Source organism: Homo sapiens, chromosome 3 (genome assembly GCF_000001405.40).
Source record: "Homo sapiens chromosome 3, GRCh38.p14 Primary Assembly".
Taxonomy (NCBI): domain Eukaryota; kingdom Metazoa; phylum Chordata; class Mammalia; order Primates; family Hominidae; genus Homo; species Homo sapiens.
Genome location: NC_000003.12, coordinates 178403676 through 178475764, shown reverse-complemented (window position 1 = coordinate 178475764; position 72089 = coordinate 178403676). Strand labels below are relative to the sequence as shown.

Genomic DNA, 72089 nt, shown 5'->3' with positions numbered 1-72089 from the left:
AACCCTTGGCATAGCTCCTATCCCACTGCTGTGGCTCCAGGAGCCCACCTGAGGACCCAACCCTATAGGGGCCTTGAAACAGTTCTGATCTTGGTTAACAGAATATTAGGAGCCTTTATTTGATAACTCTTGTGAATCAGTATCAAGTTATCTTGGCTGCCACGCCTATTCTGAGCTTTTGTGGCCCAAATATGGTAAGTGGGTTTCCATCAAATTCATGTAATTAAGTTCATTTGTTGCATCTATTCATCCTCTATACAATTTACAATCCATGTTAGGGTCTGGGTATTTAAAGATGGGTCTGCCTTTAGAGTTCCCAGTCTAGTGGGAGAGATGTATAGACACATCATTGTATAAGAACAGAGCTTGGTAAAGTGTTTTAAGAGTGCCTTACGATCAGCATGAAACTCATTTAGCCCTTGTTGGGTGTTGTTCTGCTCCTCTAGGCCCAAGTTCTTCTTATCTTGGGATCCTGTCAGCTCATAGCAGGCCCTCTGGCACTGACTGCTGGCCGGGTATTTACCTACCAGCTGCACTGACCAGGCAGGATTCCCTCCATTAGCTTGACTTTGTAATGCTGTCATCTCACCACATATTGGGGTCCTCCTGTTCCTGGGAATCTGCATCCTGTTCCTCTTTGTGGTTCTATCTGACGCCCAGGTATTGACCTACATTAGTTTTTATGGGTGTTTTTGATGTATGTTTTCATCTGGTTTTAGCTGTATAGATGTGGAGCGGCCCACATAATGTGTATTACTCCACGCTGCCTCCCAACAATGTTAATGATAAATTGTAAACAAAGTGTGTGTCTTCAACCCTTTGATCGAATCTACTCGCATATCATGCCAAAGAAACACGTAAAAATCAACTATGAGCTGCAGTTACTGATCCCACTGTTTATCCAGGCTGTCCTCCCTCTTTTCTGTTCAAGTGTCCTTTCCTGCTCTTGTATTTGTTACTCCCTCTGCACTCTCCTGGTTTTGTTCCCCAGCTTACAACAAGACATATCAGAATTCCACTTCCTCGTGGTGTACAGATCAAATCTGAGATAAGAACTCCTTAGATAGAAGGCAGTGCTGTGTACCGGAAAGAACACAGTCTTGGAATCTGATAAACGACTTTAAACCAGGCTATGTCTCTAGCTGTGTGAGCTTTGTTAATTTAAAATAACTCAGCTAATCTGATCTAGAGATGTCTTCTGTTAAGTGTAGATAATAACATCTCATAGAGTTATGAGGTCAGTATGAGATAACATATGCAGAGCTCTTAGGACTTAGCAAAACCTCAATAAATGCTTGTCCCTTCTCTTTTCTGCATATTGACACAAAAACCCCTTCTATAACTTAAATTCGTGATTGCTCATCTGACCCTAAACCTGGGAACAAAAACAGTGTATTCGTTAGTAGTTCTGACTTGACCAATAACTGCTGTTATGAGCCCTGGAAAGTCTTTTGTTATGTAGTCTTAAAAATATTATTGAAAATATATTTACCATTGGTCTAGGACAGGCTGTGGAATACTAAGAGTGGATAGTCACTTGGAAGAGGTTAAGGTCAAGAGGAAATCAATGAAGAACATTTTCCCCTTCTTTATCAGTCCTCAGCTCACAATGTGCAATGTTTTCTCTGAATCAGCAGAGAATGAATGCATCCATATACTTGCATCAATAACATAATGATTGGAAGTCACAGTTGCGGAACTAGACAGCTTGGGTTCAAATATCAGATCCACCTCCAACTAGGTGTATAATTTTGGACCATAGTTTCTTTATTAGTAAAATATTTGAATGGCTCTAAAAATAGTAATACTAATTTAAGGGATTTTTCTGATAATTTCATGAGTTAATTCATATAAAGCACTTAGAAAAGACTATGGCTCCTAGTAAACATTGCATCAGGCTTTGCTATGATTATTCTACCCTTATCAACATTATTATCATTGAGGAAAATTCTGTGCTATTTTACAAGTAAATATATCTTACGTCAGTTGAATCAATATAATCATAAAAAGAGATTTTTTCATTTGTTTATCATTTGCATTATTTCTTGATTTGATTACCACTTGTGTTTTTTCTTAAAGTTATTATTTATATTCCCTATCCATTTTTAATTCTTTACCGTTAATAATTTCAAAGAACTCTTTTTGTGTTGGTGATTATATTCCACCATCCACCTTTGCTTTGTTTTTTTCTTAAGCATATATATTTTCAATCCAGATTAAATTTGCTTCAAGGTAAAAGTAGACAAAGTTTGCTTAAAAGCCTGTAAGCAAAATTTTGAAATTAAATATTTTTAGCCGTTTAACCACTTGTCTTATATTTTATAATATATAAGGTAATACAATGAGCTGATACAATTGGTAATAAGTATTTAAATTGAAGCTGGTGTTTCAGCCTCACGATCAATATCTAATTGTGTATTATATGAGGGACATAATTTCAGGGGCCTTAATCCTATCTTTAAGCTATATGGCCAATGTGCCAATCCAATTGTTTTTACTTAAATATATTTTCAGTCTTGAATTAATAGGCTTCAAAATTATACTAAGATTTTTGATTGAGAACATTGCAGGGTGATGGAGTGAATAATACATATTCACTATTTTTTCCCTATGCCTTTTTTTTGCTGACCTTACATAACACAACATATTTATATTGATTTTGTATTTTCAATTATTTTCTCACTAAAGACTTTTTCTTACTGTTTTCCACACTAGCATAACCATTTAACTTTTAATAAGATGAAATATAATAATAATGACACTTATTGAATGTTTACTGCACACCAGGGACTGTTTTGTGCTTGTTATACAAATTTATTTAGTTCTCCCCAATAACATGCATTTGGTAGTATAACCCTCAGATGAGAAAACTGAGGCAGAGGAAGGCTAAGTTGCCCAAGAATACCCAGCTAATAAGTGAATTACAGAAGGATTTGAATTTAAGTAGAATAATTTTAGGGCATTGTCTGGCAAACTTTTTTTATGGTCAAGGGTCAGATATTAAGTATTTTTGGCTTTGAGGGCCATCTGATCTCTATTGCAACTACTCAGCTCTGTGGTTATAGCACAAAAACAGCCATAGATAATATGTAAACGAATGGGTGTGGCTGTGTTCCAATAATACTTTATGGTCACTGAAATTTGAATTTTATAGAATTGTCACCTGTCACAAAATATTTTATTTTGATTTTTAAAAAATGGTTTACAAACTATGATAAACATTTTGGCTCATTGGCTGTAGATTGCCAACTTCTGTTCTAGAGGGTAAGATCTTAGCCACTGTGTTCCTACTTGACTTGCACATATCAAAAAGTGAAAAATCCAAAGTGTGTCTAATACTAATGGTGTTACCTAGTAAGGATAACTCCTTCTTCAAAGATACTACTTACTAGAACTATATTATTTTGGTTTGGAAGTTAAAAGTTTATCAGCTGAATTCTTAAAGTTCTCCTGAGTGTTTGCATTTTTTTCACCCTTAATTGTGAGTATAACCCTCTTCAGGCTGAGCCCATATAGTAAAAATAAGGCCAATTTGTAATTACTGGATTGGCTTCACTAAAGTGCAAACAATGGAGTGAATCAGAGTGAGAAAACATAATATCACGTTCTGAGTTATGCTGTTTTACTGTCTACATTTATAAATTAACCCGGTTCATCTTCAGAACAGCATTTTGCTCTGTTTTGTGTGGATAGATTCTAATTCACAGCACCAGCATCCAGCATGGTTTCTTTATTATGGAAAATAAATTCCCAATAAGCCACCCAGCAGCATGATTAAATTTTGAAATAACATTGGCTTTGTGGCCACATCATTTTAATTGTCCTCCCTGCCAGCCTAGTTTATCTTCATGACAACCACCTCATTCATTATCACCTATTACCAATCCAGAAGGCTCTCAGTACACCATCTCCAAAGCAGTTCCAAACAATAAAGCCAGTTATACATCTAGACATGTCATATTGACACATAATTTGACCAGGGCTCCCAAGCTGTTGCATAGGCACCAACAACTTTGATTCGTCAGTGACTGACTCCAAGATTCTGCTTGAGAAGGGGAAGGCTAGGGCCTGGAGAGCTTGTGGAGCAAGAAAGGAAGTAGTCAACATTGCTGTGGAGACAAGTTTCTCAACCTCATAAAACTCTACACTATCTCCACACCAGATGATGTTAGAATGGCATTGACTAACCTTACCAAGAAGGATAGAGGGATCATGCCGAGAAAATGAAGAAATATAAGAGATTTCAAGTAAAAACGTTTTAGATTATTGCATGGTGATAGGTTAGCCAGACAACTTAACAGATCTTTGCCATAATAAGCATTGTGGTTGTAAATTCTAGATTCACTTGTATTACAGCCTTTAATCACTGTCATAATCATGCATGTTTTTTCACATATGATCATTTTTGGACTTTAATGTGTAACTCACTCATGCAGAATAGATATTACTCTCCTCCTTCATAGCTGGGGGAAGCAAGGCATAGACGGGATTCACTGATCACCTCAAGTGATTAAGAGAGCAGGTTAGCGCTGTGACTGGAGTGTTGCTCCAAACTCCTGGCCATTACTCTTTCTGCCATGGTATACTACATGTAATTCCTAGGAATGGTGAAATACTGCTGAAGCAACCAGCCATTTATACAGGGGAAGGAAACAAAATACAAATTTTTTAATGCATTAATAAAACCAAATTTTTAAAAGTCTGCAGAGGGCCTTGATTTAGGGGACATGGATTCAAATCACCAAGTTCATAGATTACTAGGAACATAAACCTGAGCTTGTCAGTTATAATCTTGAAGTCTTACTCTCCTCTTCTGTAAAATGTGAATAATAATATGCTACACAAGTTCTCGTGAGAATAGAATGAGACAAAGCCATCAGGAAGCATCTAGCAACTGGCTTAGCACTTGATTAACACCAGCTCTTTTCCTCCTTGAAATTGTGCATTATCTGAAGCCAGATGCACATGGGTAAAAACATTAGAGATATTTTCAATTATCTGTGCAATCTCTAAAGAACTTTAACTTGAAAAAACTTTTGCAGATGCCACTGTAATTTAAACTTTCTCTTTTATTTACTTATTTAGTGAGACCTGTTGTCCAGGCTGAAGTGCAGTGCTCTGATCATAGCTCACTACAACTCTTTTTTATTTTTAATATTTCCTCTTACCCCTAGTGAATTGAAATTAGCAAATGAACAATAACAACAACAGCAAACCCCCCCCCAACCCCAGGATTAATTAGAAGTGGGAGATCATTAAAAGCTGATTTGTCCATGCCTATGTCCTGAATGGTATTGCCTAGGTTTTCTCTCGGGTTTTTATGGTTTTAGGTTTTACATGTAAGTCTTTAATCCATCTTGAGTTAATTTTTGTATAAGGTGTAAGGAAGGGAGCCAGTTTCCATTTTCTGCATATGGCTAGACAGTTTTCCCAGCATGGGCAAAGTCTTCATGACTAAAACCCTAAAAGCAATTGCAACAAAAGCCAAAATTGACAAATGGTATCTAATTAAACTAAGGAGCTTCTGCACAGCAAAACAAACTATCATCAGAGTGAACAGGCAACCTAGAGGATGAGAGAAAATTTTTGCAATCTATCCATCTGACCAAGGTCTAATATACAGAATCTACAAGAAATTAAACAAATTTACAAGAGAAGAAAAAAAAATCAAAAATTGGGCAAGGGATATGAACAGACATTTCTCAAAGGAAGACATTTATGTGGCCAAACAAACACCTGCAAAAAAGCTTATCATCACTGATCATTAAATAAATGTAAATAAATACCACAGTGAGATACCATCTCATGTCAGTTAGAATGGCAAGCATTAAAAAGTCAGGAAACAACAGATGCTGGTGAGGATGTCGAGAAATAGGAGCACTTTTACACTTTTGGGAGTGTAAATTAGTTCAACCACTGTGGAAGAGTGTGGCAATTCCTCAAGGATCTAGAACCAGAAATACCATTTGACCCAGAAATCCTATTATTGAGTATATACCCAAAAGATGATAAGTCATTCTACTATAAAATGGATGCACATGTATGTTTATTGCAGCACTATTTAAAATAGCAAAGATGGAACAAACCCAAATGCCCATCAGTAATAGGCTGGATAAAGAAAATGTGGCACATGTACACCATGGGATACTATGCACTCATAAAAAAGAATGAGTTCATGTCCTTTGCAGGGACATGGATGAAGCTGGAAACCATCATTCTCAGCAAAGTAACACAGGAACAGGAGACCAAACACCGCATGTTCTCACTGATAAGTGGGAGTTGAACAATGAGAACACATGGACACAGGGAGGGGGACATTACACACCGGGGCCTGTCAGGGAGTTGGGGGAAAGGGGAGGGAGAGCATTAGGACAAATACCTAATGCATATGGGGTTTAAAATCTGCATGAAGGGTTGATAGGTGCAGCAAACCACCATGGCATATGTACACTTATGTAACAAACCTGCATGTTCTGCACATGTATCCCAGGACTTAAGGTAAAAAATTAATAATAATAATATAATAAAAGAAATCTAGGTGGGGGGATCGTGAGGTCAAGAGATCGAGACCATCCTGGTCAACATGGTGAAACCCTGTTTCTACTAAAAATACAAAAATTAGGTGATGGTGGCACGTGCCTGTAGTTCCAGCTGCTCAGGAGGCTGAGGCAGAAGAATTGCTTGAACCCGGGAGGCGGAGGTTGCAGTGAGCCAAGGTCATGCCACTGCACTCTAGCCTGGTGACAGAGCGAGACTCTGTCTCAAGAAAAAAAAAAGGTTGATTTGCAAATTTTTAAGTTACAGTTTTTAACTATGGTACTATATGCATAACATAAAATTTACCATCTTGTTTCTAAGTTTACAGTTCCATGACATTAAGTACATTCATATTGATGTGCCACAATCACCACTATTTGTCTCCATTTCATCATTCAAACTGAAATTATGTGCCCATTAAACAATTATTCCTCATTCCCCCTCCCCCAACCCCTGACAATCACCATTCTAGTTTTTGTCTCTAAGAATTTGACTGTTCTAGGTACTTCATATGAATTGCTTTGCATATTTAACTCTCCATTCTCAAAGGGATCTGGAAACTTCTATTTTTGTTGCAGTATTTTATAAATTCAGTCTAATGTTATTCGATTAACTTTAATCTCAGTGGAGACTGCAACACTTAAAGTTACATGTTTATTTAATCAAAAACTAATCTTTCAATATAAAGTGACATTTGAACTGAAAAGATTTACAAAGTTGTTAAAAATTATCCATGAGCAAACACCTCATCAATAATAATTATTCCCAGGATGGAATATGTACATACATGAGCACATTAGGTGGGGGTGTAAAAGAAAGAAGTTAATGCTGCATTAATCATCCAAATGAAGTAATACTATTACTTTTATGTCATCCAATATCTTGTATTTGAATATATTAAAACCAGACCATAAAGTATAAATTATTAAACAGAATTACATTGCCATTTTACACTTAAATCTCTTTCTTTACATTTTACTGTAAACAAACACATTTTAAATGTTTGTTTATTTAGCATGCATCAATATTTCTAGAGGCCTTTTAAAACTGCTTTCAAAATTAAACCAGTAATAATTACTAAATGATGCTTTAAATGGCCAATAAATTCCACCTTGGAAACTCATCTCCCTGCACTTCAAGTAATACTGGGTTGACATACATTATCTAAATTTTCAGCAACCCTGTGAAGAGCAATTACTTCCACTTTACAGAGGAGGACAGGAAGATCTAGACATGTTGAGTGACTTGCCCATGTCATGCATGTCCAGTTTGGGACTCAAACTCAAGTCTTCTAGCTCAAAGTCTTGGACCTGCTACTCTCAAGGCCCCTGCACTGCACAATTCCAGGGACATCACATTCTCTACACACCTGCCCCCTTTCTCTTTTCCATGTCATCATTTCTTTATGGGACCACTTCCTTCCAGTTATAGTATAGTGGCTTACCAATGTGTCTACTGTATTCTACCAGACTTTCATCTCTCTGGAGTCTGAAGTATTCTCAGTTATCTCAGTGTTTTCTGCGGGACCTCACACGTCACTCACAAAATGCTTTTGGAATTGAGGCAGGGATGTTGCAGTTGCAGAGTGTGTCATGTGAGGCTATCTTCCTGGTGCCAAAATGTTAGAGCAAAAAATGTGAAAATTTTAGTCAATTATCTGGATGCTTTTCTCATAAACTTCTATTTGGCAGCAGACACATGGATGCACCTTTCATCTTTGAACAGTAAGATTAATGATGTGCGGTAGCATCTTTACTGTTATCAAAGTTGTCTTCATTGCTATGTAGACTAGGATGTCTTCATGATGTCCAATTAATTATTTAAGAATGCCTATTGAACAATTTCAGGGAGATGACTTGAAGTTGACTTGGGATAAATTTCATTTTCTCCTTAGCAATGGAGTTGATCCCCCTTCATGGACCCATCCTGATATAATTGTTGATTTCTGTAATTTAGCAATAAAAGATAGTCTATGAAACAGGTTATCAATAGTGTGCCCAAATGGCAAAGTCATTATGAATTTAATTTATAAATTAAATCCTGGACATTTCAAGGTACTTAGGTCTAAAAATTGTTTTATATTTAGGACTCTCTTGAATATATATATTGATATATATATCTCATATATATATATGAAACTCTGAGAGTCTACATATTCTTAGAAGCCAAGAGCAAACTAAACCTACTCAAGAGTTCCTCCTCATATATATATATATATATATATATTCAAGAGAGTCCTAAATATAAATATATAAATATATATTTATTTATATATCTCAGATATATGTATCTCATACATATGAGACATATATATCATATGTAATATGATAAAACTGAATACTATATATACATATCATATATAACTGAATACTATATATATACTATATATATATACTAACTGAATATTATATATATAGTATTCAGTTATATCATACAACTGAAGTTTCAGATTCATCTTTCCTGCAGAAGGCAAAGCAATGTGAGGGCATCAGCATAATGTGTTGCATAGATGGCCCATCTGCCAGGTATTTCTCTTTTTGGCACCTCAAGAACAGAAAATTCACTGGAGATTAATTGAAAATCTGTATGTCTTGTGTCTGCTATATATTATTTGAGCCTATATGTTCATTTAATTAAAATTTCGTAAAGCCTAAGATTATTCTGTCTCCCTAGACTATGAAAAACATACTATCTGCTGAATTCAATGTCACTATAATTGTATCTCCTCTGCCAATAATAATGCTTTATATTCTTTGGGTTTTAGACAAGCATTACTGTGAACTTTCTCCCCAGATATTTTTACAGTACCATATAACACAATTAACAAGCTAAATTTTACAGCAGTCTTAAAAGAATGTAGGAACTGCTAGACACAAGGCAAAGTGATGTTTCTGGATGAGATCAGATGGAAGACCAGGAGTCAATGCAATGTCTGTGACTCCAATATCTGCAGATCTCAGTACCAGCTCCAACTGGTATTGACCTGGTAAAGGTACAACCTCCTAAAATTCTAAATGGCCTTTGGAGAAGAGAAAGTTGTTAGCAACTCTCTAATCTGCAGAAATGGAATTCTAATTGCTTGAAACTAAATGGGACTGAGGAACTGAGCATTTCTCTGGAGTTCTTTGGTTGAAACTGGATAGCTGAGAAGCTACATTTGTTTGGGTTCTTTGTATATAACCCTACAAGATGGATGCCTCAGATGAGCATTGCCCATTAAACAGTCCTGGTTATGGTGTGCTGAACATGAGGGCTGCAGGTGAGGAGGAGCTCTTGAGTAGGTTCAGTTCACTCTTGGCTTCTAAGAATAGGTAGACTCTCAGAGTTTCATCATACATTTTATTCCCGGTTTCATTCACTTTTCTTCTCTTCTCCTCTTCCTACCTTTGTCAAACTTTCATTCTATATGGTCCCTTGAGGTACAGAGTAACATATAGGAGGGAAATATGCTCAGCATGACAAAGGTCAGGTTGAGTATAGATGGGTAAAAGGGAACTATTTTGTTTTTGTTTTGTACTCCACCCTGAGTCATGCAAATGTCTAACAGAGCCTTCTGAACATAGGCTTCTGAACACACTTCCTTCAGGCAGAAAACTCTCCCAGATAATAGAGGCAGAGCATGGGAATCTGAAAGGAATAAGCCATATGAAGAAATGTACACTTGACAATCTTGGGTCTATCTCAAGAAGGAGAACATATATCAATGCTTACTAAGTGTTAGGTGCTACACTAAGCCCCTCACGGGCATTACATCATGCATCTCTCACAGCAATGTTCTCAAAGGAAGTGTTATTTTTATCCTCATTATACAGATGAGGAAACATAATTAGAAAGGTTAAGCTATGCAGCCATGTTGCTCTGAACTTGCTGCCTAAGTTCTTAACCTCTCTGCTATACTGGCTGGTTGTAGGTCCCTTTGACTTTGTTTTTAGTGACCTGGCACTCATCCCCAGGTTCTCCCATTTAGTGGTCTCCCAACACTACTGAAATTCTGGCACAGTGTTTTATTTACCATGCTATCTCTACTGCTCAGATCTAGCTTCATGGCAACCAGCTCCTTCAGGGCTGCAGTGGATATCTGGGGGCTTGCAGACCAAGCAGCTCTTCCTCTTCACTTTCCAATGCAAGTGAAGGGAATCACTTCTTCTCCAACGAGTATAGGCTAGTGGGATGATTAATAAAGCAGCTCTTTTTTTCCTTTAGCTGAAACGTGGGAAAAAGACCCAACTAGGCACACAAGCCCTCTCTCCTTGGAATTAGCACACAAAGCAGAAAACATAACACCCAAAAATGATGGAGTCCCAATGACAGCGATTTATCCCTACCATGTAGATTTCAAGAGATATTTGAGTTTTGCCTGTTTCAAAGACTGGTTCTTCAGTTTTCCACTCTGTACTGTGGGTTACCCCATATCATACCTTTATACTTTTTTTAAGGTAGTTGACTCAATATTCACTGTTTAAAGGAAAAGAACCTCAAGTGAAACAGGTTCAGCAGTAAAAGCCCTGGAAACTTCAGTCATACTATATGAGTACTTTTTAAATTTCAACAAGGTAAGCCAAGCCATTCATGTGTGTCTTCTTCTCCTGCAGTGTTCATATTGAGGCTGAGCAAGGTAAGCTAGGAAAAAAGCTTTTTCACTAATCAATTCTCTCTGGGGAATGGGCAAACTGAAGGTAAAACACACAGGAAAGGCATTCAAGATGCCAAGATAGAAGATATGAGAAAAATCACAACTGAGAGAAAATGAAGTTCTAGACAAAGAATCAAAGGTGAGAAATCCATATTTAGGTGCATATGTCTTCCATTAAACAGCTTCTCTGGTACAGTCATCACTGATATGTATGCCCTGTTCAGTGACATTACTAATGCTGTGCTGTGTGACACTTATAATCTTCTGCAAGTTGACTGGCCTAAGCCATCAGAAATGACACATCAAAAATGGACCCATCAGCTTGAGTAATTGAAACAGAGGCAGTTCTTTGAAATTTCATTTTCAAATGAGCTTTGAGAATGTTAATAAACTTGATTACCAACATTTAAATAAAATTTCTTTTTAAAATATTGCTCTTTTCTGTCTCTATTGAAAGCCTGGTACTCAGCAAACCAAACATTCAGAGTCAGTGATAAAGTCCCAGACAGACTGGTTGCTTCTTTGTTCAGTCTCATGGAATTCACATGCCTTAGATCACACTCTTCCAAGAAATTATCTTAATTTCATATTTTGAAATTTTGATATTTAACACATTCATCTAGCTCTTTTCTTCTCCCAGCCACTCCCCTTTTGGAGAAGAGAATTACCAGGATAGGCATGAAGCTGTTCTCCCTGAACAATTTTTCCTTCTTTTAAGTCCATTGTGCAACACCTGTAACAGTTACACTCCTTTCAGTGTCCTCCCTGACTTTTTGCTAAAATGCAGTTAACTGTTGTCTGTGCTCTGTTTGAGCTGCAAAGTCAACGTGGGTATAATGGTTATGCCTGCATTTTGTCTCCTCAAGCCTAGCTCAACTGAGATCGTTGCAGGTATAGCTTTGTACAACTCTGGGACCATTCTAGGGTAAGGCAGACTGTACATGGAAGTAGAAGGAAGCTGGGTTTAATTTTGGCTGCATGGCCACTGATGGGAGCTCTGGACATGTGCAAGCATATCGTGCCATGGTGTTTTCTTGACCCAGCCATGTGAGCGCATCCTGACTAGCTGCTCCTCTGCCTCAGTACTGTATATATTTTTAAGTTGGATATCTAAGTTCCTGCTGTAACCACAAAGCTGTCCTCACAGCCTCAGCCCACTTGGCTGAGACTTGGCCTTCTGTCTTGTCTCTCTTTTCAGAGATGACTTTTTTAAATCCCTAGTCACCAGATTTGGAGCAGGACTGGTTCTGCTCTGAATAGCTCAGTCTACTCACAGTCTTTGCACCCTCTGCTGCCTGATTTCAAGGCTCATGCATTGTCTGCACCTCTGCGGTTGTGCCCTGCCAACTGAATTGGACCTTTTAATGCTGATAGCAGACCCCTCAGATTGACCAAAACTGGATGCCGACCCTCAGAGGGTAGCTCCACGTTCCAATGCAATATATTAGCTCCAGACTCATCAATATGCAGTCTCTCTCCACATTTTCCCACAACACAAACATTTTAAACAATTTTAGCATACCTGTATTAGTCCGTTTGCATGTTGCTGATAAAGACATTCCCAAGACTGGGAAGAAAAGAGGTTTAATTGAACTTACAGTTCCACATGGTTGGGGAGGCCTCAGAATCATGGTTGGAGGCAAAAGACACTGCTTACATGGCAGTGGCAAGAGAAAATGTGAGAGAAACAAAAACAGAAGCTCCTTATGAACCCATCAGATCTTGTGAGACTTATTCACTATCGCAAGAATAGCACGGGAAAGACTGGCCCCCATGATTCAGTTACCTCCCCCTGGGTCCCTCCCACAACATGTGGGAATTCTGGGGATACAATTCAAGTTGAGATTTGGGTGGGGACACAGCCAAACCATATCATTCCACCCCCGGCCCCTCCAAATCTCATGTCGTCACATTTCAAAACCAAGCATGCCTTCCCAACAGTCCCCCAAGTCTTAACTCATTTCAACATTAATCCCAAAAGTTCATAGTCCAAAGTCTCATCTGAGAAAAGGCAAGTCCCTTTCACCTATGAGCCTGTAAAATCAAAAACAAGCTCGTTATTTCCTAGACATAATGGGGGTGCAGGTATTGGGTAAATACAGCTGTTTCAAATGGGAGAAATTGGCCGAAACAAAGGAGTTACAGGGCCCATGCAAGTCCAAAATCCATTGGGCAGTCAAATTTAAAAGCTTCAAAATGATATCTTTTGACTCCAGGTCTCACATCCAGGTCACACTGACGCATGAGGTGGGGTCCCATGGTTTTGGGCAGCTCCACCCCTGTGGCTTTGCAAGGTACAGCCTCCCTCCTGGCTGCTTTCACAGGCTGGCACTGAGTGTCTGTGGCTTTTCCAGGTACATGGTGTAAGCTGTCAGTGGATCTACCATTCTGGGGTCTGAAGGATGGTGGCCCTCTTCTCACAGCTCCACAAGGCAGTGCCCCAGTAGGTGTTCTGTGTGGGGGCTCTGACCCCACATTTCCCTTCTGCATTGCCCTAGCAGATGTTCTCCATGAGGGCCCCACTCTTGCAGCAAAGTTTTGCCTGGGCATCCAGGCATTTCCATACATCTTCTGAAATCTAGGTGGAGGTTCCCAAACCTCAATTCTTGACTTCTGTGCACTCTCAGGCTCAACACCACGTGGAAGCTGCCAAGGTTTGGGGCTTCCACCCTCTAAAGCCACAGCCTGAGCTGTACATTGGCCCCTTTCAGCCATGGTTAGAGCTGTTGGGACACAGGGCACCAAGTCCCTAGGCTGCACACAGCACGGGGACCCAGGACCCAGCCCATGAAACCACTTTTTCCTCCTGTTTCCTCTGGGCCTGTGATGGGAGGGGCTGCTGTGAAGGTCTCTGACATGACCTGGAGACAATCCCCATGGTCTTGGAGATTAACATTAGGCTCCTTGCTACTTATGCAAATTTCTGCAGCTGGCTTGAATTTCTCCCCAGAAAATGGGTTTTCCTTTTCTATCGCATAGTCAGGCTGCAAATTTTCCAAACATTTATCCTTTGCTTCCCTTATAAAACTGAATGTCTTTAACAGCACCCAAGTCACCTCTTGAACGCTTTGCTGCTTAGAAATTTTTTTCCACCAGATACCCTAAATCATCTCTTTCAAGTTCAAAGTTCCACAAATCTCTAGGGCAGGGGCAAAATGCTGCCAGTCTCTTTGCTAAACATAACAAGAGTCACCTTTGTTCCAGTTCCCAACAAGTTCCTCATCTGTGACCACCTCAGCATGGACCTTATTGTTCCTATCACTATCAGCATTTTTGTCAAAGCCATTCAACAAGTCTCTAGGAAGTTCCAAACTTTCCCACATTTTCCTGTCTTCTTCTGAGACCTCCAAACTGTTCCAACCACTGCCTGTTACCCAAAGTCACTTCCATATTTTCGGGTATTTTTTCAGCAATGCCCCACTCTACTGGTACCAATTTACTGTATTAGTCCTTTTTCATGCTACTGATAGAGACATACCAGAGACTGGTAAGAAAAAGAGGTTTGGTTGGATTTACAGTTCCACATGGTTGGGGAGGCCTCAGAATCAAGGTTAGGAGGTGAAAGGCACTTCTTATATGTCAGTGGCAAGAGAAAATGAGAGAGAAACAAAAGCAGGAACCCCTTATAAACCCATCAGATCTCGTGAGACTTATTCACTAACACAAGAATAGCACGGGAAAGACCAGCCCCTATGATTCAATTACATCCTGCTGGGTCCGTCCCACAACACGTGGAAATTTTGGGAGATACATTTCAAGTTGAGATTTGGGTGGGGACACAGTCAAACCATATCAATACCTTATAGCCAAGTCCCACCCTGAGTTATGTTGGGTTCTTGTGCATCAGATCATGCATCAGAGAGAATCATGCATTTCATGAGTGTTCCAGAAAAGTTGTTCAGAGTGTCTGTACAGAAAATTCCAGATTACAATGATCAAAAGCACCCTAAAAACAGAAAAGCACAAATCCTGTAAAATAAGTGTTTTAAATTACATTTTACAGGTGAGAAAAATGAGGCTCTCTGGAGTTACACAGCTGTTACTCAAATATATTTATGTGTTGTGGATTTGAACACAGGGTCTCTGATTCCAAATCTCCAAATTCTTCTGCACTATGTTGCCTCTTCATGAAGTGGCATTGGTATAGGAGTTAAGAAGCAATCACTTAGGCAGATAGTAAGAGTATGGGAGTCCTCAGTAAGGCTTTTCTTTTTAATGAAAAGCAGCCCCAGATAATTTTCTCACAAAGAACAGCCTGTAAAGTCGACCTGCAGACATATACAAGCAAGCCAGGAGCTTGCACGAATGAATGCCACCAGCAACTAGGGACTAGACATCCTCAAGATGGCGGCTCCATCTTCCCTTCTCTGTCAGCCACTTGCACAGTAAGGAGCAGATAAGATGGTGCAGGCCAAACAGAGAGTTCATTTGCATAATAAGATTAGGGTGGGTTGACCAACCTTCCCCACACACTATGTAAATGTCACACCTGATCAAACCAATCTGTGGACTCTATGTAAATCAGACACCATCATCTCAAGCTGGACTATAAAATCCGGCACATCTACTACCAGCCAGTCTTTGCACTCGGGAGACCCCTCTATAGAGAGAGAGCTGTTTTTCTTTCTCTTTTCTTCTGCCTATTAAACCTCTGCTCCTAAATTCCTTGTGTGCGTCCGTGTCCTAAATTTTCCTGGTGCCAGACTACCAACCCCTGGTATACACCCCAGACAGCATAGCCACTTCAGCATCTTAGGCTGCAGCATTCTGTGAGTTACTTCCATCTTTCAGACATGCCCCATGATCCAGAATTATCCTGCTACAAGTCTCAACATCTTCATTCAAAGAACCATCACTTTATAAATTAAGGAACAAACATTAGTGCTCCTGCAGTTAAACCCTCTCATTTTACTGATGAAAACACCACCACCACCAACAACAAGCTGAACCTCTAAGAGGTGCAGTGATTTCTCCATGAAAATGAGCTAATTCATAGCAGGATCAGGACTGAAGCCTATTTCCTGATTTCTAGTTCAGGGCTTTTTCTATTGATCCCAACATTTTTCTGTCCAATTATAAGGATCACTTAGGAAAATTTGTCACATAAGTTAATGTGATATATAAACCAAAAGAGAACTGCTGATGATTTCTGCTTGACAGACACTCACAGGAATCTCTGCAGTTGAGACAAGTCTTAGGAAAGACTGACAGGAGCCACTGGACTCAGAACTTTATCTTTTTCCCATCCTTCATTCCACTAAAGCAATAGTAAAAAAACATTTGAAAGCATAAACCCATGAGGACAAATAAAACAAAAGAGGAAACAATAGTGGACATGAGATTTTAATAAGTTTAGAAGATGGAAAGCAGACAGCTGGAAGAATTGCAAAAATGGAGTACTTTCGGAATTGGATATCCATGACAAGCACAGTCATTCATCAAAAAGCATCATAATGATTCAGGAATAGAGGCACTAGGGACCATAGAGCACTAGAGTAAGGGATGAGACATTTGATTAAAAGGCTCTAGGGGTAGTTAGACCCCCCACTCCCCACCTCTACTCTATGAAACCAGGTGAATGCCATCTTCCCAGCAGGGGACGATGGGCTTACTTATACTCTGGGGAAATTTGACCAGAGATCTTTTTAACTTAGAGAACAGGCGGGCATAATGAAACAGAGGAATTAGTTAAAAGTCTGAATGTTGAAAAGTGAAATCCCAAGCTCACTTCCCTTGACAGCCTTCCAGAATATCTGTGAAAAGCTTCCACCTCACCAATTCTCTCAGGCAGAAGCAGATTGTTTTCTGCAAAAACTGGGGACTTTCAGGGAAAAGACTTATAGATAATAATATGTTGGGGTCCCTCAAGGAAGAATCAGTTTTCCATCAGACCTCTCAATGAAGTCCGCTGTTTGGCAAGTCCCATCTCTGCACCCAGAGTTTTAAATCTGTATTTAAATGCTTCACTTTTAAATAAGAACAGTCAAGTGAGAACAGGTCTTACTGGAAATATGCAACATGGAAGACAGAAGAAAACAAATAGGAAAAAAAAACCTGACTTGCAAAAGATATACGGAAGACTAAGTACAGATATCTCTATGAAAAGCTTCTACAAACAAATATGAAAAGATAAAGCATTGTGTTTTGGAGCTCAGCCTCGTGGAGGAGCCAAGAACATGATATGGATTGGCAATTTGTAGAACACACATGTGAAAATGGCCAGCAAATGAAAGAATGTTCAATTTTCATAGTGATTGGGAAATGTTATTGAAGACACTAAAAATGCTTCTTACGGCTGAGATGGGAGGATTGTTTGAGTCCAGGAGTTCAAGATTGCAGTGAACACTTGCACACCTGCCACTGCACTCCATCCAGAGCAACAGAATGAGACCCCATCTCTTACATCAAAAACAAAATAAACTTCTTAACTGATGCATTTAAAAAAGATTTAGACTGGCAAAAATTTAATAGGATTGGTAATCTCCAATACTGACAGGGGTATGAGGAATTGCGATCCCAAATACACAAGGATATAAATACAAGGGTGCTCATGGATAACTAACTTGTTGTAATGGGGAAAAGTTGGAAAAAAACTTAATATTCATTGATAGGGGAAATAAGGTAGGTTAATTTTGTATGACATTATATAGCTGTTAAAAGAATAAAAAAGATATGTATGATTCATGGAGGAATGTCCACAATACATTACTGAATTAAAAAGTTATGTCAAAGAACTGTATTTATCGCATTATGACATTTTTTCAAAAGCAAAAACACTATTAAACAGTTTATATTTAAATACACACACACACACACACATTGTACACAGAGAGAAAAATGACTGGAGAATTAACAAATTATTAATAGTAGGATGGGAATGGTGGTCATGGGAAAGGCATTTGCTTTTCATTTTGTCCTCGAGTATTTTTTAACTTATTTTTTACAAGCATGTATTAATCATTTACTTTTAAACAATTCTTTTAAGTTTAATCCATGTGCACAACTATCAAATAGTGTTAGTGTATAGGTTAGAACAGTGCCTAGCTCAAAGTAGCAATCAATAGTTACTATCTGAACAAATGATTTCTGAAAATCATTACTGTCTGTAAATAATTCAAACTTCTGCTCAAAAAGCCATTGTAAAAACCTTTTACTAAGACATTTTCTTATAAAAATTGCTAGCTTAATCTGGTTTTCTTGTGGCTTGTAAAAGCACTTTAATTCAGAGTTTGGTAATACACACTTAACTGTGTTAGCAGCATCTTTAAAACCAAGAGACTAATAGGAGTGCGATAGCAAAAAAGCTTTAATTACTGCAGAACCAGTGGCAGGAGAAGGAAACTGTCAGTTTTCACACCTCAGTGAAGGCTGTGCGAGGGTCTTGCAGGTTCAGATGTACGTGGTCAAGTGATAAATGGCAGGCTCTGGATTCGGTTGTGGTCTGAGCTCAGCATTGGGGCAGGAAACAAACAGTGCCTTCAGCACTTGTCTGACACCATCCCTGGCAGGAGACAAGTCCAGAAAGAGCTATGCACAGTCAATGATTTTCCTTTTCAGCCCTGTCTATCCTACAGCAGCTGGAGTAGCTGCTCTAGGAGGCTGTAATTGATAGCTTTGATTTACCGAAGAAAAATAACTGGGCAGTTATGTAGTCCAGGGACAAGCCCTTCTGAATGTGAAAACGGTGCCCTCTCAGTAACAAGGGACTGTTATTGATCTTTACACTGTCATTTCTGCTGTGAACCAACCTCGACCAAGTATGGGCTTCCCTCTGTGTATTCCTGTCCCTGATTTAGTCCCAGAACATTTTGGAAACTTACCAGGTCTGCATATCAGCTTAATATGTCCACCACATGCACTCTCTCTTTCATGGCCTCCCTTATGGACTGTGATTCCATTTGTGTTGTATGATTTTGCAATTGTGATTTGTTGTTTTGTATTGTTTTCAAGTTGTGTCAAGCACGCACATGTAGTTTCCCACCTTAGAAACAATTTGACAGAGGAAAGAAAGAAACTGTATTAAAGACAAGCAAAATGTTTCCTTTCTAAAACTCTTTTCACTGAATAACTGCCACTTCTCAGGAGTGTGAGTTTTGTTTTCATTTGTGTTTGTGAAGTAGAGAAAATATATTTGAAGGCACAGGCAAAGGAACTTGCCACGACCTTCAATTTTTTGAAAATCGTGTAATTTACATTAAATTTCTTAAAATTTTGCATTCTTTTCTATTATCTGTGTTTTTATTTGAATACAAAATTAATAATTAAAATTATTTAATGCAGAACTAAATAGGTCCTCCAGGAAGAGGGAGATTTCTCTTCTGTGGCTTCTGATTTTATGACCAGGCAGTACTGAGACAGCCAGGTGGGAGGGGGTCCTCAGAGAAACTCCAGCCAGCTTGCCCACTGAGGTGGAGCCTTATGAAGTTTACGATGTTTGTAGTAGGGAGGAGTCTGGCTCCTCCTCTTCCTGTGTGGAGCCTGGGATTTGAACAGTGGGTGTGAAGTGCTCTAGAAGGGACTCTGACCTAGCAAGAGTCCCTGTTTCCCCCTTTTCTTCCTCTTCACCCAATAAAACCCTGTCTCACTCATCATTCAAATTGTCTGTGAGCCTGAATTTTCATGGCTGTGGGACAAAGCACCCCATCTTTAACTGAATTAAGGAAAAGTCCTGCAACAGTGTGACCTAGAATGTGCACAATCCTGGAGATCTGGAGAAGCCAACAACATCCCTAATAGGAAAGCATTAACATGTTCATTTTAGTAACAAACAGAACCCCAGGAGTATTTCCCGAGTTCATGGACTAACACCTAACTCCAGATACAGCCATTCCCACAAGACCATGCTATGGAAATTCTCTTCTATTAATTTTGTTTCTTCTCTTTCATCCCTCTTAGCTTTACATTAAATAGAGTGTTTTTTTATATTAAGTATAACATGTGTTTAAAAATTATTAAATGGTAAGTTCTCTGGTAACTTATTTATTTTTTAAGAGCAGAGAAAGGGGTAGGATAAAGCAAAGGCTTTATCAAAAACCCTATACAAAATTTTGGAAGTGTGTAGTTACAGACCCCATACTGGGGCTGCATTCTTTCTCGCTGACATTTTTGGCAGAGTGACTGAGTGGCAAATCACCAGATCCAAGTTCTAACTTGTAATGCTACCAAATAATTTCCTGTGCATGGGGGAGTCATAAACTCTCTTATACCCTTCTATCACACATATTATTGAGGAAGTGAGGGCTGAAATCAGTGATCTTTGAGGTCTCCACACTGTTGTTTTACTCCAGTGGAAGATTCAATAGAGGATGGAGAAAATTCACACCCCCTAGCCTGGCCTTTTCATAATATTGCTTGGGCTGATTCAAGGGACAGTGCACTTTTTTTCAGCTAATGTTTTTACTTCACAGTAACACTATGATATGTATTCCATATTTTATTTTCTTCTTTCAATTTGTCTTGATGTCTACTGTTCTACTATAACTGTTTAAATGGAGAACAAGATTAGTTCATCTTTCATGAAGCTTCCAAATATGCTGGCGGGCCCATGTCTACTCTTTGGCTCCAGCTTCCCTCGACTGTCAGCTGCTCTGGCCATGCAGCAATCGTCATTCCCAGCTGCAGCAAGAGACCCAGTGGAGTGCTGGCCTGGCTCAGATGCAACCTACAGTGTTATTTTTATAATCTGGAAGTCCTAGGCAAAGAAAGCAACTCTTCTTCCGTCAGCTATTAGCTATTCCCTACTGTCCAAGATCCTGTGGTTCTTCAATGACTCAGAAGGCAGCAAAGTCTAATCTCTTGACCTTGCTATTCAGCTTCCTTCACTGTAGAGAAGGTGATTACAAAGGACCAACCATTTAATTAGCTTCTGGGGCCTACAGCTTGCAGTTTTACATTTCTCTTTCTCGTGATTGAATATTTTATTTAGTACTCTTTGGTAGAGCAAACACTGAGCCACTGCTAGCATTTCCTGGTGAATGATATGGGATTGGCTATCAAGACTTATTTATTTTAGAAGAAGGAGGTAAAAACTAATTGAAGTTTATCTGTTTTTACAAATGCAGAAAATTTCTAGGAAGCATTAGTAAGCTATCCAGTTCTATGCATTTTAGGTTTGGGTGCAAACTATTGAATTGTAATAATTAATTAGGCTCAGGAACAGCCATCTTTGGTTATGCTTTCTAAATCCTTTGGCTAAACTCTCTTAATCAATATTCACTTAAAAGTGTGGTGTGCTCCTCGACTCCATCCTTTCCCTTTCCCTAGCAATGTCCAATTATTTCAGGTGGAGGTAACTTTATTTTTCTAAATATCTTTAGTGTAAGTTTGCTTATAAATTCATCAAATATTTATTTAACAGTTACGGCAAGATATTTGAACATCTTATCAAAAAAGATCAATCAAATATAAATAAGAATATGAAAAGATGTTTAACATGACTAGTCTTCAGGGAAATGCAGACTAAAACCATAATGAGGTACTGCTGGATACCTATTATGCAAACTAAAACCATAATGAGGTACTGCTGGATACCTATTATGCAAACTAAAACCATAATGAGGTACTACTGGATACCTATTGGAATAACTTTAAAAAATGACAATCTCAAGTACATGAAAGGATGCAGAGTAACTTAAACTCTAATACATTGCTTTTGGAAAACAGTTTCCAGTAACTTATTAACTTATTAAGTTAATCATATGCTGATAATTGACTTATTAAGTTAATCATATGCTGATAATATGACCCAGTGCTTCTATTCTTAGGTATTTGCCCAAATGAAATAAAAATTATTTTGGAACAAACATATGGATGATTTATTTTCCATCAAACTAGAAACAACTCTAATATCTTTCCACTGGGGCCTGGATAAATGCTGGTATATTTGTACCACGGAATATTACTAAGGAAAAAACAGAAATGTACCACAGTACTGATACAACCACAATAAGGATGAACTTCAAACACACTATGATAAATGAAAGAAGCCAGACTCGAAAGGTTACATACTGTGTGTATGTGGTTGCCAGGGGCTGGAGTTGTGAGATTGACTATGAAAGGGCAACATGAAGAAATTTAGGGGGTGATGGAACTGTTCTATATCTTGATGGTGGTAGTGGTTACATTATGATATACAATTTTCAAAATTCACAAACAAGGTGAATTTTATTGTATGTAAATTACTCTTTAACAATAAAAGCAAAAATTATTGAACACCTGCTATGTGCTGTTGTTCCAGAAGTGAAAAGACAGACCAGGTTCTTGCTTCCTAGATCTTATATCCTTGTTCTGTGTTCACTCTTCTGTGTCCACAGTCAGCACTAAAGTCTATGTTCTTTTCGTCTTTTGCCTGCTCTAACCTTCTAAATTGATCCCCTTGTCTCCCAACTCTCCTCTTCTCCAATCCATTTTCAATAATGCTACCAAATGAATCTTTTTATGATGTCAACTTGATTATGCATCTTCCATGTGGCAGTGGATAGTTTCTATGATTTGTAGCCTTTTAGCTTCTTTGAAATACCTTTTCTGTGCTTGGAATTTCTCACATCAGGGTTTCCTAGATAGAAGCTAGAAATTCACTTTCCAGTCTCCCTTGCAGCTATGGTGCTGGCATACGACCTGGGCCAATCAGAAGAATATAAGCATGACTATGATTAGACAAAAAGCAATGGGAGGAAGGAGGTGCTGTGTGGAATTCATTTCTGTTGAGGGTGACAGGAATGGCTTTCTTAGAGTACTGGGGGAGGTTTTGCTGCCTAGTGCCCAGGGTCTTGATGTGACCGCTAGAGTATGTGCTCAGTGGTCTTTGCTGGAGTCTCTAAGTCTGGACTCACAGTCTCTGCCAGAGTGTCTCTGAACTACTTAATATTCTTTAATAAATTCTTCTTTTTCTCCTTAAGCTAGAGTGGTTACTGTTTTTCACTTACTTTGCCTCTGAATCTCAATAGATACACCTATGTATAAGCCTTCAAAGACTTCCCATCACCTTAGGAAAAAAATCAGTACTTTTAACTATGGCATCTAAGGCCTTCAACATAGAGTTCATACATACTTTCCAGTTTAAACTGTTCTCAATGTGCTCTATGTTTTAGTCACCCTAAACTTGCTGTTTGTCCAACACTTCATTCTCATTTATACCTTCATGCCTTTGCAGATGATGTTCCCTTTGTTTAGTATAAGTTTTCCTTTTTTCTCACCACTTTGTAACCCTCTCTTCATGTTGCCCTTATTTACCCTTCAATTCCATTCAAAATCTATCTCAAATACCACGAGCTCAAATGCCCTTTGTGAAGCCTTCCTTGATATCCTTAACATGGTCCCAGCGCCCAAGAGCTGTTTGCTTCCTCCTGTATCTGAGAACTTCTTGTATTGTATTATGATGTTTTGTTCATTTAGTCATTCATTCAATAATAATTATTGAGCAAATACCATGTGCCAGGCACAGAGCTAAAATCTGAATGATAAGTAGGAGTTAATTAGGTAAAAATGGAGTAGAGTGTGTTCCCACAGAGATCAGCATGGAAAGTGGGCAGGCAGCTCATGAAGAGTGTGAGCCTCCAAGTGAGGGCAAGTGTAGTGGCCAGGGCTGAGGAGCAGGTGTGCCCCCTTCAGTCTTCTGCAAGTCCTTTGAGGCAGGAGCCCAGTTTTACTCACCTTTGTGCCTCTAGTGAAGCCAATCAGGCATGGAGTTGACATTCAATGAAGGGTTATTGAATTAATAAATAAATCACCAGATCATGTCTCTCCCTAAAACATTTATTTGATGCTTGAACCAGAGGAGATAATTTAGGCTTAATTTCCTGTGCATCAAATCATTGTCAGGACATAAGTATTACCTTTAATTAGCAAGCAAAGTCTCCCACTTCCTCACACTAATAATCCAGTGTTGCATTGATGTAATAGTGGCAGACCAACTTCAAAAGTGTTTTCTTGGATAATTGTTTGGGTGTCATCGGTTTACTTATCTTTAAAAGCCTATTAACACAGCAGATATCTCCAATCTGCTTTTTCATGTGATTCTGTCATCATAGCAACCTCACAAATCAACTCTCTGATGTGTCTTAACATTATAGCTTGGGCAAAATGAGGGAAAATAATTTTCTGATCATTACACAGAAAACCAGTGTCACAATAAGAGCCATTTCTTCCCAGACCTTTCTTTCATGGCCAAGGGTCATCTTTTAATAAAAGAGGTATTAAGTGAGGCAAGAGCTGCATGTTTAAATCAATCTGTGTGCAGTAAGTGTCGATACCTCCTTTAGCCCTATATCCATGGGATACAGAACAGCCACTTCCTGGCGAGGGTGAAACTGGAGGCACCAAGCTTCAATGTCATCCACAGGGCTTGGAATGTAAATACATGTCATTGCTGCTTTGGATAGTTTTGAAACCCTCTCCTACCATCAGATAGCAATGTCTTTCCTTTGATTTGGTACCAAAATTAAGCTGAATTTTAATCACCTCCTTAATGCTTAACTTCACAGAGAAACAGACTGAGTATTAGGGATATCTTTCTGATGTTTTCAATGAACCAGAGGCACAGACTTTGCTGTCATCTTCAGCCAAGGACAAATTGTAATTGGCAAGGCTGGCAAATTGCTTCTTCTTATTGGAAACTGCCATTGGCACATTAGATTGAAAATAAGATCCTTCCTGTATGGAGGTGATGTGGTTCTTTACCATGCAGCTGTAAGTGAAAAGTTGTTTTTCTAAACTAATGTTTATAGAGGTAATTCAGTTTGTGATACTAAGGGATATAAATTTGGGATATTACTGAGAATGATTCAGCTTTCATTTTTTACTTGAACTCCTGCAGTTGCCCTTTTTTCTTCCTCCTTAAACGTGTGATGGTACATCCGTCTTGTTAGGAACATGCTCAGAGGATAAAAATGAGCAGTCTTCCTTAAGAGGAAAGTGAGAATTGAAAGGCGGAATATGCCATCATCACAAACATTGCACCCAGATGACAGACATGGGACTTCATACTGACACCATTAATCATGATGGGGCCCTGTGGCTGTCTGCTACACAGCTCTCAGCTAGACTTACTTTGATATGTCTAAGAGGCTCATTTTTGGATGTTAAAGGTGGTTGGCTCTGTGCTCTGTTTTAGTGGAGACTCGGGGCAATGGGAGTCTCTTTCCTAGCCCGAATACAAGGCACCCACACTATTTTCTAATTAATAAGCAAGGTATTAACAAGTTTCTGAAACAGAATATAAAATGTTCTTCAGGTGCAATCAGCATTGTACTCACTCATAGCTAAATAAATAAATAAATAAAGGGCTAACTTCATAAGACAGAGATGGTAAAACTTGAGAATCTATTTTTTATAGTCCTATTGATCCTTTCAGAACTCCTTACTGTCTTTTACATCTGTACCAGAGAAAAGCTTTATAAACAGCCATTGTGATACAGCAGAAACAGTAAAATTTGGAAGCAGTTGGCTGTGCAAATCAGGCTCTACTAAGATGAGACAAAATTGTGTGGTTAATGGACTTTTGCCATGGCACTTGGTGTTCATCAAAATCTAAGGAAAATTTTGTCCTCAAAGGAAATATGAAAAGTTAAAGTCAGCATTCAGATGTCCTAATAGTGCCACCCTAAGATCTTGGGTTCCAGTTTCTTTAACTATGTCCTCCTAATCAGTGGGCTTTGAAGTCAGCATGCTGGGCTTTCCATCAGGGCCTCACCACTTACTGTTATGTAGCTTTCAGCAAGTTATTTGACCTCAATTGCTTTATCTCTAAAATGGGGATAATAGCAGTATGGTATGGTTTGGCTCTGTGTCCCCACCCAAATGTCATCTTGTAGCTCCCATAATTCCCATGTGTTGTGGGAGGGACGCAGTGAGGGATGACTGAATTATGTGGGTGGGTCTTTCCTATACTGTTCTTGTGCTAGTCAATGGGTCTCATGAGATCTGATAGTTTTAAAAAACGGGAGTTGCTCTGCACAAACTCTCTCTTTGCCTGCAGCTATCCATATAAGATGTGACTTGCTCCTCCTTGCCCTCCAACGTGCTTGTGAGGCCTCTCCAGCCATGTGAAACTGTAAGTCCGATTAAACCTCTTTCTTTTGTAAATTGCCCAGTTTCGAGTATGTCTTTATTGGTAGCATGAAAATGGGCTAATACACAGTATCTACCTCATTTTTGTGAGGATGAAATAATACCTGCTAAATACTTAACACACAGTGCCTGGCTTATGATGAGGACTCAATAATAGTGACTATTTTCTTGATCTTGTAATATCTGTACAAGTAGAAAATTCATGCCTCTAAACTCCAGTCCTATAGCTAGGATTTGGTTTAATGGTCAGTCTTCCTGATGTCAAGAGTTACCTACCTGATGTTCCTGAAGTGTTTTGGGGTATCAGGTGGTAAGTGGACTCACTGCCTGTCACTCTAATTGAATGGTATCTATAGGCCAAGGGAGCCTGAAAAAGCACTCAGGAATTAACTCACTGTGAGACAAATGCTTTGTGTGTATATGTGTATGAGGAGGAAGCAAGTGTGGGATTAAATTCCTGAAAGATGTGAAATTGCATGGTTAATAACTTTGGGCATCTTTGTGGTCAGGTATTGATTATTTTAGTCAAAGGCAAAGCATTATTGAAAGAATCATCCAAAGTATGAAATTGTGAGTCTTTGAGGGGATATGCGGAGATACTAATACCAATTCAATAAATACAGAAAGCGTTGAAGGTTGATCTGTGTGATCTGCTCATGAATTACATAAGCATTTACTGTAGATATCAGCCTGAATGGAGCACTGTAATTATTTGCTAACATGGCTGATTAATGATGAGCTCCTTGAGAGAAGGAACATAGCTTATTTGCTTTTGAATTCCTGATGTTGGCCTAGTACCTGGCACATAGTAGGTGCTCGATAAATGTTGGCCAAATGAATGAAAGAGTGAATAAATGAGGCCTGAGAGAAAAATTTCTTTACAAGTCAGATGGGGGCTGCATGGTGTAAAGTTTTGTTTTATTCTTGGGTGAACTCATCCTCCCTTCCCTACCCTTGAGGAATCCAGATCAAAGTAAGGCTTTCTGTCTTTGATGTTTCTATTCTCTTGGGAAGCTATCAACTTTTATATTCTGAGCAGAGATAATCTTCTGATTTGGAAGTAAGTCATATAAGAAACCTGGAAATGGAATAAATTTATACAAAAGTCTGGAATACCATTATATCATTGCTAGTTATACCTTATCCAGTATTGTGGGTGAGATCGTGTTTCATTCTGGTAGTGATTAATCCACTGAGTCAAAGATTGGAATACTTACTACAAACGGTATGGCTGGATCCCTCTGTCATTCTTTAGAGCCATCAACTCATTTTTAAGTAAATAATCATTATTAGCATGGATGTGTAAGATTAAGTGAGTATATGGAAGTGCCTGAATTTCAGAATTAATGGAACAGAATTTCTTCAAGAAAGAAATTATAGGCAGGATGCCAATACTTGTGAGCAACAGTTAAAGAAGTGGAAGCACTTTTTGCTATTGATGAGGTGATTCTGGACAGTGAATCAGTGGTTCTTCCATGTTACGTTGTCGAGGAGACAGTTATAGACATATTTTTCTACATAAACATCTTAAATTGCCTGAATCTTTCTTTTTAATGTTGAAACAATTATGCTAATGAACCAATCTGAAATTGCACAGAACTTTCTGACTCTCAGAAAGTTTCCATGTCTTCTAGAAATGTAGGTACTTCAGGAACTCTGTGCTAGGTCTGAGATCATAATGAGAGCCACTTCCAATAGAGTGTGCTGATACAGATCGCAGAGGTACAATTAGGATTTACAAACGCATAATTGTATAAAAAGTCAGGGGCAATGAGCTGGAAAATTTTCCATGTATTTCTCCTTGTGAGATCATGTAGCTTTCTTAGTTCTTTTCGAGATTAAGTTAAAACTTAATGACAACCTTAACTTATTGGAACTGGTATAATAATTCAGAGATCAAGAGCAAGGGGTATTTTTAAAGGATTATGATTACATTCAAAACCTGTAATTTTCTACCTCTCTTTTTGTGGTAATGAAAAATTATAATCCTGAAACACTGTTGGAGAGGTAAGGCCTGTCTGGATACACCTGTGCTTCACAATTTGAACTGTTCTCTCACCTGCAAAAGGAGATTAGCTAGATGATTAGCTAATATCCTTAGGTCTAACATCCTAAGGATGCAGGATTTTATGTCCCGTGAAGTTTCATTTCTGGGAATATCCAAAGAACAGATGCTCACAACAAGAAAAACATGCATTGGCGTGATGGTGATATATTCACCTGCATAGGACCAAGAAGTCTTTAATTAAAGGATTGATTGATTTAGAATAAGACAATATTCTTTCATTAGGTGAGTTCTTTTTGTTGTCTCTGGTGTTCCTAATAGTATATTGGCAATTGTGCTGGGCAAGTAATGCTGACACAGTCAATGTTTCCTTCAAACATGTCAAAGGAAAGTGCCTTGAAGCTCTTCTCTCTTTTTCCACACTCAAGCTCCTGCCATCTCTATCCCTACTATGTCGTTTCCTGATTGACTTTTCCAGAAACCAGAGCCTCCCATTCCAGCATTATAGACCTATTCTTCACCATGAGTATATTGTAACTTTTATAGCTCAAGTCCATTCATTTTAAATCACAAAGTTGTAAAACCCAAAGGTTGGAGGTTAATAGAGAGATCATCTGTAGTAATACCTTAATTCTTTGAGGGTTCCTGTTTAATCATGGCATGTGGATCAGGGATCCAGATGCAGATGCCTCCCCAGCTGAACTAGCAAATACTCCAACCCCAGCTCTCTCTTCAGACTGGGCCTATGCAGCCAACCAGAGAATTGGCCTAGATATTGTGTAGATAGGTGAATCTCTCCCACAGAGTCAGAGGGGACTGCAGCTCTTGGGGACCCATCTTGTATCCCCTTCTCAGAGAAGAATACAAAATTAGGCTGGAACAGGAAGAAGGAAGTCTACTGAGTTATCACCTGAGAACTTCAGTCAAGCCTTGGGAAGAAGGTAGACTTGAGCTACACAGAAATCTGCATTAAAAATTATCCAAAATGGCTCTCCTGTGCAAATAAGCCATTCAGTTGTTTAATAAGACATTTTAGACAAGAAGATAATGGATAAAATATAGATATTACTGCCCCAAGGTATTGATTGTACTTAAAATGACAAAGCCTAAAAATTTAGTGACAGTATCCTATGAAGAGGAAATATAAACCCTGAGTATCTTTTTAGAAGATAGAAATAAAGCATGCTATTTTCAGTTGTAGACTCTTGGTTATGATTTCCTGAATAGTAGATAACATATAGCCAGAATGTGTTGGCAAGCTTTCCTAAGTGAGGCAATATGTACATATAGTTTTAATGTGTTTGAACATAAACACAAGTATACAGAAGATGGAAAAAGAAAATAGAGCAGGCACCACTTCTAGCCATGTTTTCCTTTTCTTGCTGCAAAGAAAAATAACGTTATTTTATAAAATAAAACAGAATCTAATTATGCATATAATTTTTTTATAAAGTAGTAAAATGCAATATTTATAATGATGATGAAGATATACATGTCAAAGTGTAGTCAAACATGACAGCCATTAAACGCCTGGCTGGAGAAAGATCATTAATTACACAGGACATTAGATGCAGTTGAATTGAGAAGGATTATTGGCCAAGTCAACAAAATTATTTTCGAGGCTAGATTCATGTTATTATACCCATGAATAGAATCAGGGTGTACATTTTCAGCCACATTCAGATTTTAGGCACCACCAGGCTCAGACCTTCCCTCCTGGGCCCATGATCACTGGCTTTGCCTTTTTAGAGGGACATTCTCATGGTCACTGAGGCTTTTGGGAGTGTGAACTGTCAAAATGGTTACTGATGCTTAAAAACAAAGAGCTCCCAGAGGCTTGTTAAGTAGGAGAGCTGATAGCGTAGGAACAAGAAAAATGAAAAAGCAAGGGTAGATAGAGGGCAGGAAGGGCCCCAATTTTTTATCTTGGGCTCTAGGGCAGGACTTCCCTTTCTTGGAAATGATTGGCAAGAACAAAGCAATCTTCCAGTCCTAGGAGCTCTAGAAGAATGATAGGCTGAGTGAGTACTAGCGGGCCAAGAGTAATAATATTATTAACTAAAATGTATTGCATGCTTATTCTATGCTAAGCACTGTATACATAACTCATCTAATCTTCAAAATGATGTGATAAAGTAAATATTAGTATTTTACCTATTTTACATATCAGGCCCTGAGAGGTTAGGTGACTTGCTCAAGGTTGCACAGTTAGGAAGTAAACTTCGGGTGACTCACCATCTCCGTTTGCCTGTGACTGAGGAATTTCATGGGATCCTGGACTTTTTGGTGCTGAAACCGGGACAATCCTAGGCAAACCAGGATGGTTGGTCACCCTAAAAGTGATGGTACTGGGACTCAAACTCAGAGCCAGAGATATTAATCCTCATGCTAGTTGTTGCCTTCCCAAGGCATGGATTCAAGTTCAGCACAACAAAGCAATGGGTCCAAATGACAAGAGCCTGGGACGGACAGGGGCTTGTCTAAGGTTCAACTACAATGTTGCACAGAACAACCAGCCGTAAGCTTAATATTGAATCACCTTCTAAATAAGGGAAGAATGGCCCCAGAGCTTCAGAAGGCAAAGGGCTGAGTTTGTAGGTCTGGGTCAAGAAACTACAGCTATAGAGGAGGCTCCTGAGAGCAGAAATTCCTGCTGGTGTGATTGGGAAATCAGGAACATCTGGAAGCAACAGTAATATTAATGCTTATGATTTACACCAAACATTACTTTGAAACTTATACAATACTAGATAACAATAATAATAGATGATGATAAAAACCAGTGGATATTGAAATGCCCTTTTGCAGGGTTCTATAGCCTGGGAGTTGCCCTGGTGGGCGGCCCTATTGTGCTCAAAAACCCAGGAGACAGGAGCTGCTGGGTTGATGTTTATTAGGTCCAGTGTGACGGTCCAGCACCCTTAGCTGCTGTAGAATAGAGCCTGGACAGGAGACAGTCCCAGAGTTTGTTTTATATCCATTCTTGAACTCTTTTTACTGCTTTGTTTGTTTGAGGCCTTGAGGCAGTATGGCAGAAATTGCACAGGATTTGGGTTCAGATAGTTTTGTCTTTGAATATTGATTCTGGCTGTATGCCTTGAGAAATTGACTTAACACTCATTAACCATATTTTTTCATTTGTAAAATGGGGATTAAAATCAATAGAGATATCTCAGTCCATTCGGGCACCTGTAACAGAATATTATAGACTGGGTGGTTTATAAACAAGAAAAATTTATTTCTCACAGTTCTGGAGTCTGGGAAGTCCAAGATCAAGGTGCATGAAGATTCGGTGTCTGGCGAGGGCCTGCTCCCTCATAGATGGTGCCTTCTAGCTGCATCCCCACAAGGTGGAAGGGGCAAATAAGCTCCCCTGTGCCTTTTTTGTTAGGGATGCTAATTCCATTCATAAGGGCTCTGCCCCATGACTTAATCTCTTCCCAAAGGCCCCACCTCCTGAAAACATCACAATGGGCTTAGGATTTCAATATATGAATTTGGGGGGGAACATAAACATTCACACCATAGCACAGGGTTATTTTAAAGATTAGAAATAATGTATGTTAAGTGCCTAGCATGTACGAGGCACCCAACAAATAGGGGCTGCTACATTACTACAGGCCCCAGACACAGAATTCAAAATGGAGACTTCAAATCTTCATTTCTTAAAATTAAAACTATTTCCCAGCGTTGGATTTATCATTTTAGCTTGAGGCTGACACCTTGTGGAATTCTCTGATAATTATGAACTTATTTCATGGTCTGTGTACAATAATAAATCCTTTCTGGAAGCTGAAGCAACAATGTAGATTTAAGTAAATATACTAGCTATTTAAGTCAGAGAAAACAGGCAAAGCCTAAACAGAGTAACTTATTTTTTGAAACCATTTTGGGAGATTAATTTTAGGCTTTAATTTTAATTTATTATTATTACTTTTTTTGCTGTTTTCCCAGGAAGAGTATTAATTCAGAATTTTAAGTCTCCCCCCTCCCCTTGCCTAAATTATTTACCTCCTAAATTTTATTTAAAGCCTGGATTAAGTCTTTCTTTTCCATTTGCTTTCCTTGACCAGTTGTGCATGCAATGCCTGCCCATCTGAGGACTCCCATATCACAGGCAAGAGTAGAGACATACTTTGTGGAGCCCAATACAAGGAAACATGGGACCCTTTGTTTAAAAATCATTAAGAATTTCAAGATGGCAGCAGCAGAGCATTAAACCAAAGGGTCTTGTCTAACTGTCTCTTATTAATTGCTTTTTAAAATAATTATCTACTTAGTTAAAATATAAATTGTTTGCTAGCAGAAACATAGTATCTTTTTATTCATTCCTACCTTTTTTTCCTCTTTTTTAAAATTATACTTTAAGTCCTAGTTTCTGAGATAACTTTTCTCTTTCTCAAAACTCCTCCCTTAAAAATATTATGCAGAAATTCTACTTAGGTCACATTTCTATATAGAGAAGTCTAGAGAAGACACTGGATTTTGGGGAGGTGCTAAGTGATGGGCAACCTGCCTGGAAGTTGTATCAAAGTAACAAGCATTCTATTTTTACTTATATTTGTATGGCTACTTAGGTGAGGCTTTAGGAGTTACTGATGTAGATTGCGGAAACGGTAATTATCCACTGACAGCTCCTTGTGCAAACTCACATTCATCCATGTAGAGCCCAGCCTTTATCTTGAACTGCATTGATCTAGATGCTTTTTGGATTTAGACTTCATGGGAGAGAATAAAAAAACAACTCTTTGGAGAGACACTCGTGATGGAAACTGCTCAATAGATGCATTGACCTTGGTTCATAACGACCACATAATTTGAATCAAAATTACTTAGGATTTTGATAGAATCACTTGTTGTGGTGCTTAGACGCGCAGCAAGTGCTAAAGAACTATTAATGGAAATAGGGCTCTCAAATAGTTAATCATGATTGTTTGGTCAATTGAGAACCTGAGTGTTTTTGATCTTGGTTATTCTCCAGCCCAGTGCTGGCAGGCATTTATAGTGAGAAAACCTGGCTGTGTGGCTAGAAACAGATAATTTTAAATGGTAGCATTCACCTTTCTCTCCTCTGTTTTCCCTCAATTCTAGCTTATGCTTCTATAACTCTGACCTGCTTTTAGCTCCCTGGATACATCAATTTCTTTCTCCCTTCCAGGCCTTTGCCTAGGCTGCCTGCTCTGTTAGAGCTGCCATTGCACAGTCTCATCCTCCTGGTCCACACCTGCTCATCCTTTGAGACCTAGCATGAGCATCATAGCCTCATCGTCGTAATTACTGTCAACAAAAGGAAACAAACCACTTAGTAATTTTCTCTTCGTATGTACTACTGGGATAATATACTTTTCTATTAGTTTGGAATTTTAGAACTCTTCTTGTAATTTATTCTGCTGCATTGTAGAAATAATATTTAAAAAAGGGAAAATGTGATGATTATGACAGGGACTAAAATGAATTCATGCAATTTTCATTTTCCAAGAATCAAATGAACTGTACAATGAGAGAGTTTTATTAAACATCTTTGGAGATCTCTTCCAACTACAAACTGTGGTTCTGAGTTCACTTGAAGTTTCCTCAAATGATCTAAGTTTATGTAGAAAGTTTTTATGCTGTGGTCCTTTTTAAATTTTCTTTACATTTATTTAACTATACCAAGACTTAAAGTGTATTATTTGCACACTGGGAACCATAACTATCTGCGAGAAGAGGTGCAGTGAGATGCATGCTGACAAAGAGGGCATCTTTAACATGGCCACTAACATGGCCACCCACGGGACTTCTATAGGCATCAAAACAAATGGCCAGGAGCAGGTGAAAATGCATTTGTAACACAGTCCAGTCAAAGCCTTCCTGAGAGTACCATAAATTAAGGCAAGTATCTTTGCCTTATGGAGGTCCAAGGTGGCTGCAAAGACTCAGTACGATGAGGACAAGAGGTAATTTACAGTTTTAAAAGCAGTATTTTATGTATATGTGTATAACCTGTTTCATACATGTAAGAGACTGCCTTAACTTATTTTTAAAAACAAGGTGGCACATCCAAAATAGTTTACTGCAGATAGCTTTGTGAAAGCTGTTTATAGAGATTTTGGCAGGGTGAAAGGTTTTTTTTTTTTTTTTTTATTTTTTTGAGATGGAGTCTTGCTCTGTCGCCCAGGCTGGAGTGCAGTGGCATGATCTTGGCTGACTGCAAGCTCTGCCTCCCGGGTTCATGCCGTTCTTCTGCCTCAGCCTCCCGAGTAGCTGGGACTACAGGCACCCGCCACCGCGCCGAGCTAATTTTTTTATTTTTAGTAGAGACGGGGTTTCACCATGTTAGCCAGGATGGTCTCGATCTCCTGACCTCCTGATGCGCCCACCTCAGCCTCCCAAAGTGCTGGGATTACAGGCGTGAGCCACTGTGCCCAGCTGGTGAAAGCTTTTAATAGTGATACACCCAAGGTCTAGCAAGAGTGACATAATATTTTTCCAAGAGCACTGTTTTTACCAGAGTCTGGCTATGAAAGAGAGACTACAAGCAGGAGCTGTAGCCACAGAGGCAGAGAAGGAGCAAGAAGAATAAATACCCTGACCTCTCACTCTTCCCATTTTCCCATCTCCCCTAGCACATCCCATTATGCCAATCCTAACCAGGAAGCCAGAGGCAAGGAAGCCCAGGCTCAGAACAAGACAAAGAAGTGTGGAGAAGGGATGGGGATGCAGGAGCTGATTATGCTGTCAAGCAGTCCCTAAGCAGCATCAGGAAGGTTTTAGGTCAGCTCTGCAGAATTCTATAGGTTTGACTGGTAAGGAGACAATGAACACACATCGCTTTACTCAGTTGATTGCTCCTGGGACAATAGGCAGCATGAGCTTCTTGTTGGCTTCAGCTCCCCTTACCCTCCAGTTTCCCTGGGGCCCATGCGAAGCCAGGTCCTGGTGGATACTGTACACACTGTGAGTTGTGTCACAGCTGGGGAACACTGAACTTAGGAAGCCACTCAAGAGGGATGCTAGAAAACATGCCAAATCTTTGTCCCTTGGGGAAGAAGTTATCTATATTGTCCTGGTCAGGAAACAAATCTTCCCTCTCTCTATCCTAGAGAGGTACACTAGACACAATATCTACTTTCCAAGGCTGTTTGCTATAAAGATCATTCTAAACAAAAGCTGTCACAAGACTCACAGAAATGCCATGGAGAATTACCTCCCGTCAGGTGCAAATGGAGATTAATGAACACTGGTATAAACACATTTAATATTTACATAATCAGTAGGCCTGGCTGGCTGACTTTGCTCTGAGCTCCACCCCGCTCCACACTCGAACCTAATATTGCCCATTTGCCACAGTCATCGCCTTTTCCTTCCAAGTCTGCTTTTTTTTCATTTGTTTTTTATTACATTTTATATGGAGTAAGGAAATAGTACATCTTAGTGAACACAAAACTGACTTTGGCTTTTGACAGATCTGTTAGATTCCCCTTGCCATTGGCTAGCTGATTGACCTTGTGTTTTCTTTTCCTCTGTCAAATTGAGATAATCACACATATTTTTATGTAAATTTGTAAGGATGAAAACCCAAAATGTTAAGTATCAGCCCAGAACGGGGTACATGCTACTGTGGTTAATAGCCTGTGTTGGAAGGATAGGCAGATGGGTGTTTGTTCTCAGGTTTCTTAGGACAGTCGTGGATTTTTCCATACAGTGGGTGAAACACAAAAGGTTCCACTGATGTTGAAAAACCTGGACAGTGAAGCACAAAATGACTGCAAAATTCCCCTATGGCTTAGCATAAACCAGGGCTACTGCCTATTCCTGCTAGCTGGACACACGTGCTGACTCATCCCTGCCTTGCAGTTGCTGTCCACAAAGCAAATGAAAGAGGAAAGCCTTGAGGTATTCTTATTCAAGTGCTTGAGCTTGGATTATTTGGGGAATAAGTATACATTTTAATAACCCTGTGGATTCAGTGAGAAAATGCAACATACATTTACTTGTTCAGTGTCCAAAATGTAGACTGTTTATAGGGATTTAAGAAAAACAGAACCTTGTGGTTCAAGACCAAATAAATCACTAAAACTCTTTTCATAACGTGAACCTCTGTGGGCCAAATGTGAAGAGAGGTGGATTTATATATTTTTAATATGATTAATGATTTGAAAGTCCCCAACTTCTTAAGTACCATGGTTAATAGTTAATGAAGTACCTTTTTCTAAGCCCTGTGCAAATTAATGTCAGAGAGAAAAAAATATGGAAAATGCATACGAATTAAAGCAGAAAGACTTTCCAGTTACTTAAAACCAGGCAGATGGAAATGAATTACTTTTCTTTAATTGTGGCTAGAGGCAAGGCAATGATAGTAAGTCCAAGACTGGAGACTGCAGAAGTTTTCTAATCAGATCCCCCAGCCTGGCTTCCTGATGTTGTATCCAACCTCTCTTCACCAACCCCATACACACACACGCACACACACACGCGCCCACACGCGCACACACGCACACACGTCTCTCTCCATTTCAAGGTTCTGTCCTGGATAGTACCATCATTCCTAGTCCACTGGATCATGGCACATGATGATATTTCCTTGCCCCTTTTTTCTCACATATAAGCCCATTCTTTAAAGCCTGGCACATAGTAGGAAATTAATACATGTCTGCTAAATGAGCTGACCCATATGTTTATTTGAGCTGTAATGATTTTTGTAGGCATGGCAGGAGGAACTGTTGGATGTCATTCTTTTTTTTTTGCGGGCGGAGGGGGGGAGTCTCACTCTGTCACCCAGGCTGGAGTGCGGTGCCGCGATCTCAGCTCAGTGCAACCTCCGCCTCCCGGGTTTAAGTGATTCTTCTGCCTCAACCTCCTGAGTAGCTGGGACGACAAGCGTGCGCCACCATGCCCGGCTAATTTCTGTATTTTTAGTAGAGACGGGGTTTCGCCATATTGGCCAGACTGGTCTCAAACTCCTGACATCATAGTCTGCCTGCCTCAGCCTCTCAAAGTGCTGGGATTACAGGCATGAGCCACCGCGCCCAGCCTGGCTGTCATTCTTGTCTCAGCAACTTGAAGCAGGTTCCTGGAACAGACCATTTATTTAAAGTTTTGCATAAAGGGGTGCCATAACATCCCACATGAATTGCAGATGTTTATCGTAACACACCTTCACCTTTCACCTCCCCCAGGTGTTCAATAAACATGGAATGAATAAGTACTTGTATCATTTGGGAAACTATTTTACTCTCTCTGCATCTCATACTTGATGTTATGGATTTCAACAAAAGTATTCTTACTTATAAAATGAGTAGCATTATTTCTGCTGTAAATATTCTGTTTGTGACTTGATTTGAAGACAGTTCAAATCCAATATTAAAGATATTTCTTGTAATGCTTTGCAAAAGAATCATAAAATTCTACTTAATTTTATTCCTATCCTCAAAAACCTAATCAAGTATTGTAATTCTATAAAGAAAATATTTATTGATTTTTAAATATTTTTGTTGCCTCATATAAAGTTGTATCAGAATTTTAAGTAAGTGCAAAAAATAGTAAACTGCTATTCTATCTCACATTCACTTTCCTCATAGATTCATAGACTCTCAGGTCTGGAGGGGTCTTTAAATTTGGTCCCCAGCTCTAGACCACAGTCATTTTGGATTGTAAGCATTCTAAGGCCACTGCTCCTTGAACAGTAATGTGCATACAAATCACCTGGGACGGACGTTAAACTGCAGCTTCTGGAGTGAGGCCCATGCTCAGATTTATTCCTAATAACCCTTAAGAAAGATTATTTTCTAGTTCCTTTTTCTGCAACTGATTGGAATGCACACAGATAGAGACAACAGGATAGGGTGTCCAGATAAAATTATTCTTAATCAAATCACATTTCAGATAAATAACAAATAACATTTTCAGTGTAAGTATGTCTCAAATACTGCATGGGATGTATACTAAAAAAATTGTTGTTTATCTGAAATTAAAATTTAACTGCATGTTCTGTAGTTTTATTTGCTAAATCTGACAACCCTACATGGGCATAAAGAAGAAAAGCAAGGGCTTTGGTGTCAAGACCTCGCCGATATTGAGTACTGTCTTCTCATTTACTTGCTGCGTAATAAGAGGCAGTCTTGTGACATCGAAGCCTCTACTTCCTCATCTATAAAAAGAGAGAGAAGAGCACTGGCCGTGCTGGGTTGTTATAAAGAGTAAATGAGTTGATACTGGTGAAATACTAGGCCCATAGTAAGTAATTAATAAGGCCAACAGAAATGATATTGGTGATTGAGGTTTGTCCATGCTGTTGACTCTGAAAAGAGAATATTGCATTCATTAGGAAATAACATTTGTAATGTATATTATCATGTTGCCTCAATGTGAAAAACTATTATCTGATTTTCATGCAAACTTGATTTTCTATCTCAGTGATTCTCATCTTTTAGCATGCAACATTATCACTTATTAAAACACGATTGTTGGGGCCCACCCCTAGAGATTATGATTCAATAGGCCTGCGGTAGGGCCCAAGAATCTGCCTTTTGAGCAAGTTCCAAGGTGATGGTGACACTGCTAGTCTGAAGCCAACATTTGAGAGCTTCTGATCTGTATCAGAATTATTCTGGCTTTTTCATGGTTTTCTTGCTTTGTGTGGTTAAAGTAATGCCACCTACTGGACATAATTGAGAAGAACTCTCAGTAGAAACTTAAAACATTTTTTTTTAAATGATTAAATTCTAAGGGTCCTGTCGAGAGCTTGAAAATTCTTGTCCTTTTGACAAATTGGGAACAGACAGAGTATTTTTATTGTGACACAAGAATATCAACTTGTTTGTAGGATTTCTTTTTTAAGTAAAGAAAACATTAAAAATATTCTCCCTTCTGTTTATAGTTAAATGCATAAGAGCAATACTGACACTAAGTGCTGCCAATTACTTGTTGTACTCTCAATTTCATGAAAGAAAGGAACATATCTTGGTACAATAAGTGCAAAAATTCTTTCTCTTTGGTCCTATGTATTCATCTAGACAATGAGAAAAGGTGAGATAATCTCAACAAGTAGTCTCTAATGTTCTGTGATTCTGCCCAAAAGACATTTCACTTAGCTTAACCTCAGAAGGAGAAAGAATCTCATTTAGAATGAAAGCCTGTTCTCTGACATTATACAACTCTTTCATTTTATAAAAACTAACCTAAATGTGACTCTTACCCCAAATGCAGTCATATTCTGAGGTACTAGGTAATAGAGGTTCAATATATGAATTTTGGAGAGGCATAATTCAGCCCATAACAGTACTGTACAAATATTGTTTTAAAATAGAATCTTATCCCCTTGGGGTTTATTTTCTGCATTTGTAAAACAAGGAAGTTTTCCTGAGGGAGTTCTGAGTAACTTGAAACTCAATATTCTGTTGTGCTCTCATTTCTTTAGCCCCTAAGAGTCTATAGTCAAGGAGAAGCTTATCCAGGAGCCAGTGCATGCCAGGTTTCAGGAGAGGGGACCGTTTGCATTTAAGTAGTGTTGTGAAAAGAGCATGGCATCAGATAACTGAGTTTCATTTCAACTCAGTAATTTTCTTATTAAGAAAGCTTGTATATAATAATCAATCTCTCTGGGTCTCAGTTTCCTCCTGGGCAAAGTGGGGCTTGTAAAACCTGTCTAGAGTTGCTCTGAAGGTAAGGCATATAACATGCGTAAAGCACCTGACACAAAGATTGCTTAACAATGGAGGCTCAGCGAATGGTAGTTACACATTGTACATTCAGCCTTGTCTTGCCTCCCCTAAGGCAGAATCAATCTTGCAGCGGCGATGCCTCAGTGGTGTTGGAGACTGTGCCTCATACTTCCCTGGGGTGACTGCGGCTATGGTGCTTCCTTCTGAGCCATAGTGCTGACATGAGAAGCAAACAGCAACCTGTCTTTCTCCCCATTGCAGAGCCACAGATCCCTTTCTAGGGACCAGTGAGAACAATGGTTATTCCAACAACTATCCATCATTACAACCTCATGTACTTTTTGGATGCAAGCTCTGGAGTTGAAACACCAGAGCTTCACTTTCGAGTAGCCAGTTCTTTCTTAACAGCATCCTCGAGGAAGGTAAGAAATGCTGCATCAGGTCCAACAGCAAGTCTAGAGAAAGCTAGCTCTAGACACTGTGCTAGGTCAATTTTCCCAGTGCCTGACCACCTGGTGGAGCTTTGGTGAGTCTTTGACTACTTTAACTTTCTTTCCCTATTTCAAAATTACCTAAAGCACAGATTACCCTGGGGCTTCCTGGGTAAGTCTCTCTTAGGAGGGGAAGCTATGCTGTCATATTTAGGCAATTACTTAGATACTACTTGAAATGTGAAAAACAAGGGCATTAATAATCCCAGCGCCCTTAAACAACTATGTTCATTTCTGTATCAAAAATTTCAGTCTAATATTCATGTGTGTATATATATGTACATGTATAATACATACACTTTTTGTGTATTTACAGATCAAAGATTGTTTTATATAAATACCATTTTTACTGTATCTAGCCAAGAAGCATTTTTCAACTGCTGTCATTTTTATGGTTTAATTATATTATATTATATTGTATTGTATTATATTAACTACATGGACAAAAATTTCCCCATATCCTATCTATGAGTATTTATATTGCTTTTAATTTTATAAATGGTGCTGCAATGCCCATTATTATGCATATGTTTTCCATGCCCTCCTTCTCTCAAATCATTTCCTTAGAATAAATAAATTTCTAGAACTTGGCATGAACATTTCTATGTAGATCAGACTTCAGAACCAAGCATCCCTCACTTTCCCGAAAAGTGCTGCAGTCTTTTAAATTTTTGATTCTCTATAGAAGACAGAGCTTCTTTCATTGAAACTTTTAGTACTGAAGCATAGAAAAGAGTGCCATCTGCTGCCTTGAAAACATCACTTCCTTCAATTTTCTGCTTGTTCCTGGAGAGCATGACCCGTTATCTGCCAAGATAAGATCTATTCCCAAGTTGGGTATTAAATGATAGGAAGAGTGTTCATTAAGTAAAGTCACATTACCGTTACAAGGCCCAGTGTAACCTGCAGTTACAGTGTCTAGAGTGCAGCCAGGCACTATTTCCTGCTTCCGTTGGGAAATACAAAGTCCTAATAATTGGATGATGAGAACTTGTGATGCAAGCCACTGTAAAATGATATGTGCTATGCTCTGGGCTGTGATCACTCCGTCCAACTAATCTTCCTCTTCTCATTATGCAGATCTACCCACCTAAGTGGTGATTACCTTTGGAGTCTTGCCTCAATCCTCTCCTTTTTGCCTTCCTAGGAGTTTTGCAAGATTTTCCTACCCCTGCAATGTCCCTATCACACTACCTCCCATGACTGCTCTTTGATTATTATATGAGATTTTTCTGGAGAGCAAGTTGAGACTATCTTTCACGTCACATAAAGCTCTTCATAATAGGCCCCTGCCTGTTAATCCACCTTTATCTCTCATAATTAGTTCTTCATTTTCTATACTCTATGATAGCATTGTCCAATAAAAATATAATTCAAGTTACATATGAAATTTAAAATTTTCTAGTAGCCATATTAAGAGAGGAAAAACCAACTAACCAAATAAAAGAAATACCTCCAAACAACAATAGGTTACCCAGAATATTATCATGTTAATTAACTTTTGATACTACACACATTTCAAGTGTTCAATAGACACGTGTATTCCCAGCTCTAGGAAACCCAAGCTAAATGTAAGTTCCCCAAATACACTAGTTTTTTTTCAAACCATGGGCCTTTGCACACAGTCTTCTTTCTGCCTGGAATGAGTTTTCCGTCGTCTGGTAAACTCCTACTCATCTTTACATGCTTAGAAGAAATATTATCTTTTCTAATGATTCTTTCTTGAGTCTCTGCAAATGTTATTAATCTCTTTCTTCTCTGTTCTGTGACTCTACATTTGTACAGGCTTCTACTTTATCACTTTCTTTGTTGATATATTGATTCCAATTTATAAATAATTGATTCATAGCTTTATACCTGATTTTGAGCTTCTTTAGGGCAGAGATGTCTCTGTATCTCAAGCATTAAGAACAGACCACATTCTCACTATCAATGTGCAATAAATAGGTGAATGAATGAATGTCTATTAATTGAGCTACCACCCACTGTCACTGTTGATGCTTACTCTGTAGTCCTGTGTAATATTACAGGGCTTCAATACAAGCCTGATGGAAAGATGTATCCAGACAAGCCATGATATCCGTTGTTGCTCCATTTCTTGGTCAGAGTCAGAAACAAAAAAGAAATAACTGGCAAGACTAGGGAAATATTGGTAGCTTAATTTTGATGCCTGTCTTCACACTGATTTCCTGGGTGTTTTCTGGGATAATTGGCTTTTCAGGTTAAACTTAGAACACTATTTTAAAGTATTCAAACAGGAATGTCTTCATACTTTGAATAAGATGTTTCCCCCACAAAAACTCTTTTTTCACAAAATCTGCTTAGATGTGTGCATGAGCTGGGACTTAATCTCATTTATAGTTAAATCACATTCCCTTCTTGTTAAAATCTCCTACCATATGCTTCTGATAGAAAGCTTTTGGGGAAGGCCGGATGGCAAGATTATTGACATAGTGTATTAGGTTGTTCTTGAGTTGCTATGAAGAAATACCTGAGACTGGGTAATTTATAAATAAAACAGGTTAAATTGGCTCAAGACTCTGCAAGCTATACAAGCATGGCTCCAGCATCTTGCTTCTGGTGAGGGCCTCAGGAAGCTTACAATCATGGCAAAAGGCAAAAGGGGAGCAGGTAAGTCACATGGCAGGAGAGGGAGCAAGAAAAAGAGAGAAGGGGGAAGTCCCAGGCTCTTTTTTTTTTCTTTTTCTTTTTGAGATGGAGTCTCACTCTGTCACCCAGGCTGGAGTGCAGTGGCACCGTCTCTGCTCACTGCAACATCCGCCTCCCGGGTTCAAGTGATTCTCCTGCCTCAGCCTCCTGAGTAGCTGGGATTACAGGTGCCTGCCACCACACCCGGCTAATTTTTGTATTTTTAATAGAGGTGGGGTTTCACCATGTTGGCCAGGCTGGTCTTGAACTCCTGACTTTAGGTCATCTGTCTGCTTTGGCCTCCCAAGTTGCTGGGATTACAGGCATGAGCCACTGCACCTGGCCCCAGACTCTTAAATAACTACATCCCCTGTGAACTGAGTCAGAACTCACTTGTCACCAAGGGGATGGTGTTAAACCACTCATGAAGGAACCACCCCCCGTGCCCCACCCCATGATCCAAACCTCCAACCACGCCCACCTCCAACACTGGGAATCACATTTCAACATGGCTTTTGGAGGGGCAGACATCCAAACCACATCACACAATTTTTGGGAAAAAAAAAAAATGGTTGCCTTTCTTGTTTTGTTTTATTTCACTTAGTTTCAACTCACTGAGTATTTTTAAAGTGTGCACTTTTAACACTGTTTAATTCCCGACAGCTTGTGCAGGAAAGCAACTCTATGGCAGGTCTCATTGTATGAATCCTACTATCTCTAAGTGGAGTTGTATGTAAATGACAAAAGGTCAGCTCTGCATTGGAAAATGTTGGAAGCCATAGGGAAAGAAACTGCAATAGTATACCTGGATGCTATGCTTCTTAACATTAGAAATCTGTTACTAAAATCAGGTAAAATATTAAAATAAAATATAAATATTTTGAAAATAGAAGAGTACACCTGACCCTGTAACTTAGATTCATTACTTTAAATCTGCACACATCATATGTACATATATAAATTTTTAAGTAGGTCCCTTATTATATACTGGCCAATGTGGACATACAGATATAATGCCAGGGATTTATGGCATTTTTAGCAGATGTGAAAGATACAATTTACTGGCCCCTAAATATGAAAAATCCTGGTGATATTAATTCAAAAATACCTAGTAGCTTTAAAATGTAATATTATATAAGCTTGATTAATAGTTAATATTTACAAACATTTTATAATATTTGAAAACAATTTTTAGGTTAAGTTTCCTCACTTACAAGAATTCTGAAGCATGTACCATGATTGCTGGATACTTGATGATCATAAATTAAATAAACTAGTCAGATCCAAATAACTTAAAAAGGAAAATTATAAAAATATTTTCACATTTTTATAGCAAAAACAATGTCTACTGTGGGATGTGAGGACATTTTAATAGGTTTTATATAATGATTTTTAAAAATAGTTATTAACTTAGTGTGGTTTTTAAAAAATAAAATATTTTCTTATTAGTGGAATCCTACTTGGTCTGTTTTCATGATGACTTATTTAATCTTCTCCTGGGGTGTATTCCAAAGTTGGATACTTACAGTGACTTATTTTCTGGATTACTATTGTTATTATGTTTATTCAGGGCATCTATTAGGTGTTTGATTTCCTTCAGTTGGGTTGCCTCTGATGTTGGGTCCTTATTTCCTGTTGTCACCTAGATTTATTTTCACAGATTATTACCTATCTTTGAATTTTCTTCTTTATGGATTTTACTGTAGTGCCCCAACAAGTTATTTCTGAGGAAGCCTGTAGCTGTTTTTCAGTTCCTATCTTTCAGGTGTACCAACTGATTGGCTAATACTAAATGAACTAGAAGTATAATAAAATGTAGTGAAATAATGCAGGACTTAAAAATCAGAAGTAGATTCAAGTCCTACCTATCACTCACTAACTGGGCGTTAAGCCTTCAATAAATGGGAATAATGATGCCTGATCTGCCTTTGAACATGCTCGTCCTTCTGTCTGGAATGTCTATCCTGCTCAGGCCTACCTAAAAGCAATCTATTTTGCCTTCAAAACTCAATTTGTAGGTCAACACTTGCAGGATGCCTTCCCAGATAGAGTCCATCATTCCTTCCTCTGCGTCTTATACATACTACCACTCACTACGATGTAATGTGTTTACTTTCATGTCAGTCACAAGGCTATCATAAGAATGAAATGAAATGCTGTTCATAAAAATACATTGTGAATCATAAAGGTTCCTATAGAAATTTTTCTGTACACATTGCACTGCTTTACGAAGTTGTTGCTCTTGTCTTCAGAGAGGCTAGCGTTTAAGAAGTTTTTGACAGCACAAGTATAATTACTCATTTATTCCTTCATTCAAAAATGTTCATGGAAGCACCAACTATATCCCAAGAAATATGTATGAAAGCATCGCCAAGAGCATAAAATGTTTTGAAAATGTGATAAAATATAATACTTCAAACATAAAAAGCAAGCAAACAAGACCAATAATTAGTAAGGAGGGCTCTGAAATCAGGCATGAGCATCTCAGTTGCTGACAACTGAAACAAACAATAGCATGGGAGCTATCAGAGGATAATAGCTACTCCCCTGCTCCACTCGTATGGGTTATTATATGTGCAAAAGAATCTGGAGTTTGATAGCATAACCCACTGAATATCCTTAAGTTATCTCTTAGAGTTTATCATAGATATGTAAATGTGATATATTCTCATTTAAAAAGTGTGGCTTTGATTATTCTTAATAAATTCATTTGTCATAAAACCCCTGGTCAAAAATTCTTTTAAGTTATATTTGGTTAGTTATGCAAAACTGAGTTGGATCGTTCCTACATGACTATTAGGATCAGGATTCTGGGACTACAGGTGTGTGCCACAATGCCTGGTACACTTTTAATTTTTTTGTAGAGATGTAGTCTTTTTTTACTGCCCAGGATGGTCTCAAAATCATCCCACCTCAGTCTTCAAAAATGCTGAGATTACAGGTGTGAGCCATCATGCCTGACCCCATCCAGTTTTTACTGAGTGTCACCCCTATGCTAAACTCTGGGAATACAGATGAGTGGGTCCCAGCACTGCCCTTTTGGAGTTCACAGTCTTGTATAAATCAGGTAAACACCTGTGATTCTATCTGGAGATTTTTAACTTAGTGTAAATAACTGGGATGAATGTGTTCCCCTTCCCTTTCCCTTTCATTGTTGGTTTGTCTCATGGCCTTTTGTGGTCCCTTGCCTAACATGTCTAAGGGATCTGAAGTATATACTAGGCTGAGTGGTGATATCTGAGGTGACACCAGCTCCTTCTGATTGTATTCATGTGTGTAGTCTTAGAGAGGACTGGAGGTTGGGGACAGCATTAGAGAGACTGAGCGTAGTTGATGCTTTGTGAAAATATTTCGTTGGCAACTTATAGTGTAATTTCTCATTTGTGGTATACGGTTCACAAGTGGCTTCAGTATTACCTTTATTGATTGTTTTGTAGACATAATCTCAAAGTGTCTCTGGCCCTACCACCCTGAGCATGCCCAATCTCATCTGATCTCAGAAGCTGAGCAGGGTCTGCCATGGTTAGTACTTGGAGGGGAGATATAATTTCAAAGTGACAATATGTGAGTTAAATAATAGAAATAATTTTCAATACACTTTGTAAAGCCAAACAAATATACTTTGTGTTGTGTGGGTTCTCAGTGTTTACTTTTTGGGATCGTGATGAAAAAAGAAAACCCTCATTTAGTAATGCAACAAAATATATCTTGAATCCTCATTGATTATAAGACTTTTAATGAAGCCAACTAGACATCTGTATGACAACTTATTTGGGTATAATGGTCTCTCTTCTTTGTGAGAGAGTTTTCAGTCATTTCTAAATCTCTCTTGGACACTTGATTCTTTCTTATCACAGAAGAGCCATTCTGGCTATATTTCAAAAAAATTCAGTAATATCGGTAGTGGTCTAATGTTTAGAATAGCTTTTGAGTCTCAGATCCTGCCATGATTCTTCTTAACGGGAAATACCATGAAATAAAATGGGGTATAGCTGGTGAAACAATATATGCCTCCTTGCTTGTTTGGCTTAAAGCTCATTGGACCATAATCCAAATCTAGCTGATTGTGGTACCAAGTATTAGAGAAACAATGACAACCCTGAAACAGGGATTTATAAATCATTTTTCTTTTGGGGAGTGGTATTGTGTATTGATTGAAAACAAAAAAGGATTTCATAGCTATCAATTACAATATTTCATCAATTAACAAGATACCTTTTTTCCTGTACATGTAATATTTATGAAATTGAGGCACAATGTTGTAATTGATGGCATGTTGTAGTCTAATTCGCCATATTTTTGCCCCCATGAGTGGTAAATAAAACAATAATGTTACTGTCATCCTAGATTAGATGATGATATGGCATTAATTATGTGAACCATAGAAAAGTTACCTAAATGCTTACATATCACATTGACATAACAGGATAATTTCTACTTTATAGAGTTGCTATGAAGATTAAATTAAATAATGCATATAACTGTCATTGCACAATACTTAGCACTTACTAAACTACAGAAACAAGATTGCTTTTCTATGTTTTATCTCATGTTATTTTAGATTTCTTCATCTCTGTGATACACAGTAGAACATAAATTAGATTTATTTGCATATTAACAAGTATGTGTTTTTGTGATTACTTGTTAATGTTATTACTCTAATTATCATATGATGATTTATTTATTTTTATTATGAAATATGATCGTGGGTGGGGCAGGGAAATAAGTATGGAGAAGAATAACAATATATATTTGCAAAATGTCTTACGTTTCCTACCCTGACTGCCGCTGCCAGCGCCTGTGTGCACCATCCAGAAGCCTAAAGATAGGCCTGGCCCATATGCTGCTGGCTTTGCTGGCACCTGGACACATCTTCTGGAGACTTGGAGATTCATCTGTGACACCTGCCACCACCAGTGCCTGCATGCACCATCCAGGAGCCTGAGGACAGGTCTGCCCTGCCTCCCAGTGCCTCTGTACATCTTCCAAGGAGCTGCCATGCCCGCCATTGCAGGCACTCATGCACACTGTCTGGGGCCAGAGGGTGGTCTATCCCACCTACTGCCACTGCCCATGCATACTGTGCAGGGGTCCTACAAACTGACCAGCTCTGCCTGCCACTGCTGGTATACATGCAAGCCATCCGGGGCCTAAAGATGGGCCTACCCCAACTGTCACTCATGCTTGCACATACCCCTTGAGAGACCAAAGAGCAGCCTGCTAAGCTTACTGCCAACACCACTGGCACCCACTCATGCATGCCACCCAGGGACCTGGGGACTGACTTACCCAGCTGGCCACTACCACTGCTGGCCCCCATGTATGCCACTCAGAACCCAAAGGTTAGCCTGCCTCCCCACTATTGCCACTCCAATGTCATGCACACCACCTGAAGATCTGAGGACCTACCCACCTGACCCACTGCTGCCACTGCTGGCACCTGAGCATGCTTCTTGGAGGCTTGAGGACCCACTCACCTGGATCCTCCACTGCTGGTGCTTACATATGTCACCTAGTGGCCCAAATTCTCAATTCTTGCAAGAGACATAGGCAGTCTGAGACAGGAAGCTCAAAATCCCCAAATAGATTCAACTCAAAAAGGTCTTCTTCAAAGCGCGTTATAGGCAAACTGTCAAAATTCAAAGACAGAGACAACTCTAAAAACAACAAGAGAAAAGAGTCCAGTCACATATATGGAGATTCCCATCAGACTAACAGCTGGTTTCTCAATAGAAAACTTACAGGTCAGGAGAGAATAGGATGGTATATTCAAATTGCTGACAAAAAAAATGCTGCCAGCCAAGAAAACTTTTACCCAGGAAAGTTATCCTTAAAAACTGCAATGAAATCTTTTCCACATAAACAAAGACTGAGAGAATTCATCATCACTAGACTGGCCCTGCATGAAATGCTTACAGAGGTATTATATCTGGAAATGAAAGGATGATATTTGCCATAATGAAAACACAGAAAGTATGAAACTCACTGATACAGGAGTCAAACATTATCAAGTGGGGTTTATCCCAGGGATGCCAGGATGGTTTAAAACACACAAACCAATAAAAGTAATACATCACATCAACAAAATGAAGGACAAAAATATGATTATTTTAACAAATACAGTAAAAGAATTTGATAAAATTCAACATCCTTTCATGATAAAAGTTCTCAACAAATTATGCATAGAAGGAACACATTTCAATGTAATAAAGGCCGTTTTTGATAAACCCACACCTAACATCATACTGAATGGGGAAAAGCTGAAAGCCTTTCATCTAAGAATTGGAACAAGACAAAGATGCCCACTTTCATCACTCTAAAAACTTAATACTGGAAGCCCTCACCAGAGCAATCAGGCAACAGAAAAAAAAAATGAAAGACATACACATTGAAAAAGAGGAAGCCAAATTGTCTTTCTTTGTAGAGAACACAATTTTATATGTAGAAAAAACTAAAAACCCCAGCAAAAACTCTTAGAACTGACAAATTTGGTAAAGTTGCAGGATGCAAAACCAACATACACAATTCAGTATCAGTTCTATACACCAATAACAAATTAGCTGGAAGAAAAATCAAGAAAGTTGAACCTGGGAGGCGGAGCTTGCAGTGAGCTGAGACGGCACCACTGCACTCCAGCCTGGCCACAGAGTGAGACTCCGTCTGAAAAAAAAAAAAAATCAAGAAAGTAATTTCACCTAAAATAGCTACAAAAAAAGCCTAGGAACAAATTGAACCAAGGAGGTGAAAGAATTCTACTATGAAAACTACAAAAAACTGATGAAAGAAATTGAAGAGGCCACACACAAAGAATATAAAGACATCCCATGCTCATGAACTGGAAGAATTAATTTAATGAAAATGGCTAAACTACCCAAATCAATCTACAGATTCAATGCAATCCCTATCAAAATACCAATGCCACTGTTTACAGAAATAGAAAATACAATACTAAAACTTGTATGAAACCACAGAAAACCACTAATAGTCAAAGCAATCCTGAGCAAAAAGAATAAACGTGGAAGTGTCACATTATCTGGCTTCAACATGTAATACAAAGCTATCGTAATCAAAAGTATGGTATTGATATAAAACAGACACATTGACCAATGAAAAAGAATAGAAAATCCAGAAATAAATTTACACATTTATAGCCAACTGATTTTTAACAAAGGTACCAAGAACATACATTGTGGAAAGGACGCTCTTCAATAAATGGTGCTGGGAAAAGTGGATATCCATATGCAGAAGAATAAAACTAGATCTCTGTCTCTCATCATATACAAAAATCAATTCAAAATGAATTAGAGACTAAAATGTAATACCAAAACCTGTAAAACTACTAGAAGAAATCATAAAACACTTCAGGACATTGGTCTAGGCAAAGATTTTATGGCTAAGACTTCAAAAGCACAAGCAACAAAAACAAAGCTGGACACATGAAATTACATTACAGTAAAAAGCTTCTCCATAGCAGAGGAAACAATCAAGAGTGAAGAGACAACCTGTAGAATGGAAGATAATATTTGCTAACTATGTATCCAACAAGCTACTAATATTCAGAATATACAAGGAAGTCCAACAACTCAACAGTAAAAAAACAAACAAAGGATCTGAATAGACTTTTCTCTAAGGAAGGCATACAAATGACTAACAAGTATATATAAACATGCTCCATATCACATTATCAGGGAAATGCAAATAGAAACTACAATGAGATATCACCTTACCTCAGTTAGAATGCCTATTATCAAAAAAATGACAAATGCCAGTGAGGATACAGAGAAAAAAGAATGCTTGTCAGCTTTATCAAAGATGACAAGATGTCAGATGGTTGTAGATATGCAGCCTTATTTCTGAGCTCACTATCAGAATAGAGTGTCTTCTCCTTAATTTTTTAGAATACTTTCTATAGGAACAGCATCAGCTCTTCTTTGTACACCTGCTACCTGTTTTTGTACCAATACCATGCTGTTTGGTTACTGCAGCCCTGTAGTATAGCTTGAAGTTGAGTAACATGGGGCCTCCAACTTTGTTCTTTTTGCTTATGATTGGCCAAAACTGGCCATAAACAAAATCTCTGCAGCACTGTGACATGTTCATGATGGCCATAATGCCCACACTGGAAAGTTGTGGGTTTACCAGAATGAAGGCAAGGAACACCTGGCCCACCCAGGGCGGAAAACCGCTTAAAGGCATTCTGAAGCCACAGATAATAGCATGAGCGATTGGTGCCTTAAGGACATGCTCCTGCTGCAGTTAACTAGCCCAACCTATTCCTTTAATCAGGCCCATCCCTTCGTTTCCCATAAGGGATAGTTTTAGTTAATTTAATATCCATAGAAACAATGCTAATGACTGGCTTGCTGTTAATAAATACATGGGTAAATCTCTGTTCAGGGCTCTCAGCTCTGAAGGCTGTGAGACCCCTGATTTCCCACTTCACACCTCTGTATTTCTGTGTGTGTGTCTTTAATTCCTCTAGCACCGCTGGGTTAGGGTCTCCCCGACTGAGCTGGTCTCAGCAGTTGGGGATGAAGAAGAGTTGGTTAATGAATACAAACAGAATCAGATAGAAGAAATAAGTTCTAGTGTTCAATAGCACAGTTGGGTTACTATAGTTAATAATGATATTTAATAATAAGTCATAATAGCTAAAGAAGAGATTTAAAGTATTTCTAATACAAAGAAAAGATAAATGTTTGAGGTACTGGATATCCTAGTAACCCTGATTTAATCGTTACACCTTGTATGCATTTATCAAAATATCACATATACCCCCCATTAAATGTATAATTATTATGTATCAATAAAAAGGTTTTTAAAAATCAGCTTAGAGTTTCTACTACATAACATTAAAATGTATCATCTAAAAAGAGTTCATATTTCTACTAATTTTATGTGTATTAAAAATTTATGCATTGTTAATATTTAGCTACTTACTCAAATATTTAAATTTTTTGAAGAAATGCAAAAATTGCCTAAGTGTTAAGATCCCTGAGAAATTGTAGGAAAAATGCTAATGAGACATCAGAGATGAGCTCACAAAGGTTGGGAGATTGAAATGGAGCTCCAGGACAAAAGAAGTCAGGGAAGGAAGAAGAAAGGGAACTTCTGAAAATGAGAAGAGTAAAATGTCAAAGGGCTCATCAAAGAGAAGTTCCAGATATAAATACTTAACTAGCTGTAAACAATGAGGGTATGTGTAACGTATAAGATGAGAGCACTATTCTGTGGACTACATTTCATGACACTGGGAACAAAAGTTCAGTGCATTGGAGAAATATATTAAATGTGGCCATGGTAGGATATTTCACTAAAACATCTACTTAGTTATGAGCACTGTTTTCACTGCATACATGAGAAGCAAAAATGAATCTAGACAATTTATATACAAGAGAGCAAATGAATTACTGTCTACACTTACTAAGAAACCACGTGACTTTCTTGAGTTTAGCAATTGTTCCAATTAAGTTTTGTTGCTATGATTATTGTGTTTCCCACAAAATATTAAATAAACATAAAATAATACAAAATGCTTTATGTTATTAAATAGTCTTATCCCCATTTCATTTTTAAATCTTCCCCATGAGGTAAAGAGAAGAGGTATTATCCTCAATCTACAGAGAAGAGATTGAGCGACTTAAAAACACTCATATCATTCAGATACTTTTAAAATTCCTGGTCCAGAGCTCTCTTCCGTGTTTAAAATCTTACCCATAGTCGCAGTGTCAACTTTCACTATATTTAGATTGTCATTTCTACTTCCACGTGTACCTCCTCATATTTCTAAGATATTTCCACTGTGTGTCAATGCATCATCCCCAGCTCCACATGCCTTACACAGACTTGCCATCTTTTCCTTGTAGCATACCCATTAGAGTTTTCTTCCTACATTTACATCTGTCAGCAGCACAGTTACTCTCTCATAGAAATTTGGAGTTTATTTAACTGCTCCCCTTTCTTTTATATCCTATATTACAGTTTATCAATACCAATTTTTTAAATTATTCCTCTATAGTGGCTTTCCTTAAAACTTTCTCCAGAATTGTCTTCTAGACAGGTCTTTTGCAATAGCTCTTATTTCTCTAACTCATTCTGTACTTGGCCAGATTAATCTTTATAAAATTCACCTTGTGTATGTCACAGATAGGGGGCAGAATGAAGTCTAAGGATTGATACCAAAGGAGGATCTCAGATCTCATTAGTGTTACCTTTTGGTCACAGAAGGTTGGGAGATAATGGGACTGGGTTGACCAAGAGAAATTAGAGTCATGAATCCAGCAAAGAGAAGATAATGCTCATCTAGACAAGCAAGGTCCTCAAAGATCTGACTTCTCCTGAACTATTTTGACGTATCTTCTATTATCTGCAACATAAAATGCTTTCTTCTGCACAGCTAGTACTTTCAATGAAATCGGAACATGCTGTGTTTATTTCTGCCCTGTGCTTTTGCTTGTATTGCTTTGTAATCACTCAAAAATGCACTCAACACATGTTTATTGAGCACCTTCAGACTCTGGAAATACAAAAATGAAGATCTTGCTCTGCCTTTTAGTAGTTCATAAGGATGTAAGCAGAGTGTGTTGGGAGGGGGAGGGAAGGGGAGAGGGAGTAAGCAATTAACTACAATATATTGCAACAAGTGCCATTGCTTGGAAAGCATTAGATGGAAACCTGAAGAAGCTAGTAGCTCTGGAGGTGACATTTGAACTGATCCTCTTTTTCCCCTCAATTTGTTCAGATCCTATTTGGGTGTCCACATAATGCTACAATTCCTCTCAAATACCCACGGCCTTCATTGAGGTGTTAACCTACATTTTTCACCTTCTGAAACTCCTTTGGAAATTATTGTTATTATCTCTGGTTTTGCCATTAATCATTTATTTCCCATGTACTTTCCTGGGTTCCTCCAACCAGATCATCAACTACTAAGTGCCAGGGATCATGTTTTACACTTTTTAGTATCCACCTCCAGACATAGAAACCAAATTCATGTTTTAAAAGATTTCTTTCAATCCTTTGTGTACATACAAATTTTCATGTTTGACAACTCTTATATTTGCAGTCACATATTAGTGTCTACAAGCTCTAGTGATCAAAATAAATTTTTCAGAGAGAAGAATGGACTTTAGTACAGTTACAATTTCTAAAGAAATGTGTCATTAAATAATTTTAGTTACATATCTACTGATCCTAAGCTGATTATTATGTTGTTAATGATTCTGTTATTTAGTGCTCAGGGAAAAATGCGCAAATGTTTGAATGAAGCACTGGAGGCAAGAGAAAGTGATGATGTATGGTCAGCAATATATGCCGTGTTATTACAACAAACATGTTGGGTGGAATGTTTATTGATTTTTTTAATCCTTAAGTAGGACTTCTGGCCTATAAAATATTTAATATTGTTTCCCAGGATCAGCTTTCCTTGAACAAACATAGATGACTGCTCTTCCCTGACAGTTTTTCATCAATGATTACCAGACTGGCACCACAGTGTACCCTCTTTCCATCTTCCCTGTGTAGGTAAGGAAAGCTTGAACTGTGATTATTTTTATTTCAGTCACTTAAAACAAACAAGAAAGACAGATGGAACTGGACCAAATTGAGGGATTTTATAGCAGAGGAAGTGTGTATGCCTGAAAATAAATTAACCATTCAAAATAGACTCCATTTGCTGCTTAGGGACAATTCAATCCATGTATCTAGATTTGAATTTTCCAGATTAAATGCCCAATTTAATAATCATCCTTTAAATAAAAAAAAAGTAAAGCCAATGCTATTTTAAATTTTTAGCATTGAGGAATTCCCTGTTTCTTCAGGTTAAAAAAAATCATACAATAAAATTTAAGCAGAACACTATTGTTGCATTCTACATAATACTTTTAAGGCATTGGAGAATACAGAATACATGAATTTTCTCTCTACAAACAGTTATATCTCAAGATCATTATGTGTGAACACTAGTCAAACTTGAAAACATAAAAGTAGGATGAGTTTATACTTTACTGGTTACCAATTTAGGGATTTAAATTTATAAATGATTTTCTTAATAAGACTTTCTATTTAACTTAAGGAACAGATTAAAAAACAATGAAATAGTTCATGTAGCACTTTTAAATTATTAGAGAAAATAACATCATGATTTATAGGAAACATTTATAAGCTATAAAAAAGCTCATAGAGGAAAAATAAAAATATTTGTAAAAACTCAATAGATGATATTCCAGTTTTATTGTGTATCATATTATTTTAAGATTACTCAAATAATTTGTAGGTCAGAGAAGTTGCTTTGCATATGGGTTATAAAAGGTGTAATTTCAAACACTTTCTTCTGGTAATATGCATTAAACAAAGAAGGACTCAAAATGTAACATTACAAATATTGAAGTCTAGTGTTATGACTCACTTGGCATTGCTCATTTCATAAGAAAACTCATAAAAATATAATCAGTGGTATATTAGATATGACTTAGGAGATTGGAGACTACTTCTAAATATACATTTTCATTTTCAATATGTATATACGTTTCATAAATATACATATTCATCTAGCATTTGCTCTTCCACAACAATCATTGTATTTGTTCACCTGCTGCCTTTTCATGGTGAGGTGAATAACAACTGCTCCTCTCTGTTTCCTTGGATTACTTGAATAAAAGCCTTTCATACAATCAGGGCCAGGCCCTCAGTTTAAGCTAATATTGTTGTATGATTTGAGAGAGATAATTTTGGTTTGGGGGCTTATTTAACTGAATTTTTATGGTGATTTTTAACAAAATACATTCATTTCTTTAACTTTTTAATATGAATTCGAATATTAGCTAAATATTCAAGATAAATCAGAGGGCAATAATTTTAAAGAATGGGAAAACAAGATTGCTCAAATAAACCTATTCTGAAATGTATTTGTCATGCGTTGACATTTCTGCTAGAATAGGTGACCAATTCCTTAATAACATGGGTTTATTATTGGTTCCAGCCCCTGATTGTTCCAGATAGTAAACAACGGGACGCTCAAGCAACATCTTGGAATAAAAATGTAACTTTCATTGTCAAATGCATTTTTACCTGATACAACAGCAAGTAAAAGATTAAAGGACTAACACAAGTTTGAGGGTCTCAGTAATTAACAAATTTGATTGCCATTAGCTTTTCTTTTGCTTTTTATTATATATATGTATATATGGCAAAACACTTCTGGATACTTTATCAATTGCTCATATGACATTTCTTGTTTTGATACTACAGCTAAGTCATATTTCCCTATTGAGAAGTGGGAAAAGTTAGGCCAATATGCCAATAGAAATATCTATGATAACACTACTCCTTTAAAAATCATTCTACTGATTTTTTTTAAATGACTTACCTCAGTATGTCTGTGTGATATTCAAAGTGAAAGCTCATTTCTTTTTCCAGGTTGTAGGGAGGCTTCTGTGCTGACTATCTTCTGGCTTATTCATGAAAATGTCGTAAGCAGAGGAACGAGAGGCAGTGAGTAAAACAAACATAGAAACCCAGGAGAAAAGACGTGCCCTGGAGACCTGTGCTAATGGCAACGAAGGGAAGGAAGGGCTCCTCCTCTGAAACCTTCCCCATGTTAGCATGGATAGCTCACAGATCCCCTTTTCAGATGCTGAAATTGTACTTTAACCCAGAAATGTTTAGTCCAGAAATGTACTGAAACTAGTTTTTCCCCTGCTTAAACAAGGCATGTCATAAGCTTGCATATCAATATAGCATATAGTGTGCAAAGATAATGTAGCTTCTTGACATCTCTGATATATAGAGTTATACCAGGGCATAGAAATTGAATCTCCTGTTTATTTTAGTAACTGTTTAAAATGGTTTAGTTTGTTTTCAAATCAAGTAATAGAACAGAGTTGTTTTAAAAGCCCATTTTTATAGCAATTTCTGGCTAAAAGTCCTGAAAAAATAATCATGCTAGCAATGTATAGCTGGTTCTGAGGGGAGATTAACCAGTCAGGAGAACATGAGCAGTTTTGCTGCTTTGAAATGATTGGCATTTTTTATGTCTCTATCCATGTGCAATAAGATGAAAAAGTAATATTTTCAGAATAGAGTGCCCAGAAATAAACTCACATAAATATACTCAACTGATCTTTGGCAAAGGAGCAAAGGCAATACAATGGAGAAGACAGTCTTTTCAACAAATAGTGCTGGAACAACTGCATATCCAAGTGCAAAAAAAAAAAAAAAGGATCTAGATACAGACCTTACATCTTCTAAAAAAATTAACTCAAAATCAATCACAGACCTAAATATATAACATATAACTCCAAAACTTCTAGAAGATAACATAGAAAACAATCTAGTGACCTAAGGTTTAGCAACGACTCTTTAGAGACAACACCAAAGACACAATCCATGAAAGAAAGAATTGATAATCTGGACTTCATTAAAATTAAGTATTTCTGCCCTATGAAAGACACTGACAAGAGAATGGAAAGAGAAGCCACCTATTGGGAAAAATATTTGTAAAAGAAATATCTGTTATAGAATTGTTATCCAAAATGTACAAAGAATTATTTAAATGAACAATAAAAATAATACTATTAACAAGAGACCAAAGACCTTAACGGACACCTCACCAAAGAAGATATACATATGACAAGCATATGAAAAGATGCTCCACATCATATATCATCGGGGAAACACAATTAAAACATCAGTGAGCTACCACTACAAACCTATTAGAATGGCCAAAATCCAGAACGCTGACAACAACAAATGTGGGTGGGAATGTGGAGCAACAGGAACTCTCACTTATTGCTGATGGTAATGCAAAATAGTACAGCCATGTGGGAAAATAGTTGGGCAGTTTCTCACAAAACGAAACATACTCTTACCGTGTGATTCAGCAATTGTGCTTCTTGATATTTACCTCAAGGAGTTGAACCTTATGTCTACACAAAAACCTGCACATGGATGATTATAGCAGCTTCATTTATAATTGCCAAAACTTTAAGCAACCAAGATGTCCTTTACTAGGCGAATGGATAAATTGTGGTACATCCAAACAATAGAGTATTATTCAGCATTAAAACGAAATCATCTGTCAAGCCATGAAAATATGTGGAGGAACCTGAAATGCATATTACCAAGTTAAAAAACCCAATCGACAAAGACCACATACTGTTTGATTCCAACTATATGACATTCTGGAAAAGGCAAAACTATGCAGGCAGCCAAAAGATCAGTGGTTGCCAGAGGTAACTGGGGAGAGTGGGATGAATAGGCAGATCCCAGAGGAATTTAAGGCAGTGAAACTACTCTGCATGATACTTTGATTGTGAATGTATGTCATTATTAATGTGCCCAAGCCCATAGAATATAAACACCAAGAGTGAACCTTAATGTAAACTATGGATTTGGGATAATAATGACTTCTCATTTAGGCCTTTTTTTTTTTTCTTTGTGACTCACTAAAATGTCTTGGGTTCACCTTGTGTCTTACCTGTTCAAGATTTGGAGTCAGTCATTATTTTTAGACACTGTTCCTTCTAGAGAGGAGTGGCAGTTTGAAATAAAGTTCTGAGTGCTAGGTATTTTCACTCCTATGAGGATGTTATCGCTTCTAGGCCACTTCAGTAGACAGAGCCAGGAAATAAATTGTTAAAAATTATAAATTTGGGTTGATATTTTGGGGTTAAATTTAATATATGGAACTTTTTATAACTTTTTATTCTATATTTGTAACTCTTTTTAACACGGAAAAATCATTTTATAGTAACACTATATTTATTTTAAATTACTTATTCTACAATATTCATAAGTGGTTTCAAATTATAATACCAGTATATTACTATTATAAATTTAAGTATAGATTTTGAAGTTTTCTCTGTAGTTTAAAATTTTTTAAATTTTTTGGTCTGTAGAAAGTATTCTATAAAGGATGGATATTTAGAACACTGTACTCAAAATTTATTTGAAATAATACTTCTCTCTGTGTAGCTATATTATAAATTTGATGTATTGACTTATCTATATCTCTATGATTAATTGTTACTGTTTTTTTCTGCTTTAGTTTTACATTAGAATATATAATCTTGATTAAAATCAAAAATAAGTAAAAATTATACTCAAAGTAATATGGTTTTTATTCCTATTGCTCCACCTCATTTCTACATCCATACATAGGTAACGAATTTCATTACTTTCTGGCTTATGTTTCCTTTGTTTATTTTAGAAGCAGTAGGCAAATATGTGTGTAGGTAGATTAATTCATATTTTATTTTCATGCAACATATTGTATAAAATCCAGAGTCACTAAATTTTGTGTAAGAATAAATCAATGTCTTGATTTTTTCTACATAGTATTTCCTATAAATCATTTTATCTTAATACATAGAAATTTTCCTCATTCTTTTTCATGACTCTATATCATAGACCTTTTATTGCACCACTGTTTATTCAATATATCCCTTATAAACTAAAATTAAATGAAATTTTGCACCTACAAGTGAGGTCTAATGCGTATGTTGTTTGTATTTGAGGAGTTATATTCTAGCATCCATTTATAAGAAGCTCTGTTTGTAAAATTACCAACAAAGTGTTTTTTCAAACTTTTGAATTTCTGCCCATCTTAGAAATACCGATGACATAGTAGTATTAATTTGAATTTCTCTCATTATCGGTAATATTGATACTTTCTTATTTAGTGGCCATTTTCCTTTTTCTTTTATTTTCTGTGATTGGCTTATTAATATCTTTTTTTTTTTTTTTTTTTTTTTTTTTTTTTTTGAGATGGAGTCTCGCTTTGTCACCCAGGCTGGAGTGCAATGGTGTGATCTTGGTTCACTGCAACTTCTGCCTGCCAGGTTTAAGAGATTCTTCTGCCTCAGCCTCCCAAGTAGCTGGGACTACAGATACCTGCCACCACGCATGGCTAATTTTTGTTTTTTAATAGAGACAGGGTTTCACCATGTTGGCCAGGCTTGTCTTCAGCTCCTGACCTCAAGTGATCGCCTGCCTTGGCATCCAAAGTGTTGGAATTACAGGCTCGAGCCACCGCACCCGGCCTATTAATGTCTTTTGACTTAGATACTCAAGCTTTTTTTCAATTTTGAAAATATTTAGATGTCCAAGAGTAGTGAAGATGGTACAGAGTTCCCGTATACACTTCACCCTGTTTCCCAATGTCAGCATTTTACAATATCATTGTACATTTACTGAAACCAAGAACTTAGCATTGTTACAATACTGTGAACCGAACTGCAGACTTTATTCAGATTTTACTAGTTTTCCACTAATATTATTTTTCTGTTCCAGTATACCGCATTGCATTTAGTTATCTCGTTGGTCTCTTCCAATCTGTAATAGTTTCTCAGTCTTTATTTTCTATGACTTGGATACTTTTGAAGAGTATTGGTCAGGCATTTTGGAAAATATCTCTTTGTTTGTGTTTGTCTGATGTTTTCTCATGACTAGACTGGGCTACTGGGTTTTTAAGAAAAATACCATGAAGCCGAAGTGCGCTTCTCATCACACCACGTCAGAGGAATATGGTATAAACATGATTCATAACTTGTGATATTAACTTTGATTACTGGTTAGGATGGTTTTGATTTGGTTTCTAAACTATAAAATTACACTCCCCCAATTTTCATTTTCTATATGTTAAAAGTGAGTAACTAGGTTTAGTTTACACTCAAGAAAAGGAAAATTACACTCTACTTCTTGACGGGAGGGCATCAAGGAATTGGTGGATATACGTTAAAACCATCATATTATTTTTTTAAAATTTCATGAATACACTTTTCAGACATGAAAATATCCTCTTTCTCTTTAAAGTTTTACCCACTTATTTTAGCATTTGCCTGTGGATCTTGCCTGTACCAATTATCATGTGATGTTCTAAGATATTTTTTCTTTTTCCCATTCCTTCTACGTTTATTCTTGGGGATTCTTCTGTAAAAACATATTTGTTCCTTAAAACTCATTTAGTTATTTATTGGGACATTTACTTTTATAAACATAGACTTACAAGTTTCTATTTTATTATTTCACTTATAATCTAACATTATTTTTATTTATTTTGTTGCTCAAATAGTTTCGGATTATTGGGAGTTGTTTCACACTGGCTCGTGTTTTTTTTCTTTTACTATCTATTTTCTAGCATTACAGAATCCATTATGCTGTACTTGTTTTTTGCCTGCCATGTTTCATGAGCACATAGACATGCAAAAAACTTTTTTATTTTGAAATATTTGTATGCTTACAGAATATTTACAAAAGTAGCGTGAAGTTTTGTTTTTGTTTTTGTTTTGTTTTGTTTTGTTTGAGGCAGGGTCTCACACTGCCTTGTACAGTGTCAGGGTCTCACACTGTGGTCATACAGTGGCACGACCACAGATCACTGCAGCCTCGGCCTCTGGGCTCAAGTGATCCTCTCACCTCGACCTCTCAAAGAGTTAGGATTACAAGCATGAGCCACCGTGCCCAGCCTCGAGTTTTAATACATCTGTCATTCAGCTTTTCCTAATGGTAACATCTTATGTAACCATAGTACAATTGTCAAAGGAAAGCAAATAATTCCCCCATCTTTTCTTATCATTTATGAACTTGACACTTTTGAAGAGTACTGGCAAAGTAGTTAGTTCACAGAATCACTACCCTCAATTGGGTTTATATGATGTTTTCTCTTTTTCAACTGAGGTTAAGTGTTTTGAGGAAAAATACTATAGGAGTACTGAGTTGCATATTTTAAAACCTGTTTAAGTCCCAGTTTTCTTCTTATCTATAAAATGAAATAAGTGCCCTCCTCATAGGTGTGCTGTGATAATTAAATGAGACAGTAAATAAAGTGCTTAGCACAGGACTTGATGCAAAGTAAGGCTTTGATAAAATGTTAGGCGTACAGTTTCCATCATCATCATCATAGTTATCATTGTCATTATTATTATCACTATTATCTTCATTTCCACCATTATTGTGTCAAGAGATAGGTATTGAACACCCAACAGTTTGGTCTTCTGGACTCAAGTGTCACACCTTGCCCTCCTCATACTCTTCCTACACATATCGACTATGTTAATCCATAAACAAACCAAATATATATTTGATCCACTTGATCAAGTTATCTCACTTCTTAAAATCTTTCTCTTATATCACGTAACTATCCATCACCTACAGAATTAAGTTTAAACTTCCTCATGTGACACCAAAGTCCTTTATGGCCTAGATTCTGCTTCTTTAGGCTTATGTCCAACTAGTGCTTTGAAAATCTGCTTGCAGGTCCTCACATTAAAGACACTCTGTCTCCTCTTTGTGTCTTAACTCATAGTTTTCTCTGCCTGGCTATTTTTCCACAGCATTCCACTTCTACCACCAACAAACTTCCATTATCATGTAAGATTCAACTCCAATTTAATCTCTCTCCAAAAGCTTTTTTTCCTTTTATAACTTGTGATAATACCTGTTTCCTTTTCTTCCCATAATACCCATTCATGCATTCATTTATAGATTAAATAGATATTTCTTGAACACTTACTATATTCCAGGCTGGGTGTTAACTAGCAGCCTCGATAAGAGCAATCCTATAAGAAATAGGATTGCAGGTGTCCAACCAGAGAGCTATGGCAAGAATGATGACCAACTGTATACATTCTGGTTTGTTCTATATTGAGATTGCTGGCAGAGGTAGCAAAAAATAAATCTGTTTTGAGTCACTGAAGTTTTTAAAGGCAAACACATTTAGAACTTTCTGAACACTTATACTCACTATTAATACTTATTTGAAGAGAGTCAGAAACTTAAGGGGTAAGCTTCCTTTAGAAAACTTACCCTCCAAGGATTAAAAAAGGGGAAGTCTTAAATTTATGTCTCAGCATTAACCAGGCTCTTCCCTACAAAGATGGATACTTGAGAACAAGGGCAAAAATATAACTTCAGGAGTAAAATTACTTGGAACACGTTACAGAAAGGAGAAATAAAATTTAAGGCTAAGAAAATAGGTTATGATTTATTAACCTGACCACGTATTCTTGCTTTTCAGAAGTTGCTCAGAGTGACTTTTGGCTATTTCAAAATATGCACCTCAAAAGATCATATTTGGAAAGAATAAGATTAAAACTAGATGGTGAAGTTTTAATAGATTCTTTCATTCATTCAATTTCCTTTCTTTTTTATAAAGTACAGTAAATTATTGTTCAATGATTCTGTTTTTGTCCTGTCTAAGCAAAAATATTCTAATTTTTCTTGACAATATCTGAACATTTTAATGGACCAGTTCACTTAGATGTTAGCCACTGTTTTTGAGAAAAATGAGAAGAGCTTGAAACTCTCTATGGATACCTATAGTGCCCTTAAATTCAGCTATAATTTAATCAATTATTAAAGAAATGTGGTCAATATGTGTAGAGTTGAGTAGCAATGATAAATTGACAACAATCGCTTTTTAAAAATTAAACTCCTATGTGCCAATGGCTATGCTAGGTGCTTTACATACATGATCTAATTTAACTTTTACAATAGTCCTTTAGATGAATATTAATATATCCCTGTTGAGCAGCATCTCAAAGAGATTTTCACTTGCCTAGGGTCAGTTAGTTAACAGGGGGTCTGGGATTTAAACCTGTATATGCAGGATTTGAAATTCTGTGCTTTTTCCCTATATTTATTTGTTGTCATGCGGATGCTGGGATGAGGGCAAAAGTATGGAATAAGATGATAGCAGAGAGACACCCTCACTTGGCCAAGCATCACAATAAGTATAAGTAGCTTTATCAGAATATGGAACTCCAGGATCCATTGAGATATAGTGAATCCGCAATGATTTTTAAAGGCATTGGGTGATTTAGATACATCCTGTCCATGGAAAAGGGTTGAGCAACCACTGAAATTGCATATTAACAAAACATCTGAATTATATTGTATAAAAAGACAAGGACATTTGTCCTTGCAGAGAGAAAAAACACAGCTTAGTGGGAGAATTACTTGGGAATCTTTATAGAAAGAAGGAAAAATTTATGGCTAAGAAATTAGGTTATGATTTATTAACCTGATCTCCTAATCTTACTTTTCAGAAGTTGCTTTGAATGACTTTTGACTATTTCAAAATGTGCACCTCAGAAGATTGTAATTTACTACCTCTGAAGTTATTCAAAAGAATTTGCTACAGGCTCTCAAAGGCAATTCCAAAATAGGAGTTTCACAAATTATATGAGTAATGGAAGTTTTGTGTAGTTTCTCAAAGGAAGAGGCCAGGGCTTACTTGTATAGGTCTGACACAAGTTTCAAGAGCTTTTTCTATTTTTCAAACAACATATTTAAAATAATCACATAATTTTGTGTTAAAAAGTGAGTTTCCATATTGCTCAATTCACAGTTTAAAATGTGCCCCTATAGTGTAAAATAACAATATAAGATTGGACAGTCAATTGAAAGAAAATAAAAGAAATTTGGCATTATAATTAAGGGATAATAAACATGTTTAAAAATGAGAGTTCGGGTTTTTGTATTTTATTGATATATATATCATATAGTTTAATATATAGGGAACAATTTGTAGAATCCCAGGTCTGGGAGGATCTTTACCCTCTAGCCCCACTGCCCATTCTTTAGTTGAAACCCTTTTTCAATATTGTTGTAGAGATGAGATAATATGTGATCAGACACATCTAGTGATAAAAATTTAATTTCTTGAGTATCCCTTTTAATCTTAATACACTCTTGATATAAAGAAATTTCTTCTTTTGAGATGAAATCTGCTTTCTTCTTGCATCTACCTATTTTCTGCTCAACTCCCTAACACCCTACCAACTAGATTACCTTCCTTTGCCACACTCTAACCTTAAGGGTTCTGGTGATTGCTAAATGACCATCCTTCTTCTTTAAACTAGTCATTTCCATTCCTTTAATGTCTTTATACAGCATGGTTTCAAGCCACTTCATTCAGGATGTGCTCCCTTAAAACAATCTTAGTTTCTCTATATCCCTCTCAAATGTGTGTATCCACAAGCATTTTGAAATAAAAAAAAATGTTCACTAGATACTTTGTATTTATGATTGCATAATAAGGGAATATGATGTAGTAGAAGGACATCTCATCTGTCTAGGTTAGGATTTTTTTTGGTTATTTCTCCTTTCATGTTTGTCTTTCTCCATTGGACTATTAGCTCTCTGAAGAGAACAGAATTTTTTTTTTGGTCATTACTCTAGTATTACTCCCCATGATTAGCATAGTGCATGTGCTGTGCACAGTTAGTATTACATTTATATCCACTAGTTGAACAGATGAATGGATGCATGTTAACGTCTGTGGCATAATTATGATTTTAACTCAATAATAAATTACTTTTACTTTCAGTTGGGCTCTGATACAAACTGGTTCATGATAGTCAATCTCATAATCTATTTTTTCCAAGAGCTATAAAATCTTTCTAGTATGACTTTTTTTACAAAGAAGAAAACATCACATATCAAGAGGATATATCTTGGAGGATGAGGTGATTTTTGACTTGTGTAGTAACCAAGTTATTGATGTCTTTTTTCCCTTGCAATTTTTTTTTTACTGCTCTGTCACTTTGGACTGACATAAGTATTAGGTGATTATTTAGCTGATTTGAAATAGCCTTGATGTCATGGTCTCAATATTTTAATCAATATTATGGATGAGTAGAATTATGAGAGGCTGATCAATGTACAAATAGCATATATATGGAATATGCTGCAAATACGCTGGAATATTAATCACAATTGATCTCAGCAGGTTGGAATAATGCTGTAATTTCCTCCTTTTTAATCTATTGCCTAGAAAAGATACAAGAATAAGTCATAATTATATAGCCAGACTTGAAAATTCATGGCGGGCCAGAACTATGAAGACATCGAAGAGATGGGAAGCAGATAGGAAGTGGCATCAATCAGCTGAGTTTTCACAGTAAGCTTTGAAGACCATTTTAGAAATCATGCAGGGCACCTGTGGGAGAACCTTGTCCCATAAAATGGCACATAATGAAACAAGTGAAAGAGATTCGGGGCCTAGAAAGGTTTTGCTAATGCTGAAAAGGGAACCAAATACTATCTTAGGCTGCATTAATTGAATAAGGGAGGTAGTAGCCCTGTTTCCTATGGATGTACGGAGTTTTATATTCTTTATCAGGAGTCATTATTAATAAAACATGATTAAAAGCTAATACTTCTCAAAGAGTAGCAGCTGAGATGGAGAGAAATTTTAGATTTTCTCATTTGAGAAAGAACTAAGGAGATTGAAATAATCGTTCTGAACTGTGTGTATACTTTGGAATCATTGGAGATTTGTGTTTATTTTTAATACACATATGGATTCTTCTCCTCTGAAGGATTCTTACTTCTTAGATCTGGAATGAGCAGAGTATATGCATTTTAAAAACATTTTTACAGATGGTTCACATTTATACCTCTGGTTGAGAATCATCAAACTAGAAGTAGCTTAGAAAAGAATATTAAGTAGGATATAATGATTGTCTACAAACACAAAAATGACAAAGTTACTACTCACCGAATCACCTGGGAAAGCCTGTTGCTCGATTTCCACCTGGGGTTTTTTACAAATTCTAAAATTAATAGCTAACTAGATGTGGGCCAAGGGAAATGGCTTTTGGGTAACTAGTGGGCTGGGGTAAATATTGCTGGCATAGAAGCATTGTGCTTCCTTTTCTCTATATTCTATATTCTCTTTTCAATCCCCACTTCAACACTCTTCTGTGCCAGGGTAGCCCAGGCCCTTGGGGGTGATATGGGTCTGAACTAGGACTAGGACTAGGATGGGACTAGACCTTAGATAATTATGCATGGTTTACAATTTAGCAAAGATATCAAATTCATTAGCTCTTTATTTAGAACCTTTCTCTCATTATTGCCACAGCAATATCAGATTTGTAAACAGACTTAACTCATTGAGAAGTTAAGTCACTCATCTGTCCTGCAATCTCGGCCAACTTGGTGTTTGAAAGGTGAGATAATTTTCTGCTTTGAAAAGGTCTGCAATATTTCCTTTTTATTACAAAGTAGTTAAAGGCAGTCATGCATGCCCACAGTTCCTTCACTCTTCCATCTCTGTCCACTATACTTTACTCTCCAAATTTAGTAGCTCATGGACAAATGGGGGATTTTTCTGGTTGTGTTTGTAATGATCTGACCTTGAAGATGAGGAAAGGTAAGGTAGGGAGTTTAGGAATTTTCCTCTCAAATATTCTTATGATTTTCTCACCTAGGAAAAGGGCGGCAGAGATCATATGATGTCTAGCTTAGAATGTGAGCATACTTTGGCTTTAAACTTACAATGGTTCAAACATAATTTTACTCTAGTATCTGAGACTTGCCTAGAAGGTTGTTTCACTTGCTTGAATGTTACCACAGATTGTCTTCCTAAATAAGCTAAAGCAGTCAGGCTCATAGTGGTCTCACAGCCCTGAAAGAAAAGAATCAGTAAGATCAGGCAGGTCTGCTTCTCATAGGTAGAGTGGGGGCAATGTTGGGAGAGAATGGACCTGTGATGAGGAGGTGGAATGGACACCTCACATTTGTGTCTTCAGAAGGGAATCTGGGACCCAAGTATACCCTGCCTAGAAGAAAACCACATAGTTAAAAATAAAGGCTCAGTGCAGACAACTAGTTAGCCAAAGCATCTTTTATGTTCCCTCTGTCAACAGTCCTATCTATCCTAAAGAAGAAAGAATACTTTCTTAGGTATTCTTTAGGACCAAGAAGATGAGAACAGAGAATTAAGTATCTGGCTACTTTTATCTTTTCCATTTTTGTCTGCAGCAGACAAACAAATAGGCTCTTCTCCACTGCTCCCCTCATTTATCTTGGTATTGGTATAAAATATTTTTATAATGCGTTACTTAATTCCTCAGTCTGTAAAACTAACCTCCTACTATTACTTTTAAGAAAAGTACCAATAGAAGTTTTTCCCTCAGCTCAGGATGAATTTAATGGGACTCTTGAAGCCATGTTCGTATTTTAAGCCTCTCATTTAAAAAATACACCTCTTAGGCTTTATTAAAGAAATTTCAGACATGGTGGATGTAGATGAAGTTAGTGTGAGTGTGGAGTATATTTTGGAACATACAGCTGTCTCAGGGCTCCTACATTTTATATCAAGAGATGAAAACACTACCAAGTCCTGATGATGGCACTAAGAGCAGACTCCTGTATTAAAATCTCCATCACTCCTGAGGTTTTCCCAGCTATAACTCCTATATGCACAAAGGGCCCTTTAAAATGAGTTAATGACTTTGATTTTGTATCACCAGCTCCATTTATTTATCGATATTCTTACCCTCAAAAATCTATTTCAGGCCGGGTGCTGTGGCTCACGCCTGTAATCCCAACACTTTGGGAGGCCAAGGCGGGCGGATCACAAGGTCAGGAGATCGAGACAATCCTGGCTATCACAGTGAAACCCCGTCTCTACTAAAAACACAAAAAATTAGCCGGGCGTGCTGGCGGGTGCCTGTAGTCCCAGCTACTCGGGAGACTGAGGCAGGAGAATGGTGTGAACCCGGGAGGCGGAGCTTGCAGTGAGCAGAGATCCCGCCACTGCACTCCAGCCTGGGCGACAGAGCCAGACTCCGTCTCAAAAAAATAAATAAATAAAAATCAATTTCATCACTTCTAAATGATTGACAGAGAACGTTCCTATCAGTAAGGTCATAATGCATGGTTATTTTATGTTTGGGCCTTGGAGTAATCGGAACCTAGGCTTGAATTCCAACCCCTACATTAATTAGGATGACCTAGAGCAAGCTACTTAACCATCCTGATTCGCAGGTTCCTCACTGTAGAAAGGAAATGATGTTCAACCTCAAAGGGAAAAGACAGAGTATCTATTAAGTGCTTGCTGTAGAGTAAGCAGCAAATAAATATTGGCTCATATTTTGATGGTCACTTAACTTACAGAAAAATCTTCTTGTTTTCTTTTTTTCATCAGTTAAGCTGAGGCATTAAAAGTCATAGCAATGATGATTTTAAAAGTTATTGATAACGTCAACTAAGAAGAGGTGAAAAGTCAGACTGCAAAGCAGTAAGACAAGGTGTTTGTTGGGGTCTTAGGAATTGCAATTTGGGAGACACAGATTTAGCTAGAAGCCAAATTGTGTTCTGAAGAGAGGGAGGAGTGTAGGGGTTTTTGTGTGTGTGTGTGTTTTTTTTTTGTTGTTGTTGTTGTTTTTTAGAAAGCTCAGGGAAATTACACAAGTTGTTTTGAAAGAATTATCATTCGTGGAGGTAGCTGTCATAGCACATGGGTCCATAATTCATTCGTTGTTGCCATTGAGGAGCTGCAGTGCTAGAGAAATTCAGCTGTTTCCAGGATGTTATGGTCTGGTGGTTTGGCCCAGTTTAAAAATTCCAGGCAAGTTTCTATAGTAAGTTTCTGGGTTTTGATTTTTGTTTTTTGATTTTTTTTGCATGGTTGCAGGTCTTGCAGGCAGTCGTTAGAATGGCTTCTTGACTGTTTTAGAGCTCTGAACTTGAGTGATGACATTTTGTATATCACATTTCACAATAATAATTGTAATTTAATTTTACTTTTACTATAGTGGTAAATTTATGGGTATCATCTGGCATATAATAAATATTCTTATCCTCATGTTTCTGAGGAGGAGAGCAAAACTGGAAATTAAAGCTAAATATTCTAAGTAAAATGTATACTAACCCCCACTGCCTTATCCAAAAGAAATCTTCTATGCTGTTTTAGAATTTCACTTTTTCCGTTATCTTTTTTTGATTAAACTTGGCCTTTTTCACAATGAGTGCTATAAAAATCCAACTCTGAGACAGTAGTGGAAAAGATAACTTTAGGGGATGATATAAGCTGGAAACACATTTTGTTTATAGCACTCACTTTATCCCAGGGCATTCTAGATAGAATGAGGGCTGCCTCGGGCCACTGGCTTTTCAGGTATTCATTAATCCTGAAGAAAGCTTCAGGTTGGGGTCATTACTGCTTAATTACAGTTTGTGATTACTGGCACATTCTTCAGTGACCTTATTCTATGTGTTGGCCTGTTTGTTCACAAGAGAATCCATGCAGCTGGAAATTTTGGCTGACTAGAAAGTTTAAATGAGGATTTTTTTGGCTTGAATTGAAGGCTGTTCTTGCTGAAATGTCAACACATTTTTCTCCCATCTGGATATAGTTAATCACGGTGCTTGCTTTTATATACTTTTTTTTAATAAGCTTTGCTTTTGAGGTGTGCTTGAACTTATCGAAATGCTGTTTTAAAGCAGAGCTTCAAGCAGAAGTGCTCCTCTATCATTATTTACTCTTTGTGGGCATAACAGGGGAGGTTTTCTCATGAAGACTTCAGCGTCTTCAAACCTGTAATCTAAGCGACATCCTAGACTATGAAAAAATTGGAGGAAATTTAAATTTTATGAAGAATCTAAGAATAATATTGTTCTACAGTCATAGAAAAGGAGAGCTGATGTAGTAGCAAAGATAACTTGGCTAGGAAATGGTAAATCTGGCTGGATTTTATGCTGAATTACAGCTGATTACTGGGCAAAATAGTTTTACTTCCTTATTCACACGTTATTCATGCCACAGATACTTATTGAGTGCATCCTTTGAGCTACACACTGGGGAAGATATTGTGGATACCAAACTCTGGGAAAACTGGGATAGTGCTTTCTCTTTCGTGATTGTATCTATGATACCTTCACAGTGTGTGACAATACATAAACAAATGAGTATGGCTGGGCTCCAGTAAAATTGTATTTGTGGACAATGGAATTTGAATATCATATAATTTTTTGTATGTCATGAAATTTTTATTTTGAGTTTTTTCAACTATATAAAAATGTGAAAACTATTCTTAGCTTGTGGACTGTACACAGATAGCATGTGTACATGGCCTATGGGCTGTAGTTTAGCAACCCCTGATGTATACCACAAACAAAATAAAACATTAGCATGATCACTGCTAGTAATAGATCTTCTGGGTTTTATGGGAGCATATGGAGCTCTTGAGTGTCCGGGTATTGCTTAAGGAAATGATGGCTTCTATGCTGGAACCACAAAAAGAGAAAGGATACTCCTGTTAAAGCCAAAGAGAAGAGTATGTACAAGAGCCCAGAGGCAGGAGAATAAAGTATGACCAGAGTGTAAGATGGGAAATAGTGAGAAACGTGCAGTCTATAGAGGTAAGCAGGGGCCATATTATGAATAGCCTTGTATGTCGTATAAAGGATTTTGGAGCCGTAGGAAGCCTTTGGAAGGTTTTAAGTATAAGATTAAATTTGCAGTTTAAAATATCCCTATGGATGCACATGGAAAGTGGAATAGACATAGCTGTGTCCAGTATAATTTTACTTACAAAAACAAGTGGCAGGTCAGATTTGGCCTGTGGTTTATATTTTGCTAAACCCTACTCAAGAGTCTGACAGCCTGATTACAGTCTGATTTCCTAACTGACTGTTGTTTGTTTTGTTTTGTTTTTGTTTTTTCTGTTTGTTTATTTTGGCAAATTACTAAAATTCTTTAGGATCCTGTTCTTGTGAACTCTTCTTTTCAAGGAAAGGTCCATCAGAAGTCCATAAATCTAAAGGAAGATTGGAAAAACTTAAAACTTTCATTTACTATGTTTAAAGAAAGCAGTAACTCTGGGTAAATGTCAGACTAAAGCTACTTTATTTCATTTCATTCAATGCTATTACCACCTTTCCCCAGGGAATCTGTCCTTGTATAGGGTAATTTGCCCCATTACTAGTTTTGATATTTCCTTTTCCTCATGTCTGGGTCCTGTTTCCCAGCTCATGCTATTGAGGTTCCTGCATGACATTGGCCACACTGACTTGAGTTGTAAGATGATCAGCTAGTTAACTTGAAATCTAGGCTTAGTTTTCGAATTTCAGTAACTTCAAATCAAGTAGAGGAGAGGGAGGGATGAAGAGAGGCTGGTTAATGGATACAACTATACACTTAAATAGAAGAAATAAGACCTGGTGTTCAATAGATGAACAGAGTGACTTAATTAATATTAATCAATTGTACATTTGAAAATAGCTAGATGAGAATAATTTGGATGTTCCTGGTGTAAAGAAAAGATAAATAAGGT

General features: G+C 37.5%; 1 long non-coding RNA gene and 1 pseudogene across 1 annotated transcript, besides 1 other annotated feature; one reads left to right on the top strand and one right to left on the bottom strand.

Annotated features, from left to right (window-relative positions):
• Nucleotides 1–18459: 18459 nt before the first annotated feature.
• Nucleotides 18460–56564, bottom strand: LINC01014 (long intergenic non-protein coding RNA 1014). Its single transcript, NR_046786.1, has 3 exons — nt 56390–56564; nt 18991–19151; nt 18460–18671 (listed from the first exon to the last, which is right to left on the bottom strand). It is a non-coding gene; the product is annotated as a long intergenic non-protein coding RNA 1014 (long non-coding RNA).
• RNA5SP148 (RNA, 5S ribosomal pseudogene 148) lies at nt 46475–46568 on the top strand (annotated as a pseudogene).
• Nucleotides 56516–56685: an enhancer, noted in NCBI's record as "active region_20848". NCBI's record gives its function as "activates an Ori minimal core promoter by ATAC-STARR-seq in GM12878 lymphoblastoid cells {active_cell/tissue: GM12878}" and the evidence as "EXISTENCE:reporter gene assay evidence [ECO:0000049][PMID:35858748]".